The 72,089-nt window shown below is 42.3% G+C and overlaps 3 protein-coding genes and 1 pseudogene across 3 annotated transcripts in view; 1 reads left to right on the top strand and 3 right to left on the bottom strand.

Moving 5' to 3' along the window:
• Positions 1 to 3,745, top strand: part of LOC118374716 (collagen alpha-2(V) chain-like) — a 45,567-nt gene extending 41,822 nt beyond the window's left edge. Inside the window, exons 52-54 of the mRNA XM_052515681.1 lie at positions 1 to 57; positions 414 to 656; positions 2,789 to 3,745. The exon at positions 1 to 57 is cut by the window's left edge and continues 161 nt beyond it. Coding sequence (XP_052371641.1) covers positions 1 to 57; positions 414 to 656; positions 2,789 to 2,935 — 447 coding nt within the window. The 3' untranslated portion in view covers positions 2,936 to 3,745. The remainder of the gene's footprint in view (positions 58 to 413; positions 657 to 2,788) is intronic.
• LOC118376280 (beta-1,4-galactosyltransferase galt-1-like) overlaps positions 1 to 10,189 on the bottom strand; it is a 149,361-nt gene extending 139,172 nt beyond the window's left edge. Inside the window, exon 1 of the mRNA XM_052515593.1 lies at positions 10,038 to 10,189. The gene's annotated coding sequence lies outside the window, so the exon portion shown is untranslated. The remainder of the gene's footprint in view (positions 1 to 10,037) is intronic.
• LOC127928550 (beta-1,4-galactosyltransferase galt-1-like) lies at positions 4,971 to 6,413 on the bottom strand. The gene is made up of 2 exons (XM_052515680.1): positions 6,354 to 6,413; positions 4,971 to 6,131 (listed from the first exon to the last, which is right to left on the bottom strand). Exon 2 carries the CDS (start codon positions 5,691 to 5,693, stop codon positions 4,971 to 4,973), a length of 723 nt encoding a protein of 240 aa, XP_052371640.1. The 5' UTR covers positions 5,694 to 6,131; positions 6,354 to 6,413.
• Positions 10,190 to 18,353: 8,164 nt separating the features above from the next.
• On the bottom strand, positions 18,354 to 61,324 carry LOC127928546 (PTB domain-containing engulfment adapter protein 1-like; annotated as a pseudogene).
• Between the last annotated feature and the right edge of the window lie 10,765 nt (positions 61,325 to 72,089).

The raw sequence follows: 72,089 nt of genomic DNA, 5'->3' as shown, positions 1-72,089 counted from the left end.
ACTCCCACTGCCAGCAAACCTGTCTGGTTTGGAGCAAATATGAATGGAGGAACTAAAGTGAGTAAATAAAATATACCCGATGTCTATTCAATGAACGCAAGTAGTATATAGAGGATAGCTTTACACTGTGGATACCTCTAAAGCGGCCAACTGCTTCTATGAATAAACCAGCTACCATACTGTAGAATAAATTCACCAAGCACAATACTGCTTTAAAAACATACATCCTCTGCTGCCTTGATTATATAGCAATGGAAGACTTCTTTCTGTCAGAAAAATAGCTGGAGATGTTTGTGAAAAACTGTTACACTTCTAGGTGTATTTATCTGACATTGATGTAAAAACTGAAATGCTAATTATTGTACAATAGTGTCCCTGTGAAATACTTTTTTTCAATAAACTTCTGATTCCAGTTTAGCTACGGCAACAAGGAGGAGCTGCCCAACGCCGTAACCATTCAGATGAGGCTGATCCGCCTGCTTTCTAAGGAGGGTGTCCAGAATGTCACCTACCACTGCAAGAACAGCGTGGCCGTGAATGACGGAGCCACAGGCAACCTGAAGAAGGCTCTGATCCTCAAGGGCTCCAACGGACAGGAGGTCAAGGTTCAGGGCAACTCCCGCCTCAGATACACTGTCCTGGAGGATGGCTGCTCCGTAAGTCACCTAACTACCTACCTACAGTACCTACCTACCTATACCTGCAGTACAGTATGCCTACCAACCTATACCTGCCTGCCCACCTACCTACCTATACCTGCCTGCCTACCTACCTACCTACCTATACCTGCCTGCCTACCTACCTACCTATACCTACTTCTACCTACAGTATACCTACCTACCTATACCTGCCTACCTACCTATACCTACTTCTACCTACAGTATACCTACCTACCTATACCTGCAGTACAGTATGCCTACCTACCTATACCTGCCTGCCCACCTACCTACCTATACCTGCCTGCCTACCTACCTACCTATACCTACTTCTACCTACAGTATGCCTACCTACCTATACCTGCCTGCCTACCTACCTACGTATACCTACCTACCTACCTAACTTCCTACCTACCTACCTACCTACCTATACTACCGGTCAAAAGTTTTAGAACACCTACTCATTCAAGGGTTTTCTTAATTTTTTTACGAGTATCTACATTGCAGAATAATAGTGAAGACATCAAAACTATGAAATAACACACATGGAATCATGTTGTAACCAAAAAAGTGTTAAATAAAGTTAAGAACAAATTCTTATTTTCAATGATGACCTAGGAACAGTGGGTTAACTGCCTCAAACTGACAGTTTGAGTGTTGCAACCGAGGACAGACGATTTTTACGCGTTACGCGCTTCAGCACTCGGCAGTCCCGTTCTGTAAGTCCATTCTGCTGCCAATGTTTGTCTATGGAGATTGCATGGCTCTGTCCTCGATTTTATACACCTGTCAGCAATGGGTTTGGCTGAAATAGCCGAATCCACAAATTTGAAGGGGTGTCCACATATTTATGTATATAGTGTACCTACCTACTTACTATGGCTGTTGCGGTGGCCCTATTACCGCCACACCGGCAGTCATGACACCAGTAAAATTCAGCTTGACTGTTGAGTCATGGTAATATTCTCTTATGCACTCTGGACATGCATTAGGAGTACCCAACTCGCTAACTATCATCACGTCCTAATCGCTAATGGCCTGGTACTCAGGGCTCTATTGTCCCTCCATCAGATCCTAATGGTCTGGTACTCAAGGGCTCTATTGTCCCTCCATCAGATCCTAATGGTCTGGTACTCAGGGCTCTATTGTCTCTCCATCAGGTCCTAATGGTCTGGTACTCAGGGCTCTATTGTCCCTCCGTCATGTCCTAATGGTCTGGTACTCAGGGCTCTATTGTCCTCCATCAGCTCCTAATGGTCTGGTACTCAGGGCTCTATTGTCTCTCCATCAGGTCCTAATGGTCTGGTACTCAGGGCTCTATTGTCCCTCCGTCATGTCCTAATGGTCTGGTACTCAGGGCTCTATTGTCTCTCCATCAGGTCCTAATGGTCTGGTACTCAGGGCTCTATTGTCCCTGCATAAGGTCGTAATGGTCTGGTACTCAGGGCTCTAATGTCCCTCCATAAGGTCCTAATGGTCTGGTACTCAGGGCTCTATTGTCCCTCCATCAGGTCCTAATGGTCTGGTACTCAGGGCTCTATTGTCCATCCATCAGGTCCTAATTGTCTGGTACTCAGGGCTCTATTGTCCCTCCAACCACTCTGACGCAAATGCGATCGAAAATCACATTAAAAAAATATAAAAACAGTATGTGTTTTTAAAACAAACCACACGGTGATTGAAAAAATGTCATGATCGCCACAGCCCTACTACCCATCTATACCTACCTGCCTGCCTACCTGCCTGCCTACCTACCCCCCCACCCAAACATCCACCTACATGCGTTGTTGAATATTTGAATCAGGTGTGCCAAAGTTGGTCTGGGAAGTGGGAACAAAAGCCCACCCACCCTGTCTTTTAGTATTTAGTATTGTATAATGAACTAGTGCTAAAGTAGCAGCTACTCTTCCTGGGGTCCACATAAAACATCATATAATACAGAACATTAAGAGACATCACAAGGACAGAACTACATACATGTACAATAAGTATACAAGCTTTCATACATGTATGCCTTCATCATCATCTGATTATGTGGTTCTGTCCTATTGTTTACTTGTTTATGTTGTATAGGACAATGAGTTGAATTCAGAGGTATAGCTACAGTGTGTCTTCTTCTCCTGTGTCTGCAGAAATCGAATGGAGACTGGGGCAAGACTGTGATTGAGTACAGAACTCAGACGCCAGCCAGACTACCTATCGTAGACTTGGCCCCCATGGACATAGGCAAGGAGGATCAGGAGTTTGGCCTGGACATTGGCCCTGTGTGTTTCTCCTAAACCCAACACACATGGGACGGATGGATGGATTTATTTAACCTTATGAGGAGTGATTTTTTTTAGAACGCCATCCTCAATCCTGTTCTAAGAGGCAATCTGGATTTCAAACAACAAAAAAGCACTCACTTTTAAGTTACATCCTTAAAGAATCAATGGCTATATATCACTCATTTAAAAGATTGCCCCTTGAAGAATTAGGTTTCAGTTCGATAACTAATAATGAACAACAACCCCTTGTGATGTCATCCATTAGAATCGGTAGGAATGTTGTTGTCCATTCTCCTCCAAAGGGTTAAACATTTCCAAGACTCTTGGACTACCTGCTGAAGCAATCAGCTTTGTACATAAAGGCAGGGCGGAGAAACTACAGTGCTACTAAAATATTTATTGCTTCTTTCAAAGAAACAACTAAAGTTGTTAGTGCAATGGTGCTTGTAGTAATTACTATTGAGGAATGCAGGTGAATTGTATTAAGAAGATTGTATCATAATGGTGTTTCAGGGCCTGAAGGTTTCAGCTTGTTGAAAACATGACAATTCATGGAGCTTAAGTGTCAGTGTTGTACGACGTTCCATCATACATTTCTTTACCAGTTTCTCAGTGAATGCCACCAAATAGATATACTGGCACTTGATGTAGAGACAAAACAACAACAATTGTATTCCTTTTTCTAATGTAAATGCAACATAAGAATGTCAATTGCTTTTCACACGTTTATTATTCCTGTTTATTATTGATATTAGGATATTTTCTTCTGTCGACTGATGGTGTTTCACCCAATAAAATGAATCTCGTGCCCTTTTCAGTCAATCTGGTTTAAGGTTCAGGTCAAGATGAATAAAACAAATACTTTCCCAAGTGTTTGAATTACACAGGGGCGCAACTTTGAATTTAGAAGTGGGGGGGACATAATATTTATATTTCTTTAGCAATTTCAGAAGGTGGGTGACATGTGCCCCCCGTCCCCAGTGAAAGTTGCACCCCTGGAATTACAAATTGGGGAGATTTCACCAATTAGAAAAGAGACATAATCCCAGAAGGAAAAATTAACAAGAGCACACAAACTATTTATGTTCGGTTTCTTTATTAAAATACTGTCAAATGTGTAATTAAAGAAGGATATAATGACAGTTTACATAGAAATCCTAATCCTAGTTTGGAGGGATATAGATGCTCTTCCTTGATTATCATCTATACTGTTGTCCTCTAATATATTGGCACACTTGCAAAATTCAATATTTCTTCAAAAAAATAAGTGAAAAACCATTTGATGTTCACACGTATATTTGTTTGATTTATAACTGCACAGGACCAAGAAAAAAAATGATAAACTGAAATTTTGATTTTTCACTCAAATGGCCTGGACTAAAGGTGATAAATTGCAGGTGCCTACAGGGTCAAATTAGCCATTCAACCAGTTTTGACAATAGAAACCACAATATTCTGCTCTATTGCACTCCATTGTAAAGTGCAAGGGTGCCGTTAGATAAAGTGCAAGGGTGCCGTTAGAGCACAACGGTAGATGAACATGGCATCTTGATTTTTTTTAAAAGAAGGTTTATTTGTCATGCGTAATAAATCTTACAAGAGCTTTTACATGAAAGTCAGCATTAAAAACGGTAAGAAAGTTTAAAACAAGCAGTAACAATTATAGGCATAATTAATTAAGTTCAATTCCCCCAGGAAAAATGACCACACATCCAAACAAGAAGAAAAGTTCAGGGTTGAGTGGAACAACATAAACTGAAGATCAGAGGCAGGTAACAATTCATTCACTGTTTCTCTCATCTCTATCAAATGAAAAACATTGGAAAGCTTTTAACCAACTACAGTACTACACGCTCCCAAGGAGATGTCTGAATTCCTAATTTATGTAAAACTTCATCGACTGAGGGCACAAGATAATCTCCAAATTCCCAGAGCCTTCTGTCGAGGATCAGCTGCTCATTGGTCCAGCTTTCTCTCTGAGCCTCTTTCACCTGCATGATCTTACACACGTCGGACGGAACCCTGACAGAGTCCCCATAGCTCTGTGTCACCTCAAACATGGCCGTCTGCAGCACCAGACGGGGGTTGACCACCATCTTGTAGGAGCGGAAGGCGTCTTCAGGAACAAGCTCTCTGTAGACGTAGTCCAGCAGATCCACCCCGGCGCCCTTCTCCGTGCGGAATGGTCTTGCGTAGCAGTACCGGCTGTGGCAGGGAAGAGGTGCGTCTCCATCAGGAACACGGCTGCGTCGGGGTGCTGCCCCTGCAGGTCCTCCATGAGGGGCAGAAGAGAGCTGTGTGAGGCCGGGACCAGGAGCTGATCAACGTCAGCCAGGAGGACGTACCGTGACCTGTACATGTTCCTGTAGATGCACTCGTTCATGATGGTCAGCTGGCCGTTGAGGTGAATATCCCCTTCCAGCTCCTGGGCCTTCCACCCAGTAGAGGGCTTGAGGAAGTGGTTGATGGGCCAGCCAATCACCTCCAGAGTGCCCTCCTCTGCGTAGTACTGGAGGACCTTCTCCAGGTCAGGTCCACAGCTGGTGAGGTAGAGGACAACCCTCCGCACCCCCAGGAGCTTGTAAAACTCCATGGTCTGGACAAACTGTTGGACGTTGTTGTAGTCTCCAAACATGCTGGACATGCACACGGTGAGGTAAAAGGGGAAGTCCTCCTCCCGTCTCTCCCGGTTCTGGATGCTCAGAAATGTCTGGTTGAGGGTGTCCTGGATGTCGAGGATGTGCCAAGAGTGACGTGTGTGGCGTTGCATCCTGGTTCTTCGAGGCAAAGCATGTCTGCGGCCACATACGGGTAACCATAGTGGACGCTGTGCGTTACGACAGCAGCTGGAGCGACCTGGGGGGCGTGTCCTGAGCAGCACAACACACAGTACAGAGACATGGGTCGGTCTCTGTTGACCATGGCAATGATGCGCGTGGCTCCCCTTTCCCTGTGGTCCTGGTATGCAGACACCATTAGATGAGTTGAACCCTTGACTGGTGTTATAGTCTCATTGGCTGTGTGAAGAGGGCAGGTAGAGGGAACAGGGGGAGGAAGGGAGTGAGCTTGAGTAGAGTTGGTCCTGAAAGTCACCAATGGGGAAGACCGTGTGACAGATACTGTGACAGACAGACACAGGATGATCAAAACCACTTTCCATTTCTGACTCCTGGTTTGGTGCATGTCAGCCATTTGATCTATTGGAGACCTATAGGAGGATCATGTCACAATCAACATTCAACGATGATAACAACATCCTCATCATCATCATCACATATACTCACTATCCCTGTCATAATCAAAACATTGACAGGGATATTATCAGTGATGCACTGAACAATCAGACAGGGAAAATCAAGGCAAATTGGCTTTCAATCAGCTTAATCCATCTGGTCCCCCCAAACATATATCCTGATATCTCCATACTTACAAGTTGTCTGTGTGATCCTCCACCTCCTGGTCTGTTCTGTCAGTCAGTGGGGCTGTGGGGAGTCTCTCATCTCTCTGTTGTCAGGGTTTCAGGGGGCAGTCAAGAGATTCAGGCTCTGGTCCAGATGATCAGGCTGCTCTTCTTCTCAACATCTCCAAGAAAATGAAGGGTGGCTCTGGATGGCCAATCAACATTGGTTACATTACACTATAACTGCTGGGCCTCAAGGTCCCCCCTTTAAACTAATGAGCAGTCATTCTGACAGCAACATTCTAACAGTGTAGTTAATACATTTTATATATAGCATGCTAAAGCAAAAATCATATTTTGGTTGTGTTTATGAAGTCCTTGGGTAACAACATTAGATTACCATTTTTATTTTATTTTAAATAACACAATAGCATTTTCATTGGTTTATATGTAGTTTGTATGTAGTTAGTTTGTATGTACAAACTAAAAAACACAAACACAAACATTCAAGCATTACATCAATTTTATTTGTGGAGTGACTTTGTTGAAACTATGAAACAGAAAGTATATGTGTTGGAACATGGTAACAGCTTATTTTTATAAAAACAAAATAAAAAGTAAAATACCTCAACCACCCAGACCACTCAAGACGCGCGGTCAAATGATGACAACATCAGTAGCCTAAGCATCATTATAAGGGCCAAGTGGCCTTGATGAATAGTGAAACTCAATAATGGCATTGTAATGAATATAAGTATCACACGACAGCAGTCAAAAATAGTCAATTATTGTCAGCTTGTGCTTGTGTGTATTCACCAATGGCATCAGTTGGATTTCATTTCGCTGTTATCCCTGGTTCTAACAGATGGCAAAATCGTCATAACTTTCACTTGCTTGTCACACTTTGACATACTTTGTTTGGTTGTAGTGTGTAAATGTCTCCTGTTTTCTCTTTATGTGTCCCTGTCCCCTTGTCATTCTTCAGCACTTGTGGAGTGCAACGGCTGCCAATGAGCCTTATTTTGGGCAAAGGGAGGGAGTTCCCATCTCACTGTGTTCATGGTGCCAGCCAGACTTGTTTTCTCTGTAAGCAACTTGTTCGCCAACAAAGGAAGAAATTGTCCATAGTGACGATCCTCCCTTACCAAGGTAAGGTTCCACAAGCCTGATCACCACATGTTGACAATTGCTCAACTGCTGCCCGATGTTGATATTTCCCCAGATATTGAAAACCATTCAACATGTAAAATTGCGCATGCTCTCACTGTGTAGCCTACTCCGAGTACAGACTGTTGATCATGCTCTCACTGTGTAGCCTACTCCGAGTACAGACTGTTGATCATGCTCTCACTGTGTAGCCTACTCCGAGTACAGACTGTTGATCATGCTCTCACTGTGTAGCCTACTCCGAGTACAGACTGTTGATCATGCTCTCACTGTGTAGCCTACTCCGAGTACAGACTGTTGATCATGCTCTCACTGTGTAGCCTACTCCGAGTACAGACTGTTGATCATGCTCTCACTGTGTAGCCTACTCCGAGTACAGACTGTTGATCATGCTCTCACTGTGTAGCCTACTCCGAGTACAGACTGTTGATCATGCTCTCACTGTGTAGCCTACTCCGAGTACAGACTGTTGATCATGCTCTCACTGTGTAGCCTACTCCGAGTACAGACTGTTGATCATGCTCTCACTGTGTAGCCTACTCCGAGTACAGACTGTTGATCATGCTCTCACTGTGTAGCCTACTCCGAGTACAGACTGTTGATCATGCTCTCACTGTGTAGCCTACTCCGAGTACAGACTGTTGATCATGCTCTCACTGTGTAGCCTACTCCGAGTACAGACTGTTGATCATGCTCTCACTGTGTAGCCTACTCCGAGTACAGACTGTTGATCATGCTCTCACTGTGTAGCCTACTCCGAGTACAGACTGTTGATCATGCTCTCACTGTGTAGCCTACTCCGAGTACAGACTGTTGATCATGCTCTCACTGTGTAGCCTACTCCGAGTACAGACCGTTGATTTGACTTTTCTCTGCATAAAATGCCTATTCTTATTGTTTGATATGGATTTAATAAGGAATTAGAGAAGAGGGATTATGAATGTGCTGAAACCTGCTAAATCAGTAAAGTACAATGGAAACCATAAACATTTTGCTGTCCAGTTGTCTGCACCCACTTCAAACTGCATTTCAACCCAGACCTTATAACCTCTCACATTTCCACCTAGAGACATGTGCACCCAACATGATCGTATTTATAATAATAATAGAATAATCGTATTCTTATTAATGATGATGATATTAATAATAATAATGTACACAATAATAATAATAATAATGTACACAATAATAATAATAAAGCTGTAACATGACTATTTAAATGTAATATACCAATACGGTGATTATTTCAATAGGTTTACATAAATGTAATACATTTCAATGGGCTATTCTTCATCATTTCAATAGGTTTACATAAATGTAATACATTTCAATGGGCTATTCTTCATTATTTCAATAGGTTTACATAAATGTAATACATTTCAATGGGCTATTCTTCATCATTTCAATAGGTTTACATAAATGTAATACATTTCAATGGGCTATTCTTCATTATTTCAATAGGTTTACATAAATGTAATACATTTCAATGGGCTATTCTTCATCATTTCAATAGGTTTACATAAATGTAATACATTTCAATAATTCTTCAATAAATAAATGTAATACATTTCAATAGGCTATTCTTCATTATTTCAATAGGTTTACATAAATGTAATACATTTCAATGGGCTATTCTTCATCATTTCAATAGGTTTACATAAATGTAATACATTTCAATGGGCTATTCTTCATTATTTCAATAGGTTTACATAAATGTAATACATTTCAATAGGCTATTCTTCATCATTTCAATAGGTTTACATAAATGTAATACATTTCAATAGGCTATTCTTCATTATTTCAATAGGTTTACATAAATGTAATACATTTCAATGGGCTATTCTTCATCATTTCAATAGGTTTACATAAATGTAATACATTTCAATGGGCTATTCTTCATTATTTCAATAGGTTTACATAAATGTAATACATTTCAATGGGCTATTCTTCATTATTTCAATAGGTTTACATAAATGTAATACATTTCAATGGGCTATTCTTCATCATTTCAATAGATTTACATAAATGTAATACATTTCAATGGGCTATTCTTCATCATTTCAGAAGGCTATTTTAATACATTGAAATATACATTTTAACCTGAATGTTTTAATCATAAAGTGCAAGTATGCACTCAATTCAATTTGGGGAATACAAATTCAAAACTATTGAATTGAATTACAATTTCTCTTGGCAAAACATTAAGATCAAGACAACTTTTGCCCACAATCAATTCATGATTTCTGACAATTAATCACAATTAAATGATTTAATTGTGTACCCACCTTGAACACCAACCAGCCTGGTCTCATAGACTAGCCGTAACATAGTAAATGTATTTAGTATTTGTAAGGACAGGCTTCTGACTAACTATAGACTGAAGTCTGTTGACCAGTGACCACAACATCTTGAAAATATTGACTGGCCACGCCTGGTGCCCATTGAAAATTGCCTCCAAAATGTCACTAGAGCCCAGCTCTTCCATTTTCATCTGGTTGATTTTATCAACATGTAACAGTGGTCCTTGATGATGTTAAAACAACTCACCAGTGTAATGCTGTGCTGTAGGTTTTCTGACCAGCCACGACTGTAAACTGAAGTAAAAGCCTCACTATGTGGACCATAATATTCCCCCTGAAAGGTTCTAAACGTCCTCACTAAATATCAATGGGCTTGTTATGCTTTGGTACAAAAACACAGAAAGGTTCTATCAGTCAGAACCACTAGTCAGATCCTTGAACACATAAACGTCCCTAATTGTCATGGGTGTGGTGGGAGCTAACCAACCAGGAAGGCAGAGTTTTGTTTAGACATCAGAGGGCTTAGTCACCATATGAGTGACAACATGATGTGAAGGCCCTTCAGAAGACACTCCCACCCGCAAGCTAATGAGAATACAATCTGAAATGGGATGTTGGGATGTTGTCATCCTTGAATATAATAACACACTGTGTGCCTCATAACAGTGTTGACAAAGATATACAGCTGTTCTTAAGCAGAATATGGGGTTGTTTTGAACACACACACACACACACGCACACGGACACACACACACGGACACACACACAGAGGAATTTTCAAATGCAACTACTGCAATATAAAATATGCTTCCTCCAGTCCTGACTCTCTCCCATCTCTACACACTATAATCTATGGCACTGATAATTTACATTTACATTTAAGTCATTTAGCAGACGCTCTTATCCAGAGCGACTTACAAATTGGTGCATTCATCTTATGACATCCAGTGGAACAGCCACTTTACAATAGTGCATCTAAATCTTTTAGGGGGGTGAGAAGGATTACTTTATCCTATCCTAGGTATTCCTTAAAGAGGTGGGGTTTCAGGTGTCTCCGGAAGGTGGTGATTGACTCCGCTGTCCTGGCGTCGTGAGGGAGTTTGTTCCACCATTGGGGAGCCAGAGCAGCGAACAGTTTTGACTGGGCTGAGCGGGAACTGTACTTCCTCAGTGGTAGGGAGGCGAGCAGGCCAGAGGTGGATGAACGCAGTGCCCTTGTTTGGGTGTAGGGCCTGATCAGAGCCTGGAGGTACTGAGGTGCCGTTCCCCTCACAGCTCCGTAGGCAAGCACCATGGTCTTGTAGCGGATGCGAGCTTCAACTGGAAGCCAGTGGAGAGAGCGGAGGAGCGGGGTGACGTGAGAGAACTTGGGAAGGTTGAACACCAGACGGGCTGCGGCGTTCTGGATGAGTTGTAGGGGTTTAATGGCACAGGCAGGGAGCCCAGCCAACAGCGAGTTGCAGTAATCCAGACGGGAGCTGACAAGTGCCTGGATTAGGACCTGCGCCGCTTCCTGTGTGAGGCAGGGTCGTACTCTGCGGATGTTGTAGAGCATGAACCTACAGGAACGGGCCACCGCCTTGATGTTAGTTGAGAACGACAGGGTGTTGTCCAGGATCACGCCAAGGTTCTTAGTCTTGATAAGACTCCATAATACTCCAGTCCTGTCTCTCTCCCATCTCTACACACTATAATCTATGACACTATAATCTATGATAAGACTCCATAATACTCCAGTTCTGTTCTGAAAGAGCTGCAAAACCTGGACCCGTACAAATCAGCTGGGGTTGACAATCTGGACCCTCTATTTCTGAAACTATCCGCCGCCATTGTCGCAACCCCTATTACCAGCCTGTTCAACCTCTCTTTCATATCGTCATACCCCAAGGACTGGAAAGCTGCTGCGGTCATCCCCCTCTTCAAAGGGGGAGACACCCTGGACCCAAACTGTTACAGACCTATATCCATCTTGCCCTGCCTATCTAAGGTCTTCGAAAGCCAAGTCAACAAACAGATCACTGACCATCTCGAATCCCACCGTACCTTCTCCGCTGTGCAATCTGGTTTCTGAGCTGGTCACGGGTGCACCTCAGCCACGCTCAAGGTACTAAACGATATCATAACCGCCATCGATAAAATACAGTTCTGTGCAGCCGTCTTCATCGACCTGGCCAAGGCTTTCGACTCTGTCAATCACCATATTCTTATCGGCAGACTCAGTAGCCTCAGTTTTCTAATGACTGCCTTGCCTGGTTCACCAACTACTTTGCAGACAGAGTTCAGTGTGTCAAATCGGAGGGCATGTTGTCCGGTCCTCTGGCAGTCTCTATGGGGGTGCCACAGGGTTCAATTCTCGGGCCGAATCGTTTCTCTGTATATATCGATGATGTTGCTCTAGCTGCGATTCACTGATCCACCTTTACGCAGACGACACCATTCTGTATACTTCTGACCCTTCCATGGACACTGTGTTAACTAACCTCCAGACGACACCATTCTGTATACTTCTGACCCTTCCATGGACACTGTGTTAACTAACCTCCAGACGACACCATTCTGTATACTTCTGACCCTTCCATGGACACTGTGCTGACTAACCTCCAGACGAGCTTCAATGCCATACAACACTCCTTCCGTGGCCTCCAACTGCTCTTAAACGCTAGTAAAACCAAATGCATGCTTTTCAACCTTTCGCTGCCTGCAACCGCATGCCCGACTAGCATCACAACCGTGGATGGTTCCGACCTAGAATATGTGGACATCTATAAGTACCCAAGTGTCTGGCTAGACTATAAACTCTCCTTCCAGACTCATATCAAACATCTCCAATCCACAATCAAATCTAGAATAGGCTTTCTATTTCGCAACAAAGCCTCCTTCACTCACCCCGCCAAAACTGACTATCCTACCGATCCTCGACTTCGGCGATGTCATCTACAAAATAGCTTCCAATACTCTACTCCGCAAACTGGATGCAGTTTATCACAGTGGCATCCGTTTAGTTACTAAAGCACCTTATACCACCCACCACTGCGACCTGTATGCTCTAGTCGGCTGGCCCTAGCTACATATTCGTCGCCAGACCCACTAGCTCCAGGTCATCTACAAGTCAGCGTGCTTAAAAATTCTGCGTGCTTAAAAATTCTGAGTTTGATCGCCTTTGTTACCGCTCTACTCCTGATGAGTTGGAACCCTGCATCCTTTGATCTCATGGATTACTAGCAACATTGTTGCAAGCTTTTGTCAAACAAACAACCAAGGATTGTGTAGGACAGACTAATGCAGGTTCAACCCTGGATGCATCAACTAAGACCATCTCCTTCTTCAGTGCTTTACACTGAAATAATTGCTTGCTTTGTGCTGCGCTCCCTTTTTGTGTTCAGTGGCTTTGGTGAACTAATAATGCACGTTATGACTGCTAGACATTTTAGTTAACCCTCATGTTGTGTTCGTTTCATGTTAATTCATTGTGTTCCCGGTTCAAAATGACCGCCCCGTTATAGCTGATTATAAATCCACAATACATATTATCACCTAATGTTGTGTTCATCTTTTTATCAACTTAAGTTATTGTGAACATTACAAGTTTTGAACTTCTATTAGCTATTTATGGCCTGTCGGCCTCATTGACCTGAGCTCATACAACTCGTTTTTGAGTTATAAAAAAAGCAGAATATGGATTATTTTGACTATAACATATACTCAGATGAAACATATTGTGCCATTTATCAGACTACTTTGTGTCAACGTTTTACAAGGACTCTCCTCACCAGTGTCATGATCAAATGTATGATCCAGAGCCTCACATACAGTAGATTGTGTGGTCATTATGCTGCCACAGAGTGAATTGTGAGCATGAGACCTCAAAGCTTTATATACTGTGAGAAAAGTTACATATATTATTGAAACAATGTTGCGATGGTTTGTGAGTGCCAGGTGTGGTTCCAGTGGGGGAAAGATTCTATTGGGGAAAGGTTCCCGTGGGGGTTGCCATGGAAGCCAAGAAGGTTGAGTGAGGTGTGTGTGTGCTCAAACACATGCATATGGGAGTCTAGGAGAAGTGTGTCCATCTTATGAATGGGCATGTGCCTGAACTCAATTTTATAAACTAATTGTCGTCTCACCCATTGACTTCTAATGACCGGGAATACCACAGGTGTACAAAGTCAAATACCCAACATGTAATGACAATCAAATGTATTTTGTGTGTTCAGATGCCCGGTCATGGAACCTTATGACAATCAGATTAAATGAAGTACATTTTTCAGAGAGAACTTGTAAATCGGTCCAATTCAACCAGAAACACAGCAGGAGGGTTAAAGGGAGGTTGTGTGAGTTGGTTTGAACAGTATTGACTTGACATTTGGCCAAGAAGATTTTTGGACATTAAGGTTTTATTTGTTTAGTCTTTGAACACACACACACACTCTCTCATTACTCCCAGGTAATACTGAATATTGCAAATTCTCTAAGTGTTATGACGGGGTTCTTCCTTGTCAATTGTTTAGATGACGTTACCTTTTAAATTGCTCTGCCATTATTATTGTGGGAGGTATTATTGGTTGGGTCACCGCTGTGCTGTGACATGTGTTTTATATGGTGTCTGATCCTTTCTCTCCACTGGCTACCGAGCAAACAGACCTCTTCTCCTGATGTTTGTCTGGTGTGGTACTCTTCCATTCGGCAGGGTTAATACCTGCCTGGCGCCAAACAAATCTCTTTACCTCTCTAACCAATACAACGTTTATTGACGAACAACAATGACAATGAAAGGTAAAGTCATTTAAAAAGAGCTTCCTGGTGCAAAATGACACAGAAAAATATTTGTTAAAGTGCAAGGAAGGGCATGAGTCTATAAAATGAGAGGAAGTCAATGAGCTAATGGTCTTCCAATCTTGTCAACCACTAATCACATTTAATGACTGTACAATAATACAAATCACAAAAGCAATGCCCCCCCCCCCCACAAACTAAAATTACACATACATTTTATTTATGGGGTAGAAAAATAGTCATCTACTGCAGTGCATTTATCATGACATTGGTCACCATTTAAACCAATACGTACAGTGAGGGAAAAAGTATTTGATCCCCTGCTGATTTTGTACATTTGTCCACTGACAAAGAAATTATCAGTCTATAATTTGAACAGTGAGAGACAGAATAACAACAAATCCAGAAAAACGCATGTCAAATGTTATAAATTGATTTGCATTTTAATGAGGGAAATAAGTATTTGACCCCCTGCAAAACATGACTTAGTACTTGGTGGCCAAACCCTTGTTGGCAATGACAGAGGTCAGACGTTTCTTGTAGTTGGCCACCAGGTTTGCACATTTCAGGAGGGATTTTGTCCCACTCTTTTGCAAAACTCCTCCAAGTCATTAAGGTTGAGGCTGACGTTTGGCAACTCAAACCTTCAGCTCCCTCCACAGATGTTCTATGGGATTAAGGTCTGGAGACTGGCTAGGCCACTCCAGGACCTTAATGTGCTTCTTCTTGAGCCACTCCTTTGTTGCCTTGGCCGTGTGTTTTGGGTCATTGTCATGCTGGAATACGTATCCACGACCCATTTTCAATGCCCTGGCTGAGGGAAGGAGGTTCTCACCCAAGATTTGACGGTACATGGCCCCGTCCATCGTCCCTTTGATGCGGTGAAGTTTTCCTGTCCCCTTAGCAGAAAAACACCCCCAAAGCATGTTTCCAGGTGGGGGTGGTGTTCTTGGGGTCATAGGCAGCATTCCTCCTCCTCCTCCAACCACGGTGAGTTGAGTTGATGCCAAAGAGCTCCATTTTGGTCTCATCTGACCACAACACTTTCACCCAGTTGTACTCTGAATCATTCAGCTGTTCATTGGAAAACTTCAGATGGGCCTGTATATGTGCTTTCTTGTGCAGGGGGACCTTGCAGGCACTGCAGGATTTCAGTCCTTCATGACGTAGTGTGTTACCAATTGTTTTCTTGGTGACTATGGTCCCAGCTGCCTTGAGATCATAGACGAGATCCTCCCGTGTAGTTCTGGGCTGATTACTCAATGTTCTCATGATCATTGCAACTCCACGAGGTGAGATCTTGCACGGAGCCCCAGGCCGAGGGAGATTGACAGTTCTTTTGTGTTTCTTCCATTTGCGAATAATCGCACCAACTGCTGTCACCTTCTCACCAAGCTGCTTGCCGATGGTCTTGTAGCCCATTCCAGCCTTGTGTACTTTACAATCTTGTCCTTGACATCCTTGCAGAGCTCTTTGATCTTGGCCACGGAGAGTTTGGAATCTGATTGATTGATTGCTTCTGTGGACAGGTGTCTTTTATACAGGTAACAAACTGAGATTAGGAGCACTCCCTTTAAGAGTGTGCTCCTAATCTCAGCTCGTTGCCTGTATAAAAGACACCTGGGGCCAGAAATCTTTGATTGAGAGGGGGTCAAATACTTATTTCCCTCATTAAAATGCAAAATCAATTTAACATTTTTGGTCTGGACTTTTTTGTTGTTATTCTGTCTCTCTGTTCAAATAAACACCATTAAAATTATAGACGGATCATTTCTTTGTCAGTGGGCAAATGTTAGCAGGGGATCAAATACTTTTCCCCCCTCACTGTAGTCCCAGAAATGTTGATTTTATACAAATACTTCTTTACCAATTAAATTATTTCTACAAAAAGGAAAGCATCATCAAAGGTAATCAACTGTCCATGTTAGGGTTGAGGTGTGGTCTGTCCATTGTTAGGTCCATGGTTGGTGTGGTCAGCATCAACTGTCCATCTTAGTCAGCATCAACTGTCCATGTTAGGGTTGCGTTGGTCGGCAGCCCATCAACTGTCCATGTTAGGGTTGCGGTGTGGTCAGCATCAACTGTCCATGTTAGGGTTGCGGTGTGGTCAGCATCTACTGTCCATGTTAGGGTTGTGGTGTGGTCTGTCCATGTTAGGGTTGTGGTGTGGTCAGCATCAACTGTCCATGTTAGGGTTGTGGTGTGGTCAGCATCAACTGTCCATGTTAGGGTTGTCCATGTGGTTGTGGTGTGGTCAGCATCAACTGCCCAGCGTGTGGGTTGCGGTGTGGTCAGCATCAACTGCCCATGTTAGGGTTGTGGTGTGGTCAGCGTCAACTCAGCATCAACTGTCCATGTTAGGGTTGCGTGGTGTGTCCATGTTAGGGTTGCGTTGTGGTCATCAACTGCCATGTTAGGGTTTGTGGTGTGGTCATCAACTGTGGTCAGCATCAACTGTCCATGTTAGGGTTGTGGTGTGGTCAGCATCAACTGCCATGTTAGGGTTGTGGTGTGGTCATGTCCATGTTAGGGTTGTGGTGTGGTCAGCATCAACTGCCCATGTTAGGGTTGAGCATCAAGTGTAGTATCAGCATCAGCCTTCATGTTAGGGTTGCGTTGTGGTCAGCATGTTAGGGTTGCGTTGTGGTCAGCATCAACTGTCCATGTTAGGGTTGCGTTGTGGTCAGCAGGGTTGCGGTGTGGTCAGCATCTGTCCATGTTAGGGTTGCGTTGGTCAGTCCATGTTAGGGTTTAGCATCAACTGTCAACTGTTAGGGTTGTGGTGTGGTCAGCATCAACTGTCCATGTTAGGGTTGTGGTGTGGTCAGCATCAACTGTCCATGTTAGGGGTTGTGGTGTGGTCAGCATCAACTGCCCATGTTAGGGTTGTGGTGTGGTCAGCGTCAACTGTCCATGTTAGGGTTGCGTTGTGGTCAGCGTCAACTGTCCAGGGTTGCGGTGTGGTCAGCATCAACTGTCCATGTTAGGGTTGTGGTGTGGTCAGCGTCAACTGTCCATGTTAGGGTTGCGCGGTGTGGTCAGCGTCATGTTGTTAGGGTTGCGGTGTGGTCAGCGTCAGCTGTCCATGTTAGGGTTGCGTTGTGGTCAGCATCTGTCCATGTTAGGGTTGTGGTGGTGGTCAGTCCATGTTAAGTTTAACAGCGTCAACTGTCCATGTTAGAGGTTGTGGTGTGGTCATCAACTGTCCATGTTAGGTTGTGGTGTGGTCAGCATCAACTGTCCATGTTAGGGTTGTGGTGTGGTCAGCAGCGACTGCCCAGCTCAACTGTCCATGTTAGGGTTGTGGTGTGGTCAGCATCAACTGTCCCATGTTGAGGTTGTGGTGTGGTGTGGTCAGCATCAGCTGCCCATGTTAGGGTTTGTGGTGTGGTCAGCATCAACTGTCCATGTTAGGGTTGTGGTGTGGTTAGGGTTGTGGTGTGGTCAGCATCAGCTGTCCATGTTAGGGATGCGTTGTGGTCAGCATCAACTGTCCATGTTAGGTTGCGTTGTGGTCAGCATCAACTGTCCATGTTAGGGTTGCGTTGTGGTCAGCATCAACTGTCCATGTTAGGGTTGTGGTGTAGGTCAGCATCAACTGTCGTTAGGGTTGTGGTGTGGTCAGCATCAACTGTCCATGTTAGGGTTGCGTTGTGGTCAGCGTCAAGGGTTGTTGTGGTCTGTCCATGTTAGGGTTGTGGTGGTCGGTCCAGTTAGGGTTGTGGTGTGGTCAGCATCAACTGTCCACAGCATGTCCATGTTAGGGTTGCGGTGTGGTCAGCAGATGTTATTAGAAGATGGTGCCCTCCAGGGTTAGTCCCATATTGAACCCCTCCTTCAGAGAGAGAGACACACACACACACAGGTCAGTGATCAACCAGAGTCTACAGAAGTCTAGAGCAGTGTGTCCTATAAAGCAATGAGTAATGCTGTAATTACAGGCCAGTATCTTAGACACATTCTCAATATATTGAGATTCTCAAGAAACCTTGCTTTTTAATTCAGGTCTACACTTAATCTATGTTATGACAAAAGCAAAATGATGCTAATTGATAGGAAATTAACACGACTGGGAGCAAACATGGTATGCTACAATCATAATGTACTTATACAGTTGGCCTCTATGTACATAATTGATTTTCATGAGCGGTAGAGGCAGACATCAGTGAAAAAATGTGAATGCATGTTTCATGGGGAAAATAATGTGATGGGCATTGTGAAGCATACACATGGGGAGAGTAAACTAACCGTCGCTAACGCTGCACAGTGGAGAGAGAGAATATGATTATATACTGTAGTTTTACAATCTACAGTTAGATGAACTGTAGGTCATAATCTTGTTAGATTCAGCAAAAAAATAAACGTCCTCACGGTTAACTGGGTTTATTTTCAGCAAACGTAACGTGTAAATATTTGTATGAACATAACAAGACTCAACAACTGAGACAAACTGAACAAGTTCCACAGACATGTGACTAACAGACATGGAATAATGTGTCCCTGAACAAAGGGGGTCAAACTCAAGTCAGTCAGTATCTGGTGGCCACCAGCTGCATTAAGTACTGCAGTGCATCTCCCTCTAATGGACTGCACCAGATTTGGTGCAGGGTACCATTTTGGGAGGAGGATGTCTTCTCTGTAACGCACAGCGTTAATATTGCCTGCAATGACAAAAGCTCAGTCCGATGATGCTGTGACACACCCTTCCCCAGACCACATACCAGACCCTCCACCTCCCAAATCGATCCCGCCTCGGTGTAATGTTCATTCCTTTGACGATAAACGCAAATCCGACTATCACCCCTGGTGAGACAAAACCGCAACTCGTCAGTGAAGAGCACTTTTGCCAGTCCTGTCTGGTCCAGTGATGGTGGGTTTGTGCCCATGGCGACGTTGTTGCCAGTGATGTCTGGTGAGGACCTGCCTTACAACAGGCCTACAAGCCCTCAGTCAAGTCTCTCCGCCTATTGAGGACAGTCTGAGCACTGATGGAGGGATTGTGCGTTTCTGGTGGCTCGGGCAGTTGTTGTTTGTTGCCATCCTGTACCTGTCCACAGGTGTGATGTTCGGATGTACAATCCTGTGCAGGTGTTGTTAGATGTGGTCTGCCAATGAGAGGACCATCAGCTGTCCGTCCTGTCTCCCGGTCGCTGTCTTAGGGCGTCTCACAGTAATGACATTGCAATTTATTGCCCTGGCCCATCTACAGTCCTCATGCCTCCTTGCAGCATTCCTAAGGCATGTTCACGCAGATGAGCAGAGACCCAGATGAGCAGAGACCCAGATGAGCAGAGACCCAGATGAGCAGAGACCCAGATGAGCAGAGACCCTTTAGTGTCCTAGGTTTTCATAACTGTGACCTTAATTGCCTACCATCTGTAAGCTGTTAGTGTCTTAACGACCGTTCTGAGATGCATGTTCATTAATTGTTTACAGTTCATTGAACAAGCATGGAAAACAGTGTTTAAACCCTTTACAATGAAGATCTGTGAAGTTATTTGGTTTTAACAAATGATCCTTGAAAGACAGGGTCTTGAAAAGGGCCATTTCTTTTTTTTTCTGAGTTCATACTTAATATATGTAAAATATTTACTCAGACCATGTAAACAGTATACGGCATTACAATAATGACAAGATGAACATTCAACTCTTATAAAACGGGTCCAGTATAAACTCTGGAAAGGCTGGGTCCCATTCTAAAGGCAGAATCCATGTCGGTGGAACGCAGCCAAAGCATACAGTATTTTACCTTTGATAAACAGCTAAATCAGCATAATGGTAGAGCTTTGCTATATTTGTTTAGAGGCAATGCTATTACTTACACCAATGACTGAGCACATAATGCCTGTGTACTTTGACATTATAGGTAATATGCCCCTTATTAACGTAAATATGAGCATTACAAATATTCGCTCTAGAAACACTGCTGTTCCTACAGATGAATGTACACCTGCATTTCATCCAGTTTAGATTGGACGTCAGGAGGAAAGGACGTGTTGCAGAGGAACGGGTCAAAAGGCTCCACCCCAAAATATCTGTTCCTGTTGGAGGGGAGAGATGGAAGGATGAGAGAACGAGGGAAAATACACAGCAGAGAGGGAAGACAGGAGTTGAATCAGCATACTGTATGTGTGCAATTGTTCATTGAACATCTTGTATGCAATTGCATAAATACTAATACAACAGTTTATCAATTAATTTCATTACGACATAATGTAAAAAGGATCATAGTGCAGCAGAGTAGTCACCTCTCTCTCTCAGGAAAACATGTGGAGGAGGTGGAGGAGGGGAAAAGGAGGGAGGAGGAGGAGAAGACCCATTGAGGACAGGTTTCCTTGCCATAGGAGACCCTGAGGAGAATGGAACCATGTCGAAAACGTCCGTCGGGGGACGCCTGGATATGGTGCTCCATGCCTGAGGGGGGGGAACAACCAAATACAAAGCGGTTGAATGGCAGCTGGATGTCATACTATAAGGCTAAAGTCAAAACTACACACACACACACACACTAAAATAAGGACGTTTCTGTGATTGTATATAACCTCTATATGAGGTGAACCATAGAACCCCTTTGCTTCTCTATAGCGCAAGTTCTTCTAGCAGTGTAGTAAGGAAAAGCGAGAGAGAAGTAGCTATTTACTCGCGGTCGAGGTAAGCAACCTCCATAATGCTGCGGTAGCCTGGGCTGGGTAGGTTTACTGGGTGGAGGCGTTAGTAGACCAGCGGAGATACTGGAGTCTGGAGAGCTGGCTGGGGTTAGAGCCACAGAGGACATCTCTAGAAAGGAAAGGGCGTTCAGGCTGACACTGTCACCCCAGAACATAGACGAGGGACTCGGCAGCATGTGGCCTCGTTAGAAGAGTTCAAGTGTAGAAGCTGAGGAGAAATCAGCCAGAGAAAGAAGAAACAGGTAGCGATTTGTTATCACTGATGTCAGGAAGGTAAGGTTTTGTTACGGCAGACATTTCTAGAGATTAGTGTGAGACAGAAACTGTTAGATTAGTAGCTAATTTACCGGTGAGCCTTGACAATCTGCCATGTGATCCTCTAGATCTTGAAGTCGTTCTTTCAACTTGGAATTTTCAGTTTCCAGTTCCAGAATCTAAAGTCAACAAACACAAGATCATAATCTAAGAGGTCCCATTTTGTTAGGCCTTTTTCATGCTCTCGTTATGTTTGGATGTGGCACTACATTCCCCATGATTAAATAGTGCACCAGAGAGTTGTGATCAACATTAGTCCACTGTAGAAGGAACGCAGACTTACTCTTTTCTGCAGACTGCCGATCTGTTTCCTCATCTCTACGTCTTTCCCGCCAGACTCCAGAAACTTCCTGTACGCCAGGTCAAATGCTCGACCAATGCTGACGGTGATCTCCTCTGCCTGCAATCCAGTGCATCATGGGTATCCTCAAACATCTAGTGAAAGTAACCTTTGATGTGTTGCACATATATGATGTAGTACACGATTTTCAGGGGCCTATTTTGCTCTTGACCGCTATTTTCAGAACTACTAGTTTAAAAAAGAAAACCCCTAACACCTCTTTAAACCTGAAACAACTAGCTGGATGAGTTCAATAATGCTACCATTCCACCGTGACCTCATACTATGGACTAACTTCTGATAAATTGACATCTAAGATTCATAGAAGGTTATTATAACCTCTAAAGAATCCATATAAAAACTCATGAAAAAACACTAAATTATACTTTTTTTTCCTTACACATTTTCACTGTCGAACACATAACAGATGTGTTTTTGGTCTCTGGCTCTGTGCAGATGAAGGTGAATATCCTCTTGTCGGTTTTGTCGTCCGCGCAGAAGGATATCCTATGAAGCTGACAGTTGTGCTGTACATCCTATAATGAATGAAGATAAATGAGCTTCATCTAATTCTACTCATAAACAAAATATTAAAGACAGAGACCGCTTTAGTAAGGGCTGACTGCTTGGTGAGTTTGTTCTTCACAAAAGACCCAATGAATCTGGCCTATTATGAGGCCCCTCACAGTGGACTTACTCTGGTCTTGGGGTCTAATAATTTCACTCCGTAGATGGACACCTGCAGCTCCACCTTCGGTGTTTTGTGTCCTCTGATTTCTTGATATGCCTTTGGAACTGCAGGATTGAAATGTCAAATCAAAATCACATTTTATTGGGTCACATACACGTGTTCAGCAGATGTTATTTAAGGTGTAGCGCTATAGTGCTTCTAGTTCCGACAGTGCAGTAATATCTAACAATTTCACAACCTATACCCAATACACACAAATCTAAGTAAAGGAATGGAATTAAGAATATGTAAATATATGGTTGAGCAATGTCAGAGCTGCATCGGCTAAGATACAGTAGAATAGTATAGAATGCCGTACATACATATAGGATGAGTAATGCAAGATATGTAAACATTATTAAATTAAAGTGACATTATTAGTGACTAGTGTTCCATTTATTACAGTGGCCAATGAAGTCTGGATGTAGGCAGCAGCCCCTGTGCTAGTGATGGCTATATAACAATCTGATGGCCTTGAGATACAGTAGAAGCTGTTTTTTAATGTCTCGGTGCTCGCTTTGATGCGCCTGTACTGACCTCGCCTTCTAGATGATAGCGAGGTGAACAGGTAGTGGCTTGGATGGTACGTTATGACATTGACAAATCTAAGCTCCTATAAAATCAAAATTGTTTGAGTACTGGGTGAAATTCTTAAGAGCATACCTTCAGCTTTCTCACTGCTATCCTTATGACATCTGTGCCTTTTGGTTGGTCAACCTCTGTTACGCCAAGGAACTGCAACACGATAAAACGGCACATCATTTTCTGTCCAGTAGGTGGTGCTATTCACCTCTGAGCTCAACACCTGGCGGAAATTTAATTAGAAGATCCTACCTTGACATTATACACTGTGTGATTCTTGGCCAAAGCCTCTGGGGATGTCATCCCTCCAGATTTATCTGAAACAAACAAATGAAAAACAAACCGTACATACATGTATTGAAATTTGATACAGAAAAAAAAGTTACTTATTTAAGATTTAAAACATATATACACAATTCTTTGCCATCCAAGCCTTAAACAGATACATTAGAACTGAACCGGGTTCATCTTCCCCAGAAAGTGTCTGCAGTATCTATAAGCTAAATAATGAGATAGAAAGTGATGGCACAACAAACAAATAATATTTTAAAAAGGTAACAGACAAACCAATGATGCATTTGCTGTGATTGTGTTCATCTTCATTAATGCAACAACAAGAAGAGGAACAAGTGTCTTGTATCAGGAGTTACCTACATGCCATCAACGGAGGCCTGTGTCTATGTTAACCTTCACATAACAGGTGGGCATAACCACAGCAATTTTTAGCATTGGCATTAGACCAGTGGCCCCGCTGAGTTGAGTTCCAACATCAAAGGCTACTGCTCCCCATGTGCTCAAGCATTCCTTCCACATTCCATACAGAACCATGGCATTACAGAAAGGTCAAAGAGAATACAGATTTTACCTCCATATAGAGGGATATATCAGGTAGTATTAGTGTAACCTCCATACAGAGGGATACATCAGGTAGTAGTGTAACCTCCATACAGAGGTCAGGTGATACATCAGGTAGTATTAGTGTAACCTCCATACAGAGGGATACATCAGGTAGTATTAGTGTAACCTCCATACAGAGGGATACATCAGGTAGTATTAGTGTAACCTCCATATAGAGGTCAGGTAGTATTAGTGTAACCTCCATACAGAGGGATACATCAGGTAGTATTAGTGTAGCCTCCATACAGAGGTCAGGTACCTCCATATAGAAGATATATCAGGTAGTATTAGTGTAACCTCCATATAGAGGTCAGGTAGTATTAGTGTAACCTCCATACAGAGGTCAGGTAGTATTAGTGTAACCTTCATACAGAGGTCAGGTAGTATTAGTGTAACCTCCATATAGAGGGATACATCAGGTAGTATTAGTGTAACCTCCATACAGAGGTCAGGTAGTATTAGTGTAACCTCCATACAGAGGGATACATCAGGTAGTATTACCTCCATACAGAGTCAGGTAGTATTAGTGTAACCTCCATACAGAGGGATACATATCAGGTAGTATTAGTGTAACCTCCATATAGAGGTCAGGTAGTATTAGTGTAACCTCCATACAGAGGTCAGGTAGTATTAGTGTAACCTCCATACAGAGGTCAGGTACATCAGGGTAGTATTAGTGTAACCTCCATACAGAGGGATACATCAGGTAGTATTAGTGTAACCTCCATATAGAGGTCAGGTAGTATTAGTGTAATCCATACAGAGGGATATTAGTAACCTCCAGGTAGTATTTAGTGTAACCTCCATATAGAGGTACAGCAGGTAGTATTAGTGTAACCTCCATATAGAGGATACATCAGGTAGTATTAGTGTAACAGAGGGTATACATATAGAGGTCAGGTAGTATTAGTGTAACCTCCAGATTTTACAGAGGGATACAGGTAGTATTAGTGTAACCTCCATACAGAGGTCAGGTAGTATAGTAACCTCCATCAGGGATAGGTAGTATTAGTGTAACCTCCATACAGAGGGATACATCAGGTAGTATTAGTGTAACCTCCATACAGAGGATACATCAGGTAGTATTAGTGTAACCGCCATACAGAGGTCAGGTAGTATTAGTGTAACCTCCATACAGAGGGATACATAGGTAGTATTAGTGTAACCTCCATACAGAGGGATACATCAGGTAGTATTAGTGTAACCTCCATATAGAGGTCAGGTAGTATTAGTGTAACCTCCATACAGAGGGATACATCAGGTAGTATTAGTGTAACCTCCATACAGAGGGATACATCAGGTAGTACCTCCATATAGAGGGATACATCAGGTCAGGTAGTATTAGTGTAACCTCCATACAGAGGGATACAGAGGTCAGGTAGTATTAGTGTAACCTCCATACAGAGGTAGGTAGCATCCATAGAGGTCAGGTAGTGTAACCTCCATACAGAGGATAGTATTAGTGTAACATCAGGTAGTATTAGTGTAACCTCCATACAGAGGTCAGGTAGTATTAGTGTAACCTCCATACAGAGGTCAGGTAGTATTAGTGTAACCTCCATATAGAGGTAGGTATATTAGTGTAACCTCCATACAGAGGATACATCAGGTAGTATTAGTGTAACCTCCATACAGAGGTCAGGTAGGATACAGAGGGAGGTCATTATTAGTGTAACCTCCATACAGAGGGATACATCAGGTAGTATTAGTGTAACCTCCCATACAGAGGATACATCAGGTAGTATTAGTGTAACCTCCATATAGAGGTCAGGTAGTATTAGTGTAACCTCCATACAGAGGGATACAGGTAGTATTAGTGTAACCTCCATACAGAGTGGATTAGTGTAACATCAGGTACAGTATAGTGTAACCTCCATACAGAGGTCAGGTAGTATTAGTGTAACCTCCATACAGAGGATACATCAGGTAGTATTAGTGTAACCTCCATATAGAGGTCAGGTAGTATTAGTGTAACCTCCATATAGAGGTCAGGTAGTATTAGTGTAACCTCCATATAGAGGTCAGGTAGTATTAGTGTAACCTCCATACAGAGGGATACATCAGGTAGTATTAGTGTAACCTCCATATAGAGGTCAGGTAGTATTAGTGTAACCTCCATACAGAGGTCAGGTAGTATTAGTGTAACCTCCATACAGGTAGTAGTATAGTGTAACCTCCATATAGAAGTCAGGGTAGTATTAGTGTAACCTCCATATAGAGGTCAGGTAGTATTAATGTAACCTCCATATAGAGGTCAGGTAGTATTAGTGTAACCTAGTGTCCTCCAGGTCAGTATTAGTGTAACCTCCATATAGAGGTCAGGTAGTATTAGTGTAACCTCCATATATAAGTCAGGTAGTATTAGTGTAACCTCCATATAGAGGGATACAGGTAGTATTAGTGTAACCTCCATATAGAGGATACATCAGTATTAGTGTAACCTCCATATAGAGGATACATCAGGTAACCTCCATATTAGTGTAACCTCCATATAGAGGTCAGGTAGTATTAGTGTAACCTCCATATAGAGGGATACATCAGGTAGTATTAGTGTAACCTCCATATAGAGGGATCAGGTAGTATTAGTGTAACCTCCATATAGAGGTAGTATATAGTGTAACCTCCATATAGAGGGATACATCAGGTAGTATTAGTGTAACCGCCATACAGAGGTCAGGTAGTATTAGTGTAACCTCCATATAGAGGTCAGGTAGTATTAGTGTAACCTCCATACAGGTAGAGGTCAGGTAGTATTAGTGTAACCGCCATATAGAGGTCAGGTAGTATTAGTGTAACCTCCATACAGTGGATACATCAGGTAGTATTAGTGTAACCTCCATACAGGGATACAAGTATTAGTGTAACCTCCATATAGAGGGCAGGTAGTATTAGTGTAACCTCCATACATGTGGATACATCAGGTAGTATTAGTGTAACCTCCATATAGAGGATACATCAGGTAGTATTAGTGTAACCTCCATACAGAGGTAGTATTAGTGTAACCTCCATATAGAGGTCAGGTAGTATTAGTGTAACCTCCATACAGAGGGATACATCAGGTAGTATTAGTGTAACCTCCATATAGAGGGGATCAGGTAGTATTAGTGTAACCTCCATACAGAGGTACATCAGGTAGTATTAGTGTAACCTCCATACAGAGGATACATCAGGTAGTATTAGTGTAACCTCCATATAGAGGTCAGGTAGTATTAGTGTAACTTCCATATAGAGGATACATCAGGTAGTATTAGTGTAACCTCCATATAGAGGTCAGGTAGTATTAGTGTAACCTCCATATAGGATACATCAGGTAGTATTAGTGTAACCTCCATACAGAGGTCATCAGGTAGTATTAGTGTAACCTCCATATAGAGGATACATCAGGTAGTATTAGTGTAACCTCCATACATGTGGATACATCAGGTAGTATTAGTGTAAACTCCATATAGAGGTCAGGTAGTATTAGTGTAACCTCCATATAGAGGGCAGGTAGTATTAGTGTAACCTCCATACAGAGGATACATCAGGTAGTATTAGTGTCACCTCCATATATGTGGAGGTAGTATTAGTGTAACCGCCATATAGAGGTCAGGTATATTAGTGTAACCTCCATACATGAGGATACATCAGGTAGTATTAGTGTAACCTCCATATAGAGGTCAGGTAGTATTAGTGTAACCTCCATATAGAGGGATACATCAGGTAGTATTAGTGTAACCTCCATATAGAGGATACAGGTAGTATTAGTGTAACCTCCATATAGAAGTCAGGTAGTATTAGTGTAACCTCCATATAGAGGTCAGGTAGTATTAGTGTAACCTCCATACAGAGGGATACATCATATGGTAGTATTAGTGTAACCTCCATATATTAGGATACATCAGGTAGTATTAGTGTAACCTCCATATGACATACTCAGGTATATTAGGAACCGTATAGAGGATACATCAGGGATACATCAGGTAAGTGTAAATCCTTATAGAGGGATACAGGTAGTATTAGTGTAACCTCCATACAGAGGATACATCAGGTAGTATTAGTGTAACCTCCATATAGAGGGATACATATAGAGGTCAGGTAGTATTAGTGTAACCTCCATACAGAGGTCAGGTAGTATTAGTGTAACCTCCATATAGAGGATACAGGTAGTATTAGTGTAACCTCCATACAGAGGTCAGGTAGTATTAGTGTAACCTCCATATAGAGGATACATCAGGTAGTATTAGTGTAACCTCCATATAGAGGTCAGGTAGTATTAGTGTAACCTCCATATAGAGGGATACATCAGGTAGTATTAGTGTAACCTCCATATAGAGGTCAGGTAGTATTAGTGTAACCTCCATATAGAGGATCAGGTAGTATTAGTGTAAGTCCATATAGAGATCAGGTAGTATTAGTGTTCTCCATAATGTGGATGGTAGTATTAGTGTAACCTCCATACACAGGATACAGGTAGTATTAGTGTAACCTCCATATAGAGGATCAGGTAGTATTAGTGTAACCTCCATATAGAGGTCAGGTAGTATTAGTGTAACCTCCATATAGAGGTCAGGTAGTATTAGTGTAACCTCCATATAGAGATCAGGTAGTATTAGTGTAACCTCCATATAGAGGGCAGGTAGTATTAGTGTAACCTCCATATAGAGGTCAGGTATAGTAGTATTAGTGTAACCTCCATATATGAGGTCAGGTAGTATTAGTGTAACCTCCATATATGAGATCAGGTAGTATTAGTGTAACCTCCATAGAGGTCAGGTAGTATTAGTGTAACCTCCATACAGAGTGGATACATCAGGTAGTATTAGTAACTCCATACATGTGATACATCAGGTAGTATTAGTGTAACCTCCATATAGAGGATCAGGTAGTATTAGTGTAACCTCCATATAGAGGATACATCAGGTAGTATTAGTGTAACCTCCATATAGAGGATACATCAGGTAGTATTAGTGTAACCTCCATATAGAGGATCAGGTAGTATTAGTGTAACCTCCATATAGAGGATCAGGTAGTATTAGTGTAACCTCCATATAGAGGTCAGGTAGTATTAGTGTAACCTCCATATAGAGGTCAGGTAGTATTAGTGTAACCTCCATATAGAGAGGTAGTATTAGTGTAACCTCCACATCAGGTAGTATTAGTGTAACCTCCATATATTAGGGATCAGGTAGTATTAGTGTAACCTCCATATGAGGTCAGGTAGTATTAGTGTAACCTCCATATATAGTATTAGTGTAACCGCCATTGAGGGATACATCAGGTAGTAAGTGTAACCTCCATATAGAGGGATCAGGTAGTATTAGTGTAACCTCCATATAGAGGATCAGGTAGTATTAGTGTAACCTCCATATAGAGGTCAGGTAGTATTAGTGTAACCTCCATATAGAGGGATCAGGTAGTATTAGTGTAACCTCCATATAGAGGGATACATCAGGTAGTATTAGTGTAACCTCCATATAGAGGGATCAGGTAGTATTAGTGTAACCTCCATATAGAGGTCAGGTAGTATTAGTGTAACCTCCATATAGAGGTCAGGTAGTATTAGTGTAACCTCCATATAGAGGGCCATACATCAGTATTAGTGTAACCTCCATATAGAGGTCAGGTAGTATTAGTGTAACCTCCATATAGAGGGATAGATCAGGTAGTATTAGTGTAACCTCCATATAGAGGTCAGGTAGTATTAGTGTAACATAGAGGGATACAGGTAGTATTAGTGTAACCTCCATATAGAGGTCAGGTAGTATTAGTGTAACCTCCATATAGAGGTCAGGTAGTATTAGTGTAACCTCCATATAGAGGGCAGGTAGTTTAGTGTAACCTCCATATGTAATACATCAGGTAGTATTAGTGTAACCTCCATATAGAGGTCAGGTAGTATTAGTGTAACCTCCATATAGAGGTCAGGTAGTATTAGTGTAACCTCCATACAGAGGATACATCAGGTAGTATTAGTGTAACACTCCATATGAGGGAGGTAGTATAGTGTAATATATAGGAAGGTAGTATCTGTAACCTCCATATAGAGGATACATCAGGTATGTGTAAATAGAGGGATACATCAGGTAGTATTAGTGTAACCTCCATATATTAGTACTCAGTGTAACCTCATACACATCAGGTAGTATTAGTGTAACCTCCATATAGAGGAAGTATTAGTGTAACCTCCATATATTAGATCAGGTAGTATTAGTGTAATCTGATATAGAAGTCAAGTATTAGTGTAACCTCCATATAGAGATCAGGTAGTATTAGTGTAACCTCCATATAGAAGTCAGGTAGTATTAGTGTAACCTCCATATAGAAGTCAGGTAGTATTAGTGTAACCTCCATATAGAGGTCAGGACTCAGGTAGTATTAGTGTAACCTCCATATAGAGGTCAGGTAGTATTAGTGTAAACCTCCATATAGAGGGCAGGTAGTATTAGTGTAACCTCCATATAGAGGTCAGGTAGTATTAGTGTAACCTCCATATAGAGGTCAGGTAGTATTAGTGTAACCTCCATATAGAGGTCAGGTAGTATTAGTGTAACCTCCATATAGAGGTCAGGTAGTATTAGTGTAACCTCCATATAGAGGTCAGGTAGTATTAGTGTAACCTCCATATAGAGGTCAGGTAGTATTAGTGTAACCTCCATATAGAGGTCAGGTAGTATTAGTGTAACCTCCATACAGAGGGCAGGTAGTATTAGTGTAACCTCCATATAGAGGTCAGGTAGTATTAGTGTAACCTCCATATAGAGGTCAGGTAGTAGTGTAACTTCCATATAGTAATTAGTGTAACCTCATATAGAGGATACAGGTAGTATTAGTGTAACCTCCATATAGAAGTCAGGTAGTATTAGTGTAACCTCCATATAGAGGTCAGGTAGTATTAGTGTAACCTCCATATGACAGGTAGTATTAGGTAGGTGTTCATTAGATGTAGTATTAGTAACCTCCATATAGAGGGCAGGTAGTATTAGTGTAACCTCCATATATGAGGTCAGGTAGTATTAGTGTAACCTCCATATAGAGATCAGGTAGTATTAGTGTAACCTCCATATAGAGATCAGGTAGTATTAGTGTAACCTCCATACATGAGATCAGGTAGTATTAGTGTAACCTCCATATAGAGGTCAGGTAGTATTAGTGTAACCTCCATATAGAGGTCAGGTAGTATTAGTGTAACCTCCATATAGAGATCAGGTAGTATTAGTGTAACATATTAGAGGTAGTTCTAATGTAACCTCCATATAAAAGTCAGGTAGTATTAGTGTAACCTCCATATAGAGGTCATGTAGTATTAGTGTAACCTCCATATAGAGGTCAGGTAGTATTAGTGTAACCTCCATATAGAGGGTAGTATTAGTGTAACCTCCAGGTATTAGTGTAACCTCCCATATAGAGGATACAGTATTAGTGTAACCTCCATATAGAAGTCAGGTAGTATTAGTGTAACCTCCATATAGAGGTCAGGTAGTATTAGTGTAACCTCCATATAGAGGTCAGGTAGTATTAGTGTAACCTCCATATAGAGGTCAGGTAGTATTAGTGTAACCTCCATATATTAGATCAGGTAGTATTAGTGTATAGTGACAACTCAATATTAGGAAGGTGTTCTTAATGTTTTGTACTCAATGTAAATGAACACATCAGGTAGTATTAGTGTAAGAGAAACACATTCAGTCAGTTGGAAATGTCCTCATTCTGCCTACTGTAGACACATTGGCACTGATTGTACTGTAAGTTGATCTGTAATATTAATGTAAATTAATATAACAGGGACACAAGAGAGTGAGGTTTGTGGTTCTGATATAAAGAAAATGCATTGGGGTTTTTTTCTGGTATAAAGCACAGTCTCATTTTATTCCAACTCTTTCTCACTTTGACAGTGATAATATACACTAACTGCATGGATTGAACAGCCACACCTAATGAATAATTCATGAAAATACTATATATTTTTAATTCACTTTGATTAATCACATTCAGTGCCAATGTGTCTCTACAGTTTACGACCAACAGGAAAGGCTACAAAGATGCAGTGTCTCAAATGCGACCGTATGGCCCTAGACAGTGCACTCTCTTTGACCAGGGCCCATTTGGAGACCCTCTCTGCATCAGATGGTCTCCAAGTAAATATGTCTCTGAGATAGGAGACATCACAAATGACAAAATTAACAATAAAATAAAAAAAAAAAAAGTGTGTACATGAAATGGGACTGTGGGAGTGTAACAATGTGTCTACTAACTAATCCTGGAAATAATGTCATCAGTAGAGGCTGCTTTAAGATCCAGTACACACACACACACACTATTATGGATGTTTAAAAGTAGTAGCAGGAAAGTGAGTGGACATTTGTAGAGTGGGGTTGACAACAGAATAGAATGTGCCTCACAGCATCCTAATGAAATATTCAGACCACCAAACACAGCTACTGCTGCGACTGCTAAGTGAGAAACTCTGGTCAGACGTTGGTGGTGAGGTACAGACGGAGGAGCATCAGAGGCCAGAGGCGGCGTATATGCACGCATATTAGGAAAGGAGGAAAGTCACTAGTCTAGTAAAACATCAGGTCAGAGACACCTGTATCAGCCCACTGACAGATGTAACCAGCTATGTCTACAGTTTTTGCAGCTTAGAGAGTGCAAGCGAGAACGACAGATTGTGTCTAGACTTGACAGTTCACGCAGCTTTTGTATTCTGATAATAGAGTTCTGATTATGTCATTCTAAACAGGTCATGCGTCGGTCTACATTTAAAATGTGTCCACATTGTGTCCATTCCCGCACAATATTCAAAATCAAGTATGCATTCTACAAACGGCGGAATAGGCGAAATATGATAATGCCACAACAGCTGATGGCAGTAGCTAACTACTGTAGCAAGCCAGCAAGCTAATAAGGAACGCTAAAGGGACTGCAAACGAGTTAGCATAACTCTAGCCAGATATTTCTTTAAATATTAGCTAGATGGATACCATTTGAGGCCAGCAAACAGGTTCTCTACATGCTAGGAACATATTTCTGCCAACGTTCTAATGAAACGGTGCCTCTCAGTCCCAAAACAGTTTTCTGGAGACTTGTGGGAGGAGTGCTGATGACGTCGCCCACGCCATGCGTTTCGGTAGCCTGATTGCATCCAGACTGAGGAGAAATCTGCACACAATGCATCCCTGACCACCTCCTGAAGTGGTCAGACAGATCTGAACACAATCAGACGACAAAGCCACTTTTGTGTCTAGATCCGTCTTCGTATTATGATAGCAGAAGTCGTATGTAAGTGTAGACACGACTAGAGCGACAGAAAGAGACACTAATGAAGAGATTGAGAGAATTGAGACATTTGTTCATCGGAATTAAATTGACCTGAGTAGGTAGAAATTGCCTTTACATTATGTTCTGTAAGTAACACATATATTCCATAAAGAACTACAACATGAAATGTCTCTACCCACTGGACACAGACCTCATTTCAATGTCAAACTTTGATTTACATTTGGTTCAGTTGTCAAGTAACATGAAATCAAACCCCAAAAATCAGATTATTTTTAGGTTAAAAAAATCCCTTACATTGATTTATTTTTATCCAGTTTTCCACTTTGATTCAACGTCGTCACATTAAATTTGATTAAAAATTACATGGAAACAACGTCGATTCAACCAGGTCTTGCCGAGTGGGTAAGTACTTGAGGTCAACATGCTTTCAAAAGACTGTGCTGTTTGTGTATAAGAAACATGGTGTTATTTCAAATGCACTCAATGAATACAGTGAGCTGTTACCTTTTCTCCTGTTGAAAGCTCGGTTCATACTGCGATAGCTTCTATGGTGGTACTGAGACCTGGGCTCTGCAGTGGATCAGGAGCCTGGAGGGAGAAAACACCACCAAGTCAAGGACATTGAGGGGCTGTGGGTTAGGGGATGGCTGGGGAAGGAGAGATCAGTGTCCCAAATGGCACCCTATTCAGTGCACTACTGTTGACCAGAGCCCAGTTCCGCTAGCGGAACCCCCCCCATATGCATATATTAGCATCTGGGACAGAGGAGGAGGCAGTTCACTCTGTGCACGCTATCCACGCTCATCCAAAAGTGAAAATGCTGCCCCTATCCCAAAAGGTTATTAAGGCACATGGTCAAAAGCAGGTCAAAACCACATCGGGAATAGGGAGCTATTTGAGACACACTCAGAGAGAGATATCCATCTGTATTGGCTTGTCTTGGCTAACTGGTGCAGTGAGAGAGATCAATGTGAAGCTAAATGACTGGAGACCGGAGCTAGATTGAGGTTTGGTCTGGTGTTGGTAGGTAAAGGAAATATGGGTTGGAGACAGAGACAGGACTATTGTGACCTTCACATGGATGCACCTAGTGGTAAACCCCACACACAATACATTTCTTTCAATACATTTCTTCTTCTACCAAAAATGTGTTCATTTTTCATTCATGTTCAGCCTTTAGAATGTATACCTCTATACGATTATCCCTGATCCAATCATTCAAGCCATGCTAAGCTTTAGCCAGCGCCCGACTTAAACAGTCATGCCTTAAACCCAGTCATCCCACAGAAAAGCAACAATATCCCTTTGTTAACACAATTGCAAAAATAAACATGTTGCCTTGAGTAACACTAGTGAACAGTCTGCTTGTGAATGTAGCATATTCCATATCCTTGACCAGTTCATTTCAGTTCAAACGATTAGGTCAGAGGTTTGTCATTTTCATGATTTCACTTTCCTATGACAAGTGCATGAGATGTAAACTAGTGAGGCTTGGTGGTGACTCAGCTGAACGGTCTCTCACACCATGGACGTTACCAAAGTATAACCAAGGCCACTATCATGTTCAGTAGCACTTGTAGGTGGAAAATCCCTATATCAGCCATAAACTCGTGTAACTGGAATGTCTTCCTATATTCCTCACCAACTACAGCTTCTGAGCCTGATGGAGCGAAAAGGCTGACATGCTGCAATAGATAGAGTTCTCAACGTACTGCCACGTTCCTCACCTCTTTACTAAGATCGTAGGACGGAGACTTCTGACAGCTGTGGATGTAGGTACAAATGTAGGCTCTTTATTTGAGCCAATTTGCTACAGCTGGAAAATGCTGCAGAAACATGAAATGTCAGTTATAATTAATGCACCCTTTTCTAGGGGTTGATACATTTTGTGTAAGGGACAAATCATGTCTGAAATGTCCAAGTGGAAATTACAATCTCCAGAAGCCTTTTTAACCTCAAATACACTGCAAGTTGAAAATATCCTACAATGCAGGAAAGTTGTTCTGCAACATGGTGATCAAATTAACAGCCTACATCTGTATGCAGTGGAGACTTTCATAGTTGATACGGTTCCTCCTCCATCTTCTTAGACAGAGAAATCTTCCCTCCCTGAAACGAAAACTGTCGCCAACCTCTGTGAAATGACCTCGTTCTTTTATTTAAATTATACTTTTAAAAAAATGGCATGGCACAGATAGACAGGTTTAACTACGTCTAATATATGTGTTATATTAGCTTTGTATAAGCAGCTTTGTTTTGGTCTTGTTGGGACATAATCAGGGTCTGAGATGAAGAATTAATTAAGGGCAACACAGTCGGACTCAAAAATGAACTTAAGCTCCACAGGCTAGAATCAATGCATGGTCTAACGACAGACACAAAGGAGCCAAAATATTGATTTTCAAAAAGAATGTTAGGGTCAAGGGTCAGTTGTCATTTCTTTCAATGGGTGACATCATCACAGTTCATGTTCTTGGTGAGACGACACCTCATGTAAAAAAATGAATACACTGGCTGTAGCCAAGACATGCCATATTATAGATATTCTTGTCATGAAAAACATGTACAGAAGTTTCAAAAAATACACTTATTGCAGATTGAGGGTATTGGGAAGAAATTAATGAACCATCATTACACGCATACAAAGAGGCAACCTCAGAAATCATTGTCATCAATTCAATAACATGTCAGTCATACACTGACAATCCAACACCATATAAACCCATAAAAAGATCCATTAAAATGGACTTCCATCATGCACTTCCATTGACAAGTGTCTCAAAGTAGTATTATCCATCCTCTCAAAGCCTTAGAGAGTGAACGACTTTCAATTTACATGCTTTAAATACTTTAATACTTTAAATGTGGCACATGGACTATAACGGAAGTGTAATTAGATTTCCATGGATGCATGGTAACACCAGATAAATCTAAATTGAAAATACTAGACAGAAAGCCATTTTAAAGTTACGAGAAGAAAAAGAAAAGTGACTTCCTTCAGAAACCTTATTAACCTCTTATTAAATGGTCTTACTTCCTTCAGGAACCTTATTAACCTCTTATTGTAACGTCTTCTTCGTTTGTGGAAAGAGAGTCGGACTGAAAATGCAGCGTAGTGGTTACTCATGTCTTTAATGAAGAGATTGCGATACATTAAATAACTTATACATATACAAAAACAACAAACGGAACGAAAACCTATTACAGCCTATCTGGTGAAACTACACAGAGACAGGAACAATCACCCCTTACAAAAAAGCGAAACCAGGCTACCTAAACTCTTCCCAATCAGAGACAACGAAATCCCTGACTGACTGAGAACCGCCTCAGGCAGCCAAGCCCATACAACACCCCTCTCAGCCGCAATCCCAATAATACAAAACCCCCAATACGAAATACAACAACATAAACCCATGTCACACCCTGGCCTGACCAAATAATTAAATGGACAAAATACTAAGACCAACCGTGACAGAACCCCCCTAAATGGTCTTCCGGACGCACCTTCAGGAACCTTATTAAGGGTCCGGGTGGGCTTCTGTCCATGGTGGCGGTTCCGGCTCGGGACGTGGACCCCACTCCATTAATGTCCTAGTTCCTCCCCTTAGTCCTGGGATAATCCACTCTCGCCTTCATGGCCTAATAGTCCTCACCCAGAAATGGGCATCTCGTGACTGAGGGCAGCCCAGTTGAGAGGAACCTCAGGCTATTAGAGACTGGTTGACTGGCGGATCTGGAAGAGACTGGTTGACTGGCAGATCTGGAAGAGACTGGCAGATCTGGAAGAGACTGGTTGACTGGCAGATCTGGAAGAGACTGGTTGACTGGCAGATCTGGAAGAGACTGGTTGACTGGAACCTTAGATCTTATTAAAGAGACTGGTTGACTGGCAGATCTGGAAGAGACTGGTTGACTGGCTTCTGGAAGAGACTGGTTATTAACCTCTTATCTGGAAGAGATGGTCTGGCAGATCTGGAAGAGACTGGTTGACTGGCAGATCTGGAAGAGACTGGTTGACTGGCAGATCTGGAAGAGACTGGTTGACTGGCAGATCTGGAAGAGACTGGTTGACTGGCAGATCTGGAAGAACTGGTTGACTGGCAGATCTGGAAGATCTGGTTGACTGGCAGATCTGGAAGAGACTGGTTGACTGGCAGATCTGGAAGAGACTGGTTGACTGGCAGATCTGGAAGAGACTGGTTGACTGGCAGATCTGGAAGAGACTGGTTGACTGGCAGATCTGGAAGAGACTGGTTAACTCTTATCTGGAAGAGACTGGTCTGACTGGCTTCTGGAAGAGACTGGTTGACCTCTTATCTGGAAGAGACTGTCTTGACTGGCAGATCTGGAAGAGACTGGTTGACCAGATCTGGAAGAGACTGGTTGACTTCCAGATCTGGAAGAGACTGGTTGACCTTATCTGGAAGAGACTGGTTGACTGGCAGATCTGGAAGAGACTGGTTGACTGGCTTATCTGGAAGAGACTGGTTGACTGGCAGATCTGGAAGAGACTGGTTGACTGGCAGATCTGGAAGAGACTGGTTGACTGGCAGATCTGGAAGAGACTGGTTGACTGGCAGATCTGGAAGAGACTGGTTGACTGGCAGATCTGGAAGAGACTGGTTGACCTGGATTAAATGGTCTTCCTGGCTTCTGAGACTGGTTGACCTGGCTTCCTTCTGGAAGAGACTGGTTGACTGGCAGATCTGGAAGAGACTGGTTGACTGGCAGATCTGGAAGAGACTGGTTGACTGGCAGATCTGGAAGAGACTGGTTGACTGGCAGATCTGGAAGAGACTGGTTGACTGGCTTATCTGGTTGACTGGCAGATCTGGAAGAGACTGGTTGACTGGCTTATCTGGAAGAGACTGGTTGACTGGCAGATCTGGAAGAGACTGGTTGACTGGCAGATCTGGAAACTGGTTGACTGGCAGATCTGGAAGAGACTGGTTGACTCTTATCTGGTTGACTGGCAGATCTGGAAGAGACTGGTTGACTGGCAGATCTAAATGGTCTTCCTGCAGACTGGAAGCCTTGCAGACTGACAGCTCTTAAGATGGTTTGACTGCAGATCTGGTTGACTGGCAGGGAAGAGACTGGTTGACTGGCAGCTGTGGCTGCTTATGCAGACTGACAGCTCTTGCAGACTTCCTTGCAGACTGACAGCTTACTGGCCATGGGCTGACATGCAGGCTGAAGCTCTTTGCAGACTGACAGCCTGGCTTCATTGACAGCACCCTGCAAACTGACAGCTCCATGCAGACTGACAGCTCCATGCAGACTGACAGCTCAGGCTGCTCCATGCAGACTGACAGCTCAGGCTGCTCCATGCAGACTGACAGCTCAGGCTGCTCCATGCAGACCTCTCAGGCTGCTCCATGCAGACTGACAGCTCAGGCTGCTCCATGCAGACTGACAGCTCAGGCTGCTCCATGCAGACTGACAGCTCAGGCTGCTCCGAACAGGCAGGAGGCTCCGGCAGCGCTGTAGAGGAGGGAGGCTCTGATAGCGCTGAAAAGTCTCCGACAGCGCAGGAGGGAAGGAACTCTGGCTGTGCTGAACAGGCGGGAGACTCCGAAAGCGCAGGAGGGAAGGAAGGCTCTGGCTGTGCTGAACAGGCGGGCGCACAGAAGGCCTGGTGCGTGGTGCTGGAACTGGTGCTACAGGATCGAGGACACGCACAGGAAGCCTGGTACGGGGAGCTGCTACCGGAGGACTGGACCGTGAAGGTGTACTGGAGAGCCTGAGAGCAGGACTGGCACAGGACGTGCAAGGCTAGGTAGGTACACAGGAGGCCTGGTGCGTGAGGCTGGCACATTTTCACCAGCCGACTAACACGCACCTCAGGACGAGTATGGAGCGCTGACCCAGGTGCCATTAAATCCCGGTCTTCTCCGTCGGACGAATCTTGTACCTAAAGCACCAAGCTAGCAACTCCCTCATTACTCTCCTCCACCTTCCCCATTAACTCCTTCACAGTCTCTGCTTCGCTCATCTCTAACACCGGCTCTGGTTCAGGTCTCCTCCTTGGCTCCTCACGATAAACAAGGAGAGTTGGCTCTGGATAGACCGGACCGTGCAGGCGCACTGGAGCTCTTGAGCACCGAGCCTGCCCAACCTTACCTGGCTCGATGCCCACTCTAGCCCGGCCAACGAAGGGCTGGTATGTGCCGCACCTCTATGCACCCGCACTGGAAACACTGTGCGCTCCATAGCATAACACGGTGCCTGCCCGGTCTCTAGCCCCCGATATGCACAGGGAGTTTGCGCAGGTCTCCTACCTGGCATAGCCATACTCTCTTTAAGCCCCCAATAATTTTTTTGGACTGCTTTTCGGGCTTCCTTGCCAACCGTGTTCCCTCGTATCGTCGGCTCCTATCTCCGGCTGCCTCTGCTCTCTCTGCGTCGGCCGCCCACCTGTCTATTTCTTCCCACGTCTTCACTCCATGCCATTGCTGTCCATAACGTCCTCCTTTTTCTGCTCCTGCTGTCGCTGCCTGTAACCACGCCACTCGGCCCGTGTGTGGTGGGTGATTCTGTAACGTGTCGTTCTTCGTTTGTGGAAAGAGAGTCGGACTGAAATGCAGCGTAGTGGTTACTCATGTCTTTAATGAAGAGATTGCGATACATTAAATAACTTATACATATACAAAAACAACAAACGGAACGAAACCTATTACAGCCTATCTGGTGAAACTACACAGAGACAGGAACAATCACCTCCGAAATACAAAGCGAAACCAGGCTACCTAAATACAGTTCCCAATCAGAGACAACGAGAATCACCTGACTGACTGAGAACTTCGCCTCAGGCAGCCAAGCCCATACAACACCCCTACTCAGCTGCAATCCCAATAATACAAAAACCCCAATACGAAATACAACAACATAAACCCATGTCACACCCTGGCCTGACCAAATAATTAAAGAAAACACAAAATACTAAGGCCAAGGCGTGCCACTTATTAAATAGTCTTCCTTCCTTCAGGAACCTTATTAACCTCTTATTAAATAGTCTTCCTTCCTTCAGGAACCTTATTAACCTCTTATTAAATGGTCTTCCTTCCTTCAGGAACCTTATTAACCTAACCTCTTATTAAATGGTCTTCCTTCAGGAACCTTATTAACCTCTTATTAAATGGTCTTCCTTCCTTCAGGAACCTTATTAACCTCTTATTAAATAGTCTTCCTTCCTTCAGGAACCTTATTAACCTCTTATTAAATGGTCTTCCTTCCTTCAGGAACCTTATTAACCTCTTATTAAATAGTCTTCCTTCCTTCAGGAACCTTATTAACCTCTTATTAAATAGTCTTCCTTCCTTCAGGAACCTTATTAACCTCTTATTAAATGGTCTTTCTTCCTTCAGGAACCTTATTAACCTATTAAATAGTCTTCCTTCCTTCAGGAACCTTATTAAATGGTCTTCCTTCCTTCAGGAACCTTATTAAATGGTCTTCCTTCCTTCAGGAACCTTATTAACTTCTTCTTATTAAATGGTCTTCCTTCCTTCAGGAACCTTATTAACCTCTTATTAAATGGTCTTCCTTCCTTCAGGAACCTTATTAACCTTCCTTCATTAAATAGTCTTCCTTCCTTCAGGAACCTTATTAAATGGTCTTCCTTCCTTCAGGAACCTTATTAAATGGTCTTCCTTCCTTCAGGAACCTTATTAAATTCTTCCTTCCTTCAGGAACCTTATTAAATAGTCTTCCTTCCTTCAGGAACCTTATTAAATGGTCTTCCTTCTTATTAAAATGGTCTTCCTTCCTTCAGGAACCTTATTAAATGGTCTTCTTCTTCCTTCAGGAACCTTAAAATGGTCTTCCTTCCTTCAGGAACCTTATTAACCTTCTTATTAAATGGTCTTCCTTCCTTCAGGAACCTTATTAAATGGTCTTCTCTTATTAAATAGTCTTCCTTCCTTCAGGAACCTTATTAACCTCTTATTAAATAGTCTTCCTTCCTTCAGGAACCTTATTAAGCTCTTATTAAATGGTCTTCCTTCAGGAACCTTATTAACCTCTTATTAAATAGTCTTCCTTCCTTCAGGAACCTTATTAACTTCTTATTAAAAAGTCTTCCTTCCTTCAGGAACCTTATTAACCTCTTATTAAATCGTCTTCCATTATAGGGATCCATGGATCAAATCTCCACGCTGAACAGGTCATTTACATTTGGGGGAACGTGTTTTGGTGGGAGCTGAGTTTAGTCAGTCCTCACTCAGAATAAAAAACAGGGCTAGGGTGATTGAGGCCGTCACTGCTTATGGCTGTCACATAGCAACCATTACAGTTAAAAAGAATTTGCCGTACACGGCACCGATGACTGCAAGAAATGTCAAAAGACAATCCTACAAACCCAGGAAGTGTAAAACGTGCTATGACATGCATAGTTAGAAAACCCATTGACGGAATCAATTGACATAATTGAAGAGAATTCAAAGACATCGGTTGGTTCTCAAATACTTTTCACCCAATTGTTAGTCATCACGAAAATGTTCTCGCATATGCAAGTATCCTAAATTCCACTGGGGTCAAATGTATATTTAGTCTCCCATTGACATCAATGCCTGACTAAGTGAAAATTCAGCTTAGACGGAAGTTAGGATATAGCCTCTACTGTCTACTCAAATGATGCTCCAGACACTTCCTGGAAACGAATGTGGGACCTACGAAGACAACAACAGTGTGTGTCCATCAGGGACCCATTCCAACTAATGAAGGCTATTAGATTCATAGCTACTCCCAGAGAGGTACTCAGAACCCCCTTAAAAGGGGCAATCTGCAGTTGGAACAATTGTTACAACACCACTGTTTTGGTAAAAAGGCTGAGGGATAGGGCTTGAAACTGCAGACTGCCCCTTTTAACTAACCTATTTTACTGTGCTCATTTATTAGCCAGATTAGAATAGCATTCATACTAATTACTTGGATTGCGTCTCAAACGGCATCCTATTCCTTATATAGTGCACTACTATTGACCAGAGCCCTATGGGACACAACCTTACTTTAGTCATGCGGAAATTCCAAATCTGATTGGCAGTTTCAAGTGCCGGGTGCGAGGCGGCGAGGAGGGTGTTTCAAATACTATGGCCCGTTTTCTTTTCTCTTCTCCTTTCTGATAGGTTATGTGGCAATGGTTGTCATGGGTTGGAGGGGAAGTGTAGTTCTGTTGTTTTGGGGTGGCGTGTGCCTTTATGCTATGTGAAGTTGAGCAATGTGAAGTTGATTTGAGGCCATGACTGATGTCTGCCGCTCTCAAAGTTCTTGAGCTAGTCGTTTTGTTGCTTTGTAGAGAAGTGTGTGTGTGTGTGTGTGTGTGTGTGTGTGTGTGTGTGTGTGAGAGAGACGACAAGACAAAGCACTCTAGTATAATGAGGCAGGTCTATAAATCTCATTGAGTGATTCCCGGTGAACCGTTTAAGGCTTAAACCCTTTTTAATAATTTCACTCTAATCTTCATGGCTGTTTTTGCATGATAAGGACTTTTACCCACGGAATACCAGACCGAGACATTCATAATGTAACCATATTTTACTGTCAAGCATTGATTTCCTAGGGGAAGTGGTTCTCTCAGAGGCTGAGAAAATACAAGCCCTCGAGGGCAAGGACAGACTAAACTAAGTTTAAAACTATGGTCCTGCTTTTTACTTCCAGTGGATAAGAAAGAGAGAGAAAGAAAAGAGAACTTTACAAGTTCAGTACTCTCTGAGAAACATTTGTCAAAGCCAAAGATGGCACTGTTAAGACGTATTTTTTTCTAACCAAGGAGAACATATCCCAGCTATACCATTACTATAAGACATACTCAGCTCCTTGGCCTTGGTATTGGTATTAATGTCGCACATACTGTACCGGATTGCAAATAAATAAAGACCTGTATGTCGGATCTTAAATTTGAGACTGTTTTCTAAAGCAGGGGGAAAAAATCATTCAACAAGAGGAAATGTGAATTATTATGTGGATTATAATTCATGTACATTTTTGTAGGGGTTGATACATTTAAAGTCTAAAATTTTAAAATGGAAATTACAAACAGAAGCCTTTTTAAACATCAAATACACTGATAGTTTTAAATGTCATGCATTGGAACAAAGTTCTCCTTGAAAAGGGTGATCAAAATACGATCCCACACCTGTAGCACATACTGAGTGTGACCAATCAGGGAACATGACAGGACTAAAGAATGCTCACTAACTGACACACTCAAAAGAACTCCATTTGGAACAATGTTGTGCTACCTGTCCTTTACACATGCAATACGTTTCCATGTAGCAGAACAGGAGAGGTCCTGTACCTTTATGAAATGTTCAGGGAACAACATGTTGTGAAGAGAGGAAGATCAATGTACCTTCTTGGTTTAGATTTGTGTGTCTGGAACCCACTAGTGTCTGTCACTCATCTATCCTCCCCTCTGACTCATCAGTTCCCTCTCTCCTGTTGAGAGAAAAACAGAGGAAGTATTGATTATCATCCCCATCATGATTACGAAGGATCTTCTCATGGTAACCATACATTATTATAATATGACATCTCTTTATAGCATAAAATATTGGAAGATTATGACTACAAATTGGAAGAACATTTTTATATTGGACAAGCTAGGCTCTAATAATTTGCATCTATATTGCTCCACAGATTCAAAACATGAAGCATAATAGGTTATGCAATATTGGTATATACAGTAGTTTATCATAGTATACTATGGGGTAGAGAGTATAAAGCCCCCTGACATTGTTTCTATAACCAATACTGATGGAGTAATGGTATTTTCTCCATTTCTCTCCCAGGGAAAATAACACACATAAAATCCCAGCTGAGATTTGGCTCCTGGAACATTTTCCTTCCATTAGAATATAATGTGCATCACCACAGCAACCTGACAGCCCACACTACAACAGTAAATGGCTTAACTCTTTCCCCTTAAAGATATTCAACCAATGAACATACAGAACCAAATAGGACAGAACTTGAAGATGGGAGGGAGAAAGATTTTCTTTAAAGGACAGGAAGAGAGAAGAAAGAAAAAGGGAGAAAGAGAAAGAGGACGAGGTTGAGGGAAAGCGGCTATAGGGAACACATGGCCCCCCCTACAGGATCTATAACATGGCGCGTTGCCCATTTCAAAGACAAAACTCTCAGAAACATTTAACTGTGCTTATCCATACAGTATAAATGACACGTTCACAATGTCCCTTAGGACACGTCTCAGTAATGTGAAAACAGGGCTGGTGTTCAGATCAGCATCTTCTGACAGGAGACTTGACAGTTATTTGCATGACAAGCTTAAAAGACAAAAACAGGCTACGGCTCACTATCCCCTTCTCCTGACATACCCTTCATTTAGCTTGTGTGTGATGGAAGATACATTAGACATTTCTCATAGCTGTATACATTCTAACACTCTTAATGGAGCGTATGGTTTTTAAGGCAGTGAGAAATTATTTGTGTGTCCATTCGATCAATCAGGCAGCAATGCAAGTTAACAGGGTTGCACTGTGGAGAGAGAAATGATTCTGCTGCATCTTCATTTGTTGGAGCACATTCTACATGGGGAGGAATCTGTATGTTGCCTGGAGCACATTCTACATGGGAGGGAATCTGATCCAGAAACCTGTTGTCTGGAGCACATTCTACATGGGAGGGAATCTGATCCAGAAACCTGTTGTCCTGGAGCACATTCTACATGGGAGGGAATGTTGTCCTGATTCTACAGAAATCTGATCCAGAAACCTGTTGTCCTGGAGCACATTCTACATGGGAGGGAATCTGAATCTGATCCTGAGAAACCTGTTGTCCTGGAGCACATTCTACATGGGAGGGAATCTGATCCAGAAACCTGTTGTCCTGGAGCACATTCTACATGGGAGGGAATCTGATCCAGAAACCTGTTGTCCTGGAGCACATTCTACATGAAGGGAATCTGATCCAGAAACCTGTTGTCCTGGAGCACATTCTACATGGAGGGAATCTGATCCAGAAACCTGTTGTCCTGGAGCACATTCTACATGGGAGGGAATCTGATCCAGAAACCTGTTGTCCTGGAGCACATTCTACATGGGAGGGAATCTGATCAGAAACCTGTTGTCCTGGCACATTCACATTCTATCCAGAAACCTGTTGTCCTGAGGGAATCTGATCCAGAAACCTGTTGTCCTGGAGCACATTCTACATGGGAGAGGAATCTGATCCAGAAACCTGTTGTCCTGGAGCACATTCTACATGGGAGGGAATCTGATCCAGAAACCTGTTGTCCTGGAGCACATTCTACATGGGAGGGAATCTGATCCAGAAACCTGTTGTCCTGGTTAAGCAATATGTCTCTGTTGATGTTGTTGAAAAGTATGAATCACTCAGTCGAATAAATATGATATAATAGAACAGCAGTCTGTCTAAGTGTGTCTGTGTAAGTGTGTCTGTGTAAGTGTGTGTACGGGTTGGATGTGTAGTAAGAGTGCAAATAGTCTACGGTGCAGGTCTGTGCAGGCAGACAGCTAGGATTATCTGTTCAACAGTCTGATGGCCTGGTGGTAAAAGCTAGAGGTCGACCGATTAATCGGAATGGCCGATTAATTAGGGTCGATTTCAAGTTTTCATAACAATCGGAAATCAGTATTTTTGGGCGCCGATTTGCAAATGTATTTATTTTTTACACCTTTATTTAATCTTTATTTAACTAGGTAAGTCAGTTAAGAACACATTCTTATATTCAATGACGGCCTAGAAACGGTGGGTTAACTGCCTCGTTCAGGGGCAGAATGACAGATTTTCACCTTGTCAGCTCGGGGGATCCAATCTTGCAACCTTACAGTTAACTAGTCCTACGCAATAACGACCTGCCTCTCTCTCGTTGCACTCCACAAGGAGACTGTCTGTTACGCAAATGCAGTAAGCCAAGGTAAGTTGCTAGCTTGCATTAAACTTATCTTATAAAAAATCATAATAACTACACATGGTTGATGATATTACTAGATATTATCTAGCGTGTCCTGCGTTGCATATAATCTGACTGAGCATACAAGTATCTAAGTATCCGACTGAGCGGTGGTAGGCAGAAGCAGGCGCGTAAACATTAATTCAAACAGCACTCTCGTGAGTTTTGCCAGCAGCTCTTCGTTGTGCGTCAAACATTGCGCTGTTTATGACTTCAAGCCTATCAACTCCCGAGATGAGGCTGGTGTAACCGAAGTGAAATGGCTGGCTAGTTAGCACGCGCTACTCGCTCCGAGCCTTGGGGTGGTTGTTTCCCTTGCTCTGCATGGGTAACGCTGCTTCGATGTGGTGGCTGTTGTCATTGTGTTGCTGGTTCGAGCCCAGGAGGAGCGAGGAGAGGGACCGAAGCTATACTGTTACACTGGCAATACTAAAGTGACTATAAGAACATCCAAATGGTATAGAGGGAAATAGTCCTATAATTCCTATAATAACTACAACCTAAAACTTATTACCTCAGAATATTGAAGACTCATGTTAAAAGGAACCACTAGCTTTCATATGTTCTCATGTTCTGAGCAAGGACCTGAAACGTTAGCTTTCTTACATAGCACATATTGCACTCTTACTTTCTTCTCCAACACTTTGTTTTTGCATTATTTAAACCAAATTGAACATGTTTCATTATTTACTTGAGGCTAAATTGATTTTATTTATGTATTATATTAAGTTAAAATAAGTGTTCATTCAGTATTGTTGTAATTATTACAAATACATAAAAAAATATATTTAAAAAAAAAATGATATCCTGTGATTAATCGGTATCAGCTTTTTTGGTCCTCCAATAAATCGGTATCAGTATCGGCGTTGAAAAATCATAATCGGTCAACCTCTAGTAGAAGCTGTCGTATCAGAACCTGTTGGATCATCCACTCTCCCTCACACTCCAACATGGACCAGAAAACTCCAGGCCCTGTGAATACCTGTATTGGTTTACCTGTGCTGCATCTTTGAAAACAACAGAGGACATTGGAGATCTAATTTTTCCAATTGAGACAACCCCTATCCCCGTTAAGACTGATCTGCAGTCCTCTGTTTGAAGTAGATAAGTCTGTGCCATCCCCCAAAGCCCTCCCTGTGGCCAGTACCATGTAACCTACCCAGCCAGGCCCGCTCCTTGTACCCAGTCAACCCCCTTAGGGGACCCCTGGAAAAACACCCAGCCAGGCCCTCTCCCTATAGCCAGTCAACCCCCTCAGGGGACCCCTGGAAACACAGCCAGACCCTCTCTTTGCACCTAACACACAAGTCTCTAATTTAAAATGACAAAACTGTCTATTTCTTGACAGGTGAATGGTTCTGGACAGAAAATTCCCTTTTAATAAATGTAATTGGATGGTGCAAGTCGGAGAAAAACTTTAGGTACACTTCTGTATGACAAATAGTGTTTTGCCTGAGCCATTCTAGACATAACTGATTGATTACACATGTCACCTGATGACAGTCAAGATAAGTTGAAGCAGAGACTTTAAGGGAACAAATACCGCTTCAAAATACCTAACATTGAACCTGCAGGCAGATTATTTACAGAATGACAGGAAAAGAGAATAGTTGTTTATTTTACAGAGTGCGTGAGTAATATGGGTTTACCCCCTGGCCCAGCTCAACCCTAAACCTAGCTTCATGTCCACACCCTAGCTCAACCCTAAACCTAGCTTCATGTCCACACCCTAGCTCAACCCTAAACCTAGCTTCATGTCCACGTCCCAGCTCAACCCTAAACCTAGCTTCATGTCCACGCCCCAGCTCAACCCTAAACCTAGCTTCATGTCCAGCTCAACCCCAAACCTAGCTCATGTCCACCCCCAGCTCAAAAACCTAGCTTCATGTCCACACCCCCCTAGCTCAACCCTAAACCTAGCTTCATGTCCACGCCCCAGCTCAACCCTAAACCTAGCTTCATGTCCACGCCCCAGCTCAACCCTAAACCTAGCTTCATGTCCACGCCCCAGCTCAACCCTAAACCTAGCTTCATGTCCACGCCCCAGCTCAACCCTAAACCTAGCTTCATGTCCACACCCCAGCTCAACCCTAAACCTAGCTTCATGTCCACACCCCAGCTCAACCCTAAACCTAGCTTCATGTCCACGCCCCAGCTCAACCCTAAACCTAGCAATAACCCTAACTTTCCTCAATTATCCCTTTCTCTTACAATGATGATTCATAAGCCACCTTAAACATTGACCAATGACAAGTAAGCTATTCAAAACAGGATTTATGATCATGTCTAGAGCATTGGAAAGAGTGTCTGGTTTTGTAGAGATTGACCTATATTTCCACTGTTAAGCACTGTTAATAACAATAATATAAAACCCTCTCTAAGCAGTCGGGGTGGGAGCGACACACCAAACAATGAAAATAATGTTTCTCGCCTTTGTTACCAAATGTAGGTCAATTATCTTGAGGAATGGTGTTTGGCCAGTTATACTGAAATATAAAGTACTTGTATTGTTGTATTGTTGTATGTAGACCATTTAGGGGATTCTATTACATGTCTATTATGCAAACTAATATTTCCTCATTAAATATTCAATCCAGATATAAGCATTGAGGAGACCAATCAATATGCCAGACGTATCATACCGGTCTTGACTAGATGAGCAATAAAGAGGATTCTACAGTAAGGTAGCACTGTGAGGGAAACTAGGGCTATATATAGCTCTGGATTTATCCACACAATAGATTTATATTTTCCTTATAAAAGCTAACTGTAAGATAAACTGTCGCTTCACCAGGTCATTCATCTCTGTGCCTACATAACACAGCGTTGGTCGCTTCCTTTGTCTTCTCCAGCCACAACGCATCTCCATAACACATTTACTACAGAGATGACAGCTTTATTATGCTATCATATCTCGGTAATGCAGTTCCTTCCCGCTCCAGCCGAATATCCATCACGCATAAACTCACCACTCTGGTCAGAGAGAGGACAGGAAAATACAAACAATTCAAAAGTAGGAGCGAGAGAGAACCCCTTATTGGCCTGTATGTATGCCACAAGGACTCATGTTTCAGTTATACTGTAGTGTATAACTGCAGCAGGAACGACAGAAACCCATTGAGGGGGAAGGAGGACTAACATTGAGCTCCTAATGGATGCCAAGGCTCCAACCGTAGCCCTATTCCAGCCCCTGCTATCTAGCTCCTGCAAACACCAAGCTCAACTAAGCCCGTTACCACGACAATCACACAGCAGATTCCATACACAAGGCTTCCACTGGCCTGAACAGTCACACATTCCAAATCCAACAATGCCTTAGAACCCAGCGGATTCGGCGCTGGAATACATCGAGACGGACAACAGCCAACGAGATGAAAGGAGAAGGGCTCTGTTTGAGCAGTGTTCTGTGTTCTCTGTTGGACATACTGTACCTCATGTCATCTACATGCACTGACAACACACCATATTTCCATCAACCCATCTCAGTATAGATTCGATGGTAAAGTTAGTAGTGGGACAGTGGATGTCATGTTCATTTAGTGAAAAACAGCAGCAAATAGCCTACAAGAAGTGATGACTAACTATGTGTTCATTAGCCTACACGTTTTTCAGCTAATCGGATGTGATTTTGTTTCACGCAATCTCTCTGTACATGAGGTTAATTCTCTGGCTGGGCAAATAAGTTGGTGGTATAGCTCATCTATCACTGATGGAAACTGGAAACACTTGTGGTCCTTCTGTAGCTCAGTTGGTAGAGCATGGCGCTTGTAACGCCAGGGTAGTGGGTTCGATTCCCGGGACCACCCATACGTAGAATGTATGCACACATGACTGTAAGTCGCTTTGGATAAAAGCGTCTGCTAAATGGCATTTATTATTATTATTATTATTATTATTATTATTATTATCTCCTCACTAGCTTTAAGCACCAACTGTCAGAGCATCTTACAGATTACTGCACCTGTACATAGCCCACCTATAATTTAGCCCAAACAACTACCTCTTTCCCAACTGTATTTAATTTATTTATTTATTTAGCTCCTTTGCACCCCATTATTTTTATTTCTACTTTGCACATTATTCCATTGCAAAACTACCATTCCAGTGTTTTACTTGCTATATTGTATTTACTTTGCCACCATGGCCTTTTTTGCCTTTACCTCCCTTCTCACCTAATTTGCTCACATTGTATATAGACTTGTTTCTACTGTATTATTGACTGTATGTTTGTTTTACTCCATGTGTAACTCTGTGTTGTTGTATCTATCGAACTGCTTTGCTTTATCTTGGCCAGGTCGCAATTTTAAATGAGAACTTGTTCTCAACTTGCCTACCTGGTTAAATAAATAAAATAAAAAACTGATCAGAAACATTTAGCATGCAATAATGTAGCCTAAATCAAGCGTAGGCCTATTATTTTGCTCGATAGCGTAAAGGCAACTCCAAAAGCCTGCAGAGGTTGTGAAATATGAACATGAGATTCACATACTTTTGAAAATATAGATTGCTATTATTTACTAATGGGATGAAAAAAGAATGGGCTTGCCTCGGGCTCTGTTTCCAAATATCCCTTTTTTACATGACAACGGTTACATACCTTGCTGTGAGGGAAGTTGTGGGGAAAAGATTAGTAGTATTTTATTCTGTTATATTTCATTATATTCTTACTACAAAATATGTGTGTGTTCACTGTGATCCAGTCGGTGTGTCTTGTCTATTTATTGAACAAAATAATAACTATTGATTTCATTCTATTTGGACGTAACAAACTCAATGTGCAATTCTATTGTTATGAAAATACATGTTATTAGTCTTGTGTTTCTAATTCATGTTGTTTACAGTATTCAATGGATTTATTCAAATAGATGCCCACCCACAGCTGCACACCACAAATACCACCACAGAGGTATAAAAGGTATATGCAGGCAAGAATGTGGTAAAAATGGGCCTGTTTGTAAGAGATTCATATAAACCTTGCCCATTTTTTTTTTACAGACAAAATACCATAAATCCTATGTGAAAGCAGTATATGAGACTATTGTGAAACATTACCAAGCCACTGATATCCATTAACTGGATCAAAGCACACAGACAGGCCATGATAAGATGGATTTTATATCCTGTGGTAGACAGGCATATAGGATTTTGGTTCAAATCAGACCCAAGTCCCATTTCTGTCAGCCCCCGGAAATCCCTTCCTGTTTCTCCAACGCGAAAGGAAATTGAGCAACACGCACACCGCCCAGTCTAAAACAAGCATTGTAATTGCTGAGATACTGATCTGGTGTATCACGTAATGTCCTATTTTATTAACAGAATAAAAGATCTAATCATTCATTAATACAAATACAGCACTGTGAAGTCATTTGATCTATTTTAGACCTGCCCATACCTCAACATTACCCTGGTCTGTGTCCACACACTGCCAAGCTATGGCTATTGAAGTGCACCCTCAGTGTTTTTCTGTGAAGCAGTGGTCACCACCCAGTGTTGCAAACAGAGGTATGGGTGAGGTGGGTGCTGGGAGATACACTATATACCCGAAAGTATGTGGACACCACTTCAAATTAGTGGATTTGGCTATTTCAGCTACACCCGTTGCTTATAGGTTTATACATATCAAGCACACAGCCGTGCAATCTCCATAGACAAACATTGACAGCAGAATGGCCTTACTAAAGAGCTCAGTGACTTTCAACGTGGCACCGTCATAGGATGCCACCTTTCCAACAAGTCTTTCGTCAAATTTATACCCTGCTAGAGCTGCCCCGGTGTCTGTAAGTGATGTTATTGTGAAGTGGAAACGTCTTGAGAGTAACAACGGCTCAGACGCAAAGTGGTAGGCCACACAAGCTCACAGAACGGGACCTGCCGAGTGCTGAAGCGCTTAGCGTCTAAAAATAGTCTGTCCTCAGTTGCAACACTCACTACAGAGTTCTAAACTGCCTCTGTAAGCAACGTCAGCACACAAGCTGTTCGTCGGGAGCTGCATGAAATGGGTTTCCATGGCAGAGCAGCCGCACACAAGCCTAAGATCACCATGCACAATGCCAAGTGTCGGCTGGAGTGGTGTAAAGCTCGCTGCCTTTGGACTCTGGAGCAGTGGAAACGTGTTCTCTGGAGTGATGAATCACGCTTCACCATCTGGCAGTCCGACAGACAAATCTGGGTTTGGCGGATGCCAGAAGAACGCTACCTGCCCCAATGCATAGTGCCAACTGTAAAGTTTGGTGGTGGAGGAACAACAATAGTCTAGGGCTGTTTTCATGGTTTGGGCTAGTCCCCTTAGTTCCAGTGAAGGGAAATCTTAACGCTACAGCATACATTGATTTTCTAGACGATTCTATACTTCCAACTTCGTGGCAACAGTTTGGTGAAGGCACTTTCCTGTTTCAGCATGACAATGCCCCCCGTGCACAAAGTGAGGTCCATACAGAAATGGTTTCTTGAGATCGGTGTGGAAGAACTTCACTGGCCTGTACAGAGCCCTGATCTCTGTTCCAACATCTAGTGGAAAACCTTCCCAGAAGAGTGGATGCTGTTACAGCAGCAAAGGGGGGAACCATCTCCATATTAATGCCCACGATTTTAGAATGAGATGTTCGACGAGTAGGTGCCCACATAGTTCTGGTCATGTAGCGTCATAAGGGGAATGTGACCCTAAAGTCATAAGACTGAGAACACTCCTGGCCCATCTCATTCTTCAGAGAGAAGAACACATTGAACTGACCCTAGATCAGTTCTCTACCCAGATCCAAACCTAAAAGCCCTCCTCGCTCCTCAGGCAGAGGGGAATCCAATCAGAGCACTCTGGTCTAAGGTCAGCTTTTTCCCAATCATTAAAGTTCAACATTCCTAGGTCATCATATGTGCTTCAAAGAGAAGTTGCACTCTAATGAACGGGTCTTGGATCAGAGCCCCCTCTGCAGAGATCCTACATTAAACCACTGGGGGCTAAACTTAAATATCTCCTGCACCTGGAGAACTACTGCACCACTGGATGAAACATCGTTGTACTTCAGACTCCCAAGTACTACGTCTGGCCCCGTAGAGTTCCTTTCTACAACACTAGTACATCATAGTCACATGACTCAGCTCAAGGGTGAACTTCTTTTGTTCCTCTTCCCCGAGTGTCCTAGAGAAGTGATCCATTGTGCTCTGCCATCCATCTTGCTGGCCATATCTCCATTTGAAGTACCTTTTTACTTTTCTTCAGCATTTGATGCAGGGGAAGAGTGTGTATCAAAGAAAGAGAAGGTATTCACCTTGATATGGTAGAAACTAGAGCAATATTAATCTGGTTAGGATCATCATGATACGGTAGAAACTAGAACAATATTAATCTGGTTAGGATCATCGTGATACAGTAGAAACTAGAGCAATATTAGTCTGGTTAGGATCATCATGATACAGTAGAAACTAGAGCAATATTAGTCTGGTTAGGATCATCATGATACAGTAGAAACTAGAGCAATATTAGTCTGGTTAGGATCATCGTGATACAGTAGAAACTAGAGCAATATTAGTCTGGTTAGGATCATCGTGATACAGTAGAAACTAGAGCACTATTAGTCTGGTTAGGATCCTCATGATACAGTAGAAACTAGAGCAATATTAGTCTGGTTAGGATCATCATGATACAGTAGAAACTAGAGCAATATTAGTCTGGTTAGGATCATCATGATACAGTAGAAACTAGAGTAATATTAGTCTGGTTAGGATCATCATGATACAGTAGAAACTAGAGCACTATTAGTCTGGTTAGGATCACCGTGATACAGTAGAAACTAGAGCAATATTAGTCTGGTTAGGATCATCGTGATACAGTAGAAACTAGAGCAATATTAGTCTGGTTAGGATCCTCGTGATACAGTAGAAACTAGAGCAATATTAGTCTGGTTAGGATCATCATGATACAGTAGAAACTAGAGCAATATTAGTCTGGTTAGGATCATCATGATACAGTAGAAACTAGAGCAATATTAGTCTGGTTAGGATCATCGTGATACAGTAGAAACTAGAGCAATATTAGTCTGGTTAGGATCATCGTGATACAGTAGAAACTAGAGCACTATTAGTCTGGTTAGGATCATCATACAGTAGAAACTAGAGCAATATTAGTCTGGTTAGGATCATCATGATACAGTAGAAACTAAGGATCCTCATGATACAGTAGAAACTAGAGCAATATTAGTCTGGTTAGGATCATCATGATACAGTAGAAACTAGAGCAATATTAGTCTGGTTAGGATCCTCATGATACAGTAGAAACTAGAGCAATATTAGTCTGGTTAGGATCATCATGATACAGTAGAAACTAGAGCAATATTAGTCTGGTTAGGATCATCATGATACAGTAGAAACTAGAGCAATATTAGTCTGGTTAGGATCATCATGATACAGTAGAAACTAGAGCAATATTAGTCTGGTTAGGATCATCATGATACAGTAGAAACTAGAGCAATATTAGTCTGGTTAGGATCCTCATGATACAGTAGAAACTAGAGCAATATTAGTCTGGTTAGGATCATCATGATACAGTAGAAACTAGAGCACTATTAGTCTGGTTAGGATCCTCATGATACAGTAGAAACTAGAGCAATATTAGTCTGGTTAGGATCCTCATGATACAGTAGAAACTCACTATTAGTCTGGTTAGATATACAGTAGAAACTAGAGCACTATTAGTCTGGTTAGGATCCTCATGATACAGTAGAAACTAGAGCAATATTAGTCTGGTTAGATCCTCATGATACAGTAGAAACTAGAGCAGTAGAAACTAGAGCAATATTAGTCTGGTTAGGATCCTCATGATACAGTAGAAACTAGAGCAATATTAGTCTGGTTATGATCATCATGATACAGTAAAACTAGAGCAATATTAGTCTGGTTAGGATCATCATGATACAGTAGAAACTAGAGCAATATTAGTCTGGTTAGGATCATCATGATACAGTAGAAACTAGAGCAATATTAGTCTGCTTAGGATCCTCATGATACAGTAGAAACTAGAGCAATATTAGTCTGGTTAGGATCATCATGATACAGTAGAAACTAGAGCACTATTAGTCTGGTTAGGATCCTCATGATACAGTAGAAACTAGAGCACTATTAGTCTGGTTAGGATCCTCATGATACAGTAGAAACTAGAACAATATTAGTCTGGTTAGGATCCTCATGATACAGTAGAAACTAGAGCACTATTAGTCTGGTTAGGATCCTCATGATACAGTAGAAACTAGAGCAATATTAGTCTGGTTAGGATCATCATGATACAGTAGAAACTAGAGCAATATTAGTCTGGTTAGGATCATCATGATACAGTAGAAACTAGAGCAATATTAGTCTGGTTAGGATCATCACGATACAGTAGAAACTAGAGCACTATTAGTCTGGTTAGGATCATCATGATACAGTAGAAACTAGAGCAATATTAGTCTGGTTAGGATCCTCATGATACAGTAGAAACTACAACAATATTAGTCTGGTTAAGATCCTCATGATACAGTAGAAACTACAACAATATTAGTCTGGTTAGGATCCTCATGATACAGTAGAAACTAGAGCAATATTAGTCTGGTTAGGATCATCATGATACAGTAGAAACTAGAGCAATATTAGTCTGGTTAGGATCCTCATGATACAGTAGAAACTACAACAATATTAGTCTGGTTAGGATCCTCATGATACAGTAGAAACTAGAGCACTATTAGTCTGGTTAGGATCCTCATGATACAGTAGAAACTAGAGCAATATTAGTCTGGTTAGGATCCTCATGATACAGTAGAAACTAGAGCAATATTAGTCTGGTTATGATCCTCATGATACAGTAGAAACTAGAGCAATATTAGTCTGGTTAGGATCCTCATGATACAGTAGAAACTAGAGCAATATTAGTCTGGTTATGATCATCATGATACAGTAGAAACTAGAGCAATATTAGTCTGGTTAGGATCATCATGATACAGTAGAAACTAGAGCAATATTAGTCTGGTTAGGATCATCATGATACAGTAGAAACTAGAGCAATATTAGTCTGGTTAGGATCCTCATGATACAGTAGAAACTAGAGCAATATTAGTCTGGTTAGGATCATCATGATACAGTAGAAACTAGAGCACTATTAGTCTGGTTAGGATCCTCATGATACAGTAGAAACTAGAGCACTATTAGTCTGGTTAGGATCCTCATGATACAGTAGAAACTAGAGCAATATTAGTCTGGTTAGGATCATCATGATACAGTAGAAACTAGAGCAATATTAGTCTGGTTAGGATCATCATGATACAGTAGAAACTAGAGCAATATTAGTCTGGTTAGGATCATCATGATACAGTAGAAACTAGAGCAATATTAGTCTGGTTAGGATCATCATGATACAGTAGAAACTAGAGCAATATTAGTCTGGTTAGGATCATCATGATACAGTAGAAACTAGAGTAATATTAGTCTGGTTAGGATCATCATGATACAGTAGAAACTAGAGCAATATTAGTCTGGTTAAAATGATATGAGTCAAAGGGAGGGCAGGATTTGGGGTTTCAGGCTTTTCCACTCAAACAATATGGCTGACCTGTTTAGAAGAAAAGCCAATTGGATTACAGCAAAGTGGGACCACAGACTCAATACGCTCACTAACAAAACAATTACAACTGTTCTTCACAACAATATAAAACAAGATTGAAGCCAGTTTAAAGTTTTACTATGACTTCTCACTCTGTCAATATTTCCATTTCATTTGTTTTCTCTGCTTACTTTGGGACACGGTCTACCAACTCTACGCAGATCAATTGGGTTATTCAAATCATTAATCTGTGTGTGTCATAGGAAGGACACCTGCCAAACCAAAGCAATAAGGTGATTAATGTGCTTCTGCCTCAGGAGAGAATTATGACTGAGCTGTGTACAGGGACTCACTATACCATGAGGATGAATTAGATCATTATACTGGTGACTGGAAATAACCAATATTAAAGACCTAATTTCTACTTCATTTAGTTGTTTTAATGTTGTGTGTAGTGATTTAAAATGCACTTCAAATAAAGATTTGACACATTCTCTTGATTTGATTGATTAAGGACAGAGTAGTAGAACAATAGTATTATGCTCATACCTCATTGACAACTATGGTCGAGACTGAGAAAGCAACATCATTCACCATTATAAACTGGGTGGTTCGAGCCCTGAATGCTGATTGGCTGACAGCCGTGGTATATCAGACCGTATGCCACGGGTATGTCATAACATTTATTTTTACTTCTCTAATTACGTTGGTAATCAGTTTATAATAGCAATAAGGCCCCTTGGGGCTTTATGGTTTATGGCCAATTTACCACGGCTAAGGGCTGTCTCCAGCCAATCCGCGTTGCATTGTGAAAAGAGCAGCCCTTGGTCATGGTATATTATCCATATATCACATCCCCTCATGCCTTATTGCTTAATTACTGCATGTTAGTTCCTCCAATATTAAACACTGATATATATCTTATCTTTATGATCGGAAACAAATGTATGTATCAAAAGTATGTGTAAGAAAACACTATGCACACGCTACACACACAGTATTGCATAAATGTTACACTTCTTACTTCTGGAGCACATCAGTCGATATACTGTCTCCCAGACAGTGAAATATGTGCATGACAGTGAAGTTGGCCCACTGTGGAATTCAAGTGGAATTCAAATCTAATTCAAAGCACTCACTGGGAAACCCAACATATTCGCATAAGCTAATTGGAAAACGACATCCAACTCCATTCATGCATGGAGGGTGAACACGTCCAGTCTAACCACTCCTTGTATTTCCCTAAAGGAAGGTCAGTGTGGCGCCAGAGTGTTCTGGGGACTCAATCAAATCGCTGCAGAGTTTGTCTTTATTTACAGAATTCGTTTTAAAGGCAATGAGCCTGGAGGAAGTTTGTGTACTTTAAAAAAAAAGTTTATTAGATTTGTTTTGAACTTTGATTTCATTTGATTCCTTTAACTTTAAATAACTGTTTAAACTTACCATTTTCAGCAGTCTCCATAATGAATGAGTGAAGGCAGTTCAGGCGTTTTTAATGAGATGCTGCCGCCATTAAAACAAGTCAATTCATAAATGAGAAATGTCCCATTTTGTGCTGCACATTTTTTTAATCAATAAAGCTTTCCAATCAAGTGGAAAATGGAGATGAATAAATGTCTCTAATTTATATGCAGAAGCATAATTCTCTCCAGACCCTAGAAAGAGCCAATCACATAGAAATAGAATCTATAGATCATATTTCTATGGCCAGTCACAAATCGTTCTATATGAGCAAAGAATTAAATATCATAACTTGAGTATTGAGTCTGAATTAACAGCGCTGTGTGATGTCAATATTATTTTTTTAAATTCAAAATGTTGAAACAAATCACTCAGAGATATAGGTACTGCTGACTGTAACACGAGCCACATCTTTCCAATCAGGAAAAAAACAGATTCAAGCACACAGAAATAGGCCTTCATGACCAAACAGTCTCAATACAAACTGATCTGATTCCATTTTCTCTGGGCTGAGTGACAAAATACTTTGTGAGAAAGTGGTTTAATACAGGTGCTCATATTGGCTGCCGGCCAGACACTATCGAGCATCACTCTGTTACTATCAATCGTTTCAGGATGAGTCTCTCACCAGTCCACATGACCAATTAATTAGCCTACGCATCTTCATTATAGAGCATTGATCGCCAAACTGTTCAGCAGCCCGTAATTAATATCAGTTTCTGAAATATCACTTAATCAAGCTCAGCCAATTAAACCGCTATCCTTCTAATGAGAATGCCACAACTACAGTATAGTAAAACCCTCAACAGCCTGCAGGTCCAGACAAGTATAATGGAGCCATGTGGTGTATTGCACCGTCAAAAACAGCATCCATTTACTGGTGTATGAAGTTCACCTTAATATGGAAGACATTAATGCTGTTACATAAAAGTAGAGAACCATAACGAGCCAGTAGGTATTACTATGGATTCACTTGAGTTGCAACTTCTTCACCGGGTGCTTAGGCTTCCTCCTGCTTTGAGAATCAATGTGTTCTGACAGCTGAGTAGGGTGCTGCTGTCAGACAGACGTGTGTGATGCTGATGCTTCTTCTCCTAGAGAGCAGCAGGTAGAGCCAGCAGCATCAGAATCCCCACAGGAAGGAGCCTCAGGTAAAAGGTCACTACAACCCCTGGGAGATGCCTGGAAATGTCTGTTTGTAGAGGGCAGGTGGATTGACGTCTCCGTGGTCAGGGCAGACCACGAAGCAAATGAGGGGTTTAATTTGAGAGTGATGCGCTAACCAAGCAGCATGGGATTGCCCTGGCCACCGCTTCAGGTTCACTTGAGCCTTAGAGTCCTGCTAATTATGATAAAGAGAGGAGAAACAGGGATCCAGCAGCAGGTGCCATCCTCAGCACAAGACAAAGCAGAGCACTGAGTCCATGTGACAGTGAGGGACTGTACTAACAGTGGCAGCATACAATATCTGTAAAGAAATGTAGAGTCCAGTGCTTGTCTGTGTTTTCTGCTGTTATCAATAACTCCTTGTAGCCTAATTGTCTGATCAATTGGCCATAGAGCCAGCCCACTAAACTAAGTTTATTCTGAACCAGTTGCTGATTAAAAAAGGTCAAAACTAGACTTAGCCACCATGCCTCTACATCTGCATTACTTGCTGTTTAGGGTTTTAGGCTGGGTTTCTGTATAAGCACTGCTGATGTAAAAAGGGCTTTGTAAATACATTTGATTGATTGATTGATTAACAAGTGTGGTCCATGTAGACTCCAGCAAAGCAGTCCTGGCTGCATCAGAGTCATGCACGGCTTGCATCAACAAAGTGAAATTCGGCAGCTTTAGAGAGGGGAGCATTTAACGTAGTTAGGTTTGAAATTGGAGAAGCAGCACTCTGTCGATAAGTGTGTATAGAGTGCAGGACTATTACAGATATCAGCTATCACAGCATGGTGCTGCAAAGCTCCATGTGTAGAGCAGTAAAACTCTTCATTATCATTTACTCTTTTTGCATTTGTCCTGCAGGCTGTTTTAACTTCTGCTATAAAGTCTTGTTCTTGGGGTTAAAGAGGACATTCTCATTGGGTGAATACATTTAAGGGAACATCTTCTAATTCAAGCTCTTGCCTCAAGCATAACTTCTATCATCACGGGTCAGCTCTGCTTCAGTCAAACAATGGGGAAGAGAGACACTTAACTCAACGTTTTGCTCGATTAAAATGTTGCGCAACACAATAACCCACAGTGACCTAGAATGGCCAGATCTGCTCACACCAGTGTGCTGCACATTACAAACCTTGCTAAAAGGAAGATGGTCCCTTAATGTATTTTTAAGGTCTTTAAAAAACAACCTGTATTCAACATAGCCTATAGCTATTAAAACAATACATGTGACCCTTCTACAAATTAACCCCCCTTTCACTACAACGTTGTTTCTTTTAACTCTGGCTGTTTACTCATTTGTAAATATTGAGTATTTAAACATATACATTTTTATATAAGCACGTGTGTAGCTCTTAGAACGTGTCTCAAATCAGTCATGAAAAATCGCTTTAATGACACCTGTCATAGTTAGACAAATAAGAAAAGCAAAAACACGATGTAGCCCATTCCAGCAGAATCCATTCAGCAATAAATCCCGGCATAACAAATACAGTGAGTATATTAACGCAGCGCTGTCAAAAACAGCAGACATTGTGTTCAGTTTAATCGAACCAGCAATTCAATTAAACAAAACTGCCATAACATCGTTAGTTATAGGCTAACTCATAGGAAAACTTAAAAGTCTGCACAAAAAGTAGCCTATGCATTCCCCCTTTTCCTAATAGGCTACAGAGAAACGAGAGAGAAAACATTAACCCACCGAATGAAGTGAAAGATTCCTTGTTTTGTACGGTCTCCTTGTCGCCCAGCTCTCTCTCGTTCATGCACGGTTCTGTTCCGTCTCTATTCACAAACGCGGACGGCGCGCACCGCTTCTTGAAAAGTTTAGTGACGTCAACCCAAGTATTTAAACATCCGCTATTCCGCTGCAATTGAACAGCTTCCCATTTAAATTGATCACGTACATAACATTATATCATGAAAAAATCGCTTGGGATTAAAACTGAAACTGATCATATGCTTTGATATTAGAAGATAGTCTATTGTAGTCAAATATCTCTTTCTCTGGCAAAAAAATAACTTTTGTGATTTCAAAAAACATGGGAAGACTTCTAGCCTTTCTAAATAATTTGAGACAGAACAGTAGATTACAGCATTGCACAGCCCCAGCAGAGAAACAGTTGACATGATTGTTTATCATGGGCAGTGGCGACCCGTCATTCAGCGCAGGTGCAGCCCCATCTGTTTTATGCCCCACCTCTTTAGCTAAAACCATATTTATATATATATATTTGTTGTCGCCTGTTTTGCATGTTATTTTGGCAGTAATACTAGTCACATATCAGTTTACAAACAATGTCAAAAATATATATATAATTGAGTTAACGAAGCCGCATACAAACATGGCCTCTTTTTTACTTTCTTGAGTAAGGCAGCTCCAAAATGCAGGTGTTTCAGTCTAGCTCAGTGCTTTCTGTGGTGGTGGGAGGGGCAGCCAGCAGAACATACAGAGCATAGGGTTGGTAATGTTCTCTAGCTGCGCCGTGATTGGCTCAGTGTTCTGTCATTCATGGGGACACCACGTCACCAAAAAAAACATCTACAGGGTGAGCTCGAGAAATTCAAGCCCCTTTGGTGATGCCATAGATTTATATTAGAAATGCCCCTCCAAGAAGGCTCAAGGTCACACATAAAATGACGTCAAATCATGTTATATCTACCGTAGCTTTGATTGTAATGATCAAATAGCAAGCTAGACAATCAGTCATCATCAGGAATCAAGTCGACAATCTACTGGCAAATCCTTTTCAATCATTGTCATATGAAGAGAAATGATAGATAAAACATATCGGTGCTCATCGGTCATTGGACATAAACATTACACAACAAGTTGGAAATCGCAAATTCAACAATGAGTGGTTTGGAAGGAATCAGTGGATAACTGCAAGTGTTGCAAAGAAATCACTAGCCTGCTATTCAGTGGAAAGGGTGTGTGGTTCAAGTCTGGGTTTAAGGGTCTCTTTTCCAAGCTTAAAATGATTGACATTCACATGCAACACCATGGTCCAGAAAAGGTTGAATACATTGGCCATGACTTCTGCCGCGTTCAAAATAAATGGAAATTCGGAACTGGGCAATCTCAGACTTCAGTGAGTTCAAGACAACTGGAAACATGGAAAATGACGAGCTCCGACAGGGGAAATACGTTTTGAACGTTCATCCAACTCGGAATTTCAAGTCGGGAACTCGGGCTCTTTCTAGAGCTCCGACTTCAAGATCACTGACGTCATGATTCAACCTTGTTTTTTTCAGAGTTCCCAGTTTGATGACCAAATTTGCCCACATGAAGGACCACCGCGCCACTTTGCTGTTCAAGTGAGCATAGCACAACAAGAATGTCTTGTATGCTGCTGCATAAATGATGTAATATGCCAGGGAGATATGTATACTGTAGCTAAGAAAGTAATACTAAGTGTATGTTGTGTAGTAAGCTGTTAGTAGCCCATGTGCCTCACCCTAATAATTTTGTCCTTTTCCCCCTCATAACATAGCCTACTGTTCTGACTTGGTGGTAGCCTGTTTTAGAGAAATGCCGTCTTCGAATATTGTACGAGCTTTCATTGTCTGCTTATATGCCCCTTTTATTTATCCTACTGTTCTGACTTGGTGTACAGGGAGAATACTGTAAGAACGGCCCTTGTTCTGAATTCTGTCGCTGTGCATATCAAAAGTGCTAAACAGATAGTTATATTGACTACGTTCGTCCTAGCTAGCTCATTAATGTCTTAATCTAAATGAGGGATTGCCTCTTATCCGCTCATCATTCCCTTATGCCATAGTTTGTACATCTCAACTGTCAGTAGAAACCACATTTGTTTAAGCAAGTCAGCCATATCCGCTATGTTCTTTTTAAAGGCAATAAATGAGGCTGAGTGAACTGTTTCGCTGCCAGACAAGGTACCGCTGAAAGACAGGTGTAGCGGTGGTAAGGTGTTGGGACTGCTGTTGGGACAGCTTCATGTAGGTCCTAATAGTTTTTGGGCACCGTTTGTTACCGTTATTGTTCAATTAATTGTTTAGTGTTGTGTTGTGTAGTGATTTTGCTGGCATGCATCCCCCCAAAAAAAAAAAAAAAAAATGTTTTGCCCCACCAAGATTGACATGCTAACATTGCCACTGATGATGGAGGGTGCATATTTGCATAATGACCTTTATTTTCTGTGTTTTAGTGTTGAGTTAGTATGGTCAGGGCGTGAGTTGGGTGGGCAGTCTATGTTTGTTTGTCTATTTTGGGAATGTTTCGGCCTAGTGTGGTTCTCAATCAGAGGCAGGTGTCAAAGTTGTCTCTGATTGAGAATCATGGGACAGAGGAGGGGTTTGACTGGTAAGTGTTTGTGGGTGATTGTTTCCTGTCTCTGTGTTGCCCAGATAGGACTGTAATTTGAATTTTCAGCATTTTTTGTTTTGTTAGTTTGTTCAGGTGTACCTGATAGCATTAAAAAGTACCATGGAAAATTACCACGGTCATAGGCTGGTTTATTTTCCATCTGGGATCCGTTTTTACCTCTCCTGGCAATCATTACACTCAGAAGAAGAGGTTTTGAAACTGTGCCTCATTAGAACATGAATCTGCCACTGCTTCGGAATGTGGCTATAACAACTGAACATATTTGAATGTAATTCAGCAAAAGCAGCATTCTCTTTTCCTACAGAGGCCACCATCACAGGACTCTGGACATGTCTGAGCAGATACTGAACAGAGAGGGACCCTGGGCTCATGGGCTGGGGAAAATCAAGCCCCAAAGCAGATTGGAGGCAATTTTGCCTGCAATATGAGGCTCCCCAGCCAGATCGATGGCTGATGTGTGTCAGGTCATCATTAGGCATCCCCAGACAAAGAATTTTTTTGGGGGCTGCACAAAGGTGTGGTACTCAAGCCAGACAGACCTGATGCTCACTCCTCGTGCTTATTATGAGCAGCGCATAATACTGGTCAGGCACCGTGTTATGCGGTTGTGCCTGTATTATCGCCAGTGGTGTATTCAAGCCCGAGTGCGCTATTTCAGGGCAGCCCCGAGAGTGCCATGCGAAAGTGTGGGCATTGAGCCAGGGCGTCATGGTGCCCTGCAACAGAAAGTTGAGAAGTGCCGAGGTAAGTCTTGATAAATGAATTATATTTTAATGGAACATAAATATGCGGCTTTCTCCGAAAGGTTAAAATCGCTGGGAAAATGCAGGTGGCACCTTAATTGGGGAGGACGTACCGGATAATGTGGGAGTGGAGCCTAGGGGAAGGTGCGTGTAGTAAAACACTGGTTCCATGCCATTTGACCCATTCTAGCCCGGTTCAACCTGTGCCTGCACTCTGGAGGGTCCCCTCACTGTTTCCAGCCTGGGAAGAAGTGGGAGTTGGCTGGAATACCTGTTGAGCTTGTGCTCCCCACAGCCCGGAAATCAAATGTAGGCATAGTCAATAACACCAAGCCTCCTGAAAGTCTCCCCATTTATTAATTCCTGTGGCAGCCCCACGCACCAGGCTTCTCTCCTCTTCTCCCTGCAGGTGCTCCCGCCTGTCCGGCGCTGCTGCCGGAGCGTCCCGCCATGGTACTTTTTAATGCTATAAGCCTCCCGCCTGTCCGGCGCAAGAAATGCCGGGCTCCCAGCCTATCTGGCGCACACACAGCCGGAAACAATCCCCCTGTCAAACACACAGTGAAACCCCCACCTAAGTCCGATTCTCAATCAGAGACAACTCCCGCCTCTGATTGAGAACCATCCTAGCCTGTCCGGCGCCGCTAGAAATTCCCAAAACCTGACCGGCGCCGCTGCTAGACTGCCCACCTGTCCGGCGCCGCTGACCATCCTGTAAGCTAAACACAAAACAGGCTGAAAATAAAGTCTCCTCTCTGCAGGTGCCCCCCTGTGCGGACGCCGCTGCCGGAAAACCTCCCGCCTGTCCGGGAGCCGTCTGCCGGAGCCTCCCGCCTGTGGCGCCGCTGCCGGAGCCTCCCCACCTGTCCGGCGCCGTCTTTGTCCGGAGCCTCCCGCCTGTCCGGAGCTTTCCACCTGTCCGGGCGCCCTGCTCAATGACCCCACTGGACAGAGGGCCGCTGCCGGAGCCTCTGGCAGAGGGACGGGCTCTGGACAGAGGGACAGGGGCTCCCGCCAGAGGGACGGGGCTCTGGCGCCTCCCGCTGTCTCTGGCGCTGCTGGGCTGAGGGCTCCCGCCTGTCTGGCGCCGGACTGGCGGGATGTCTGGCGCCGCTGCCGGGAGCTCCCTCCTGTCCGGCGCCGCTGCCGGGAGCCTCCCGCCTGTCCGGCGCCGGACTGCCGGGAGCGTCCCCGCCTGTCTGGACAGGCGGGAGCTCCGGCAGCCCCTCAGCCCAGAGGGGCGCCAGAGCCCCTCAGCCCAGACGCCGGAGCCCCTCAGCCCAGAGGCGCCAGAGCCCCTGTCCCTCTGTCCAGAGCCCCTGTCCCTCTGTCCAGAGGGGCTGTCCCAACTGTCCAGGCCCCTGCCCCTCTGTCCGAGCTGCCCCTCTGTCCAGTGGGGTCATTGGCGGGGTTGCCATGGTGAGAAAGCCAGGAGGCGGGAATAAGGCGGACAAAGACACGGGTGAAGTGGGGTCCGCGTCCCAGCCAGAACCGCCACAGGCGGACAGACGCCCACCCAGACCCTCCCCGGGGCGTCAAGGTTTTGCCGGACAGGGGGAGTCCGGCACAGCGGTACTGTCACGTTCTGACCTTTATTTTCTGTGTTTTGTGTTGAGTTAGTATGGTCTGGTGCGTGAGTTGCTGGGCAGTCTATGTTTGTTTGTCTAGGTTTTGGGAATTTCTATGTTTCCAGCAGTGTGGTTCTCAATCAGAGGCAGGTGTCATTAGTTGCTCTGATTGGCGAATCACAGGCGGGAGGCCTGGGTTTCACTGTGTGTTTGACAGTGATTGTTTCCTGTCTCTGTGTGTGCGCCAGATAGGACTGTAACCTGAGGGAGGACATTTTTTGAGAGTTAGTTTGTTCAGGTGTACTGCCAGCATTAAAAAAGTACCATGGAAACTTACAGGAGGCTTGGTGTTGGTCCTCTGAGCCTGAAAGACCGGGCTTGGAAGAAGAGGACTGAAACTCTTACAATATTAGCATAATAGGCTATTACAAATATGCTAAGCATAGTGCTTAAGTTTTTCCTTCTCTCTAGTTAGACTAGCCTATATCAATGAATGTCTGAACTATTTTGGGAATAGGAGTGTGACTATCTAAATATACACACTTTTCAAAGTAGTCACATTCTAACTGAAAACTGGGACAGAGGAGAGAGGAGGGGTGATGACAGGTAAGGTGACATGGTGGAATTGAAAAGCCCCCTATGTTTTCATGTTGTCTGTTTCCCTCTAGTGATTCACTTAATCATAACAGAGTACCTCAGCTTGAGAGAGCATTGTGCTATAACCCCTTGGGAAAGATCATGTATCAGGCTGCTTGCTGAGAAAGTCCACGGTCACGGTCATAGGCTGGTTTATTTTGAACATCTTGGGATTTATATTTTACCTCAGCCTGGCAATCATTACACTCAGTAGAGAGAGAGGTTTTGAATACTGTGCCTCTTTGAGAACATGAATCTGCTCTGCTTCTATGTGGCTATAACAACTGAACATATTTGAATGTAATTCACTGAAAAAGACATGCATTCTCTTTTCCTATCGTCCTATGTCTGATTATGTCTGGAAACTGCCCAAAGCAGATCAAACCCAAAACCAGCTCATGTAGTTGTACAGAAACAACTGATGACAGCCATTTTCATGGCAATTTTGCCTGTCTGAAAGGGCTCCCATTCAGATCGATGGCTGATTGTGTGTCAATGCGTCATCATTAGAATCTCCATCAGACAAAGAATAGGAAATGGGCTGCACAAAGAACGCATCACCAGACAAGGAACAGATGGACCTTACATTGACCCACACAGCATAATGCAACATGGCAGGCACTGAAGTGAGAGTGGTGCCTGTATTATTACATACAACGGTGTATTCTGTAACGCCTTGAGTAATATTTCAAAGAGGATATCATTATGCATACACTACAATAAAGTGGATTGAAATGAACTGCATCACTGGTGTTGAGCAAAACCTGCAACAGAAAGTTGAGAAGTGTCGAGGTAAGTAAGATAAATTAATTATATTTTAATGGAACAGGACTTTGAAAGGTTTAAAATATTGAGAAGAAGTCAGGAGTTGGCTGGAATAGCTGTTGGGACTGTATTAAGGAAGAAATCAAATGTATGCATAGTCAATATTCACTACTTCATCATAAAAGATGATTTATTGTCAATGCCTTTCAAAGTACACTTAAATCATATTAGAGCTAAGACTTATGGCATGACCTGTAGAGCATGGAAAATACAGCAATGAGAGGACAATTTAACTAATGCACACAGATATATGATTCAGTATGTACTAGAATTCTTATGACTGCGTGAAAAAACAATCAGTGTCCAACTGTTCTGATACACATTACCAGTCAAACGTTTGAACACACCTACTTATTTCATGGTTTTTCTTTATTTTTACTATTTTTTTACAGAAATAATAGTGTAGAATAATAGTGAAGACGTCAAAAAAAGGAAATAACCCATGTGGAATCATTTAGTAACTAAAAAAAATGTAAACAAATACACATATATTTTATATTTGAGATTCTTCAAAGTAGCCACCCTTTGCCTTGATGACAGCTTTGCACACTTTTATTCTCTCAACCAGATTAATGAGGTAGTCACCTGGAATGCATTTCAATTAACATGTGTGCCTTGTTAAAAGTACATTTGTGGAATTTCTTTCCTTCTTAATGTGTTTGAGCAAATCAGTTGTGTTGTGACAGGTAGGGTTGGCAAACAGAAGATAGCCCTATTTGGGAAAAGACCAATTCCATATTATGGAAAGAACAGCTCAAATAAACAAAGAGAAATGACAGTCCATCATTACTTTAGGACATGAAGGTCAGTCAATCTGGAAAATGTCAAGACCTTTTAAAGTTTCTTCAAGTACAGTCACAAAAACCAAACTGGCTCTCAAGAGGACCGCCACAGGAAAGGCAGACGCAGAGTTACCTCTGCTGCAGAGGATAAGTTCATTAGAGTTAACTGCACCTCAGAAATCCGCAATAAACTGCACCTCAGATTGCAGCCCAAATAAATCCTTGACAGAGTTCAAGTAACAGACACATTTCAACATCAACTGTTCAAAGGAGACTGCTTGAATCAGGCCTTCATGGTTGAATTGCGGCAAAGGACACAATAAGAAGAAGAGACTTGCTTGGACCAAGAAACACAAGCAATGGATATTAGACCGGTGGAAATCTGTCCTTTGGTCTGATGAGTCCAAATTTGAGATTTTTGGTTCCAACCGCCGTGTTTCTGTGAGACACAGAGTAGGTGAACGGATGATCTCCACATGTGTGTTTCCCACCATGAAGCATGGAGGAGGTGTGATGGTGTGGGGGTGCTTTGCTGGTGACACTGTCAGTGATTTATTTAGAATTCAAGGCACACTTAACCAGCATGGCTACCACAGCATTCTGCAGCGATACAACATTCCATCTGGTTTGCGCTTAGTGGGACTATCATTTGGTTTTCAACAGGACAATGACCCAAAACACACCTCCAGGCTGTGTAAGGGCTATTTGACCAAGACGGAGAGTAATGGAGTGCTGCATCAGATGACCTGGTCTCCACAATCACCCGATTGTGGAGCATTCCAGGTGACTGCCTCATGAAGCTGGTTGAGAGAATGTCAAGAGTGTGCAAAGCTGTCATCAAAGCAAAGGGTGGCTACTTTGAAGAATCTAAAATATATATCCATTTGATTAACACTTTTTTGGTTACTACATGATTCCATATGTGTTATTTCATAGTTGAGATGTCTTCACTATTATTCTACAATGTAGACAATAATAAAACATAAAGACTAACCCTTGAATGAGTAGGTGTGTCCAATCTTTTAACTGGTACTGTATATAACTCATATCTGCTACTATGGAACAATTTGATTTGTCACATGCTTTGTAAACAACAGGTGTAGGTAGACAGTGAGATGCTTATTTACGGGCCCTTCCCAACAATGCAGAGAGAAAACAAGAGAAATAATAGAAAAATAAAAACGCAAGGAATAAATACACAATGAGTAAACTTGGCTATACACGGGGTACCAATACCGAGTCAATGTGCAGGGGTACGAGGTAATAACTAGGCTATACACGGGGTACCAATACCGAGTCAATGTGCAGGGGTACGAGGTAATAACTAGGCTATACACGGGGTACCAATACCGAGTCAATGTGCAGGGGTACGAGGTAATAACTAGGCTATACACGGGGTACCAATACCGAGTCAATGTGCAGGGGTACGAGGTAATAACTAGGCTATACACGGGGTACCAATACAGAGTCAACGTGCAGGTGTATGAGTAATAACTAGGCTATCACTGGATGAAACAGAGTCAATGTGCTGTGTTAACTTGATCCTCCAATTAAATGAAACAATTCACTGGCTATTCTGTGGGCTTGAACAATACTTAATTGTGCAGAACATACTTAGGTAATAACTAGGCTATACACGGGGTACCTATACATTCCTGTAACACGTCAATGAAATAGGCCTCTGGGGACATCAAAGTGCTCCTCACAATCAATATGGGGATCACGGAACACTTTAATCACCTGTCTACGCTGAGATTGGCTGTTCTGTGTTTTCATACCACACTGATTAGGGTTTCTAATTGGCCAATCCAAACTCATTATGCGTATTGTGCTAAATCAGTGTTGCATGGTCCCATCCAGATGCAAAGTCGGGAAATACGGACAAGATATACACACACATGTACACACACACACACACACACATGTACACACACACACACACACACAAACAGTCACACACACACACAACAGTCTACCAATTAACCTCCAATATTCTAGAGTTTGTTTACCCAGACGTCACAACAAACATGCTCATTCATTCTGACAGTTTAGCAAGTCGCAAGCACACTGATTTTATTTTATTTTATTTCAGATAAAGCAGTGATATTGTAAATCAAGATGTTCAATGTTGTAACGTGCAACTGTTCAAAGCTCTATGTTTTCTAAAGGTCAGTCTATAATTACCATTCATGGGTTAAAGCTCTTTCTACAGTGTTTCATAATCATGTCAACATTGTTCAGACTGCACACTGTGCACAACACGTTGCTTGTATTTCTTAGACTTGCACCACTGTGCCTTTCATGAATGTACATGAGGCAGCAAGAGAGCTACAGTTTCTGTATCCAATGTCTGTATTCAGTGGATGACCTTATATAAAAGGAGTAGTCATTAGAGTTATAATTGTAAAAGGCTCTAAATGCATAGAACAGACATATTCCCAATTGTTGGTCGGCTCCATGAATGTATTTATTGTGATGATCCGTACACATTGACCAAGCTTCATCTATATATCAGTCACTAAGCAACCTCATTTGATACATTAATCAATACCCAATCTGAGCTGTATTACTGACATTGACATATCATAGACCTCTCATCTATATTTAATGGCTGATATTAGACTCTCACATTGATCAAATATTCTGTGGTCATATCCATTAGTCAACCTGTAGTGTGATTACATATCCATTAGTCAACCTGTGGTGTGATTACATATCCATTAGTCAACCTGTGGTGTGATTACATATCCATTAGTCAACCTGTAGTGTGATTACATATCCATTAGTCAACCTGTGGTGTGATTACATATCCATTAGTCAACCTGTAGTGTGATTACATATCCATTAGTCAACCTGTGGTGTGATTACATATCCATTAGTCAACCTGTGGTGTGATTACATATCCATTAGTCAACCTGTAGTGTGATTACATATCCATTAGTCAACCTGTGGTGTGATTACATATCCATTAGTCAACCTGTAGTGTGATTACATATCCATTAGTCAACCTGTAGTGTGATTACATATCCATTAGTCAACCTGTAGTGTGATTACATATCCATTAGTCAACCTGTGGTGTGATTACATATCCATTAGTCAACCTGTGGTGTGATTACATATCCATTAGTCAACCTGTGGTCATGATTACATATCCATTAGTCAACCTGTGGTCATGATTACATATCCATTAGTCAACCTGTGGTCATGATTACATATCCATTAGTCAACCTGTGGTCATGATTACATATCCATTAGTCAACCTGTGGTCATGATTACATATCCATTAGTCAACCTGTGGTCATGATTACATATCCATTAGTCAACCTGTGGTCATGATTACATATCCATTAGTCAACCTGTGGTCATGATTACATATCCATTAGTCAACCTGTGGTGTGATTACATATCCATTAGTCAACCTGTGGTCATGATTACATATCCATTAGTCAACCTGTGGTGTGATTACATATCCATTAGTCAACCTGTGGTCATGATTACATATCCATTAGTCAACCTGTGGTCATGATTACATATCCATTAGTCAACCTGTGGTCATGATTACATATCCATTAGTCAACCTGTGGTCATGATTACATATCCATTAGTCAACCTGTGGTCATGATTACATATCCATTAGTCAATCTGTGGTGTGATTACATATCCATTAGTCAACCTGTGGTCATGATTACATATCCATTAGTCAACCTGTGGTCA

Source organism: Oncorhynchus keta, unplaced genomic scaffold (assembly GCF_023373465.1).
Source record: "Oncorhynchus keta strain PuntledgeMale-10-30-2019 unplaced genomic scaffold, Oket_V2 Un_scaffold_29839_pilon_pilon, whole genome shotgun sequence".
NCBI lineage: Eukaryota > Metazoa > Chordata > Actinopteri > Salmoniformes > Salmonidae > Oncorhynchus > Oncorhynchus keta.
The sequence above is the reverse complement of the archived record's forward strand: the minus strand, read 5'-3'. Positions and strand labels throughout refer to the sequence as shown.

Bases quoted from the DNA above. Each gene is read 5' to 3' on its own strand.
- LOC127928550 (XM_052515680.1), bottom strand. From the start codon at position 5,693: ATGCAACGCCACACACGTCACTCTTGGCACATCCTCGACATCCAGGAC.